Source organism: Budorcas taxicolor, chromosome 7 (assembly GCF_023091745.1).
Source record: "Budorcas taxicolor isolate Tak-1 chromosome 7, Takin1.1, whole genome shotgun sequence".
Lineage (NCBI taxonomy): Eukaryota > Metazoa > Chordata > Mammalia > Artiodactyla > Bovidae > Budorcas > Budorcas taxicolor.
Genome location: NC_068916.1, coordinates 62044529 through 62116047, shown reverse-complemented (window position 1 = coordinate 62116047; position 71519 = coordinate 62044529). Strand labels below are relative to the sequence as shown.

General features: G+C 46.1%; 2 protein-coding genes across 2 annotated transcripts in view; one reads left to right on the top strand and one right to left on the bottom strand.

The window, feature by feature from the left end:
* GM2A (ganglioside GM2 activator) overlaps positions 1-7334 on the bottom strand; it is a 17058-nt gene extending 9724 nt beyond the window's left edge. Inside the window, exons 1-2 of the mRNA XM_052643923.1 lie at positions 7152-7334; positions 1640-1792 (exon numbers count right to left, since the gene is read on the bottom strand). Of these exons, the coding sequence (XP_052499883.1) occupies positions 1640-1792; positions 7152-7241 (243 nt within the window). The 5' untranslated portion in view covers positions 7242-7334. The remainder of the gene's footprint in view (positions 1-1639; positions 1793-7151) is intronic.
* A 25409-nt stretch (positions 7335-32743) lies between these two features.
* On the top strand, positions 32744-69093 carry CCDC69 (coiled-coil domain containing 69). The gene is made up of 9 exons (XM_052642926.1): positions 32744-32903; positions 48798-48867; positions 54257-54363; positions 54881-54968; positions 63522-63595; positions 64477-64578; positions 65068-65187; positions 66108-66205; positions 66839-69093. The coding sequence occupies exons 1-9, from the start codon at positions 32856-32858 to the stop codon at positions 67014-67016; spliced, it is 885 nt and encodes a 294-aa protein (XP_052498886.1). The 5' UTR covers positions 32744-32855; the 3' UTR covers positions 67017-69093.
* Positions 69094-71519: the final 2426 nt, after the last annotated feature.

Here is a 71519-nt window from a genome sequence, read left to right as displayed (position 1 = left end):
ATCATGAGAAACACTGGGCTGGAAGAAGCACAAGCTGGAATCAAGATTGCTGGGAGAAATATCAATAACCTCAGATATGCAGATGACACCACACTTATGGCAGAAAGTGAAGAAGAACTCAAGAGCCTCTTGATGAAAGTGAAAGAGGAGAGTGAAAAAGTTGGCTTAAATTTAGCTCACCATTCAGAAAACGAAGATCATTGCATCCGGTCCCATCGATTCATGGCAAATAGATGGGGAAGCAATGGAAACAGTGACAGACTTTATTTTCTTGGGCTCAAAAATCACTGCAGATGGTGACTGCAGCCATGAAATTAAAAGACGCTTACTCCTTGGAAGTAAGGAGCCACCGGGACATCCCTGGTGGCTCAGACATTAAGGAGTCTACCTATAACGCAGGAGACCCCAGTTCAATCCCTGGGTCAGGAAGATCCTGTGCAGAAGGAAATGGCAACCCACTCCAGTATTCTTGACTGGAAAATCCAATGGATGGAGGAGCCTGGCAGGCTACCGTCCATGGGGGTCGCAAAGAGTCGGACATGACAGTGACTTCACTTCACTTCACTCCTTGGAAGAAAAGTTATGACCAACCTAGACAGCATATTAAAAAGCAGAGACATTATTTTGCCAACAAAGGTCTGTCTAGTCAAGGCTATGGTTTTTCCAGTAATCATGTATGGATGTGAGAGTTGGACTATAAAGAAAGCTAAAAGGTGAAGAATTGATGCTTTTGAACAGTGGTGTTGGAGAAGATTCTTGAGAGACCCTTAGACTGCAGAGAGATCCAACCAGTCCATCCTAAAGGAAATCAGTCCTGAATATTCATTGGAAGGACTGATGTTGAAGTTGAAACTCCAATACTTTGATCACCTGATGCAAAGTACTGACTCACTAGAAAAGACCCTGATGCTGGGAAAGATTGAAGACAGGAGGAGAAGGGGACAACAGAGGGTGAGATGGTTGGATGGCATCACTGACTCAATGAACATGAGTTTGGGTAAACTCCAGGAGTTGGTGATGGACAGGGAGGCCTGGCCTGCTGCAGTCCATGCAGTTGCAAAGAGTCAGACTCGACTGAATGACTAAACTGAACTGACTGAATGTGTACTGAGCTGGTCATGTGTGCCAAGCCCTGTGCAAAGCACTCTCCATGTTACTAATTCAATAATAGCTCAGAAACATATGAGGTAGGGGCTGTGATTAACCAAGTCAAACGGCAGTTTCATGGACACAGATTCCAAATCAGACAACTTTTTAAAGAGTCCAGTGGAAACTGGTGCCAGAATAGATCTGCACCAGGACAGGCTGAAGGCATATAAGCATATGGTATAAAGGTAGCAATGAGGAAAGGACTATGACATATATAATTGCCATGGATACACAGAAAGCCTCTGTTGTTTTGTATGAAAACAAATATCCACCCCCAAAACAGACAGCAGGCATGAATGAACTAGTTACTCTGAAACAAAAATACAAAAGGCAAACTTATGAAAGGACATTTAAACAAATCTATGTTGTTTTTGCTGCTCTGGGCTTCCAGGATTCCAAAAGTATTAAGTTCCCTGAGTGTACATGCCTCAGGGCTCTGCCCTTGGCCCACAGCACCTTCCTTCCAGTGCCTCCCTGACCCTGGGCTCACCTTCAGAGGATCGCTGAGGACAGCACTGGTCTTGGCCTCAGCAGTGATGGTCAAGTTCCCCGGAATGGCAATGGGGTCAGGTTCCAGAGTCAGGCTGTTGATCACTGCAGGGTCCTTCCCTGCATCGCAGTTATCCCAGGAAAAGCTACCCAGCTGGGAGAGCCAAGGACATATAGCAGCAAGGAAAGAAAAGAGTTGACCAAAGGTTAGAAGAATTAACAGAGCGGTTACTGACGATGTGCCCATGGATGAGGTACCCGCTGGCTCTGAGCTTCGTCTGCAACTCCACATCTGTAAACCTAGGATAACTCTGGTCCTACCCATTTTGTAGGCAGGACTCTACTAAAAGACTTAAAAGACAATCTCCCAAATGTGTGCCATGAACTATAGAGGACAATATCACAGACCCTGAACTTCAGAATAGGTGACTAGCCATATCCAGCTTCTCTGATCCCTCACCTCCCTGCTCCACCCACCTCTCCTGCTAGTCTTCGCATCTTCTCAGAGGGAAGTTTTTGGAGGATTCACCTTTACAGCCCATGCCCAGAACCTGATTCACGTCACACCTCCGGCCCAGTCCAGGACCAGGAACAATAAGGAATACAAATCAATGGGGAACATAACAGCATGGAACACCGCACCTTCAAGGAGGGACAGTTAAGTCAGGGAGGGACTAGGACACACATGAAAAGATCCCCTGGGGGCCACTTGATGAACAATCCCCAGTGAACAAACTTCCCAATCCTAACCAGTGCATTTTCACTCCCATCTCACTGCTCATGCCCTGCCTGGTCCCACACCCCAAGTCATCCCCCTCCCGTCTGCTGAGCCATATCCTCCTCCTCCTCCTCCACATCCCCCAAGAGGTCTCCTGATTCCTGACTCCACCATCATGTCTAACTACAAATGACCACTGACTCCCCACTCCCACAGAACTTTGTCTATGACCATACTCCCCACATCCTACAGGCTCTGCCTGCCCACTCGCACTTTTCCCAGCCCCCTGAAGGCCATCTACGAGAGACTCTCAGTATTTCCCCCATGCACATCCTATCTGAAGGCCATCTACGAGAGACTTTCAGTAGTTCCCCCAGGCACATCCCATCTTAGAAGGAAAACTTGCCAATCCCCACATCCCCAAGTCAACCTCCATCATCAACACAGCCACAGGTAGGTGGACCAGAAGACAATACCTAACATAGACTAGGCTGACAGATTCTCTCTGCCTCCAATTTGGGAAGTGAGACAGAGGCAAAATCACTCAGAGGATTTTGGGCTTTGAGTGGTCATGGGGTCAAAAACTTTAAGATGTAGCCAGCACACAGACTCGTGACCAAGTCAAAGGGTCAAGAACTAAGGGCTCTGCTGGTCTGTGGAAAAGAGAGCAGATAGTGTCACCCCTTCCCCTGCCTCCTATCTAAATAGGAAGTGCAGGAGAATAGCCAAGAACATGTTTCTAGAGTGAGACATGTGGTACATCCAGGCTTTAGTCAGTAGACATGGCTTGAAACCCTAGCTTGACCACCATATCATGTGATTCTGTAGGCCAGTTTCCCCTTTGGAGCCGCAGTTTCCTCATCTTTTAAGTGGAGTCATTTCTGCTTTCCTCTCAGACCTGTGAGAGTGCTGCGAGGGTGACAGCATGTAATACATAAAGCTCATAACCCAGTGCCAGACACAAAGCATGAGCTGGCCCCCTAAATGATAGCCATTAGACATCCCAGCCCCTGCTTCCTGCCATTAGTTCCATGAGATTCCTTGTATACCTGAAATAAACTTCCCTTTACCTGAGCTTCTTGGAATGGGCTTCAGTTCCTTGGAATGAAGCATCAGACCATGACTAAGAAAGGCCTGATTTATCCCTGTGTTCCCCACAGCCCCTTAGGGTAGGTACTAACAAATGTTTCCTTCAGTGTTCATTCCACAGATATTTATGGAGCAATGATCACAGACCCAGGGCCAAGTGCTATTCATACAGGTAAACAATTAGAGATGTGCCTGCCTGCAGTGAGGAGCTTATAGTCTAATGTAAATAAATATTACCCACTGTGATCTCTGGGTGCCATAAATGAAACAAACAGAGGGCCATGTTAAAAGTAACAAAGGACTCACTTAAATAGGGTGCTGAGAAGGGATAATCCTGCAAGATGAGGAGCCAGCCATGCATGTACTGAAAGAAGATTCAGGCAGAGGGAACATGAGCAAAGGAACACGCGCCCTGCGTTGGGAAGACACTCAACTGCTCTGGGCCCTACAAGGCCAGTGGGCTAGATATAATGGACAAGGCACCTAGATAAGGGTAGAGTGGTGGCAGGGTTGTTTAATAAACACAAGACCTCATAGGTCATCATCAGGAGGCTGGATTTCCTATAAATGCAATGGAATGCCATTGCAGGAGAGTGCCCTGCTCTGGTTTATGGTTGAGAATGGATTGCAGAGGGTCTTGTTCGGTAAGGGGAGACCAGTTAGGAGGCCAATATCAAATGAAAGAGTGCCTGGGACTAAGAGTTGGCCTGAAGGGTGGGTAGGCGGACTGGCCATTTTCTGGAGCCACTTTCACAGATGCCAAGGCAGCCTGATTCACCGTGAGGATTGATTCCAGGTTGAAGTGTCCAAAGTGTCCTGCTTCTCCTTACCCCAGTCCCTGGGGAGACTTAACAAAGTGATTTCTCAATGACTGACTAGAGGCTTCTGTCATAATGAATTCTGCAGTCAAGTCCAGGCTCATCAGGAAAAGGAGGTATGATGCCTTAGCAGTGCCCACTAAGGGCAGACCTGGCACCAGATATCTGTCATCCCAGCCCAGCTAACATAAGGGAAGAAGCAGCGTAGGAAGAGGGCAAAGGTACAGCTGTGGATGCAGATATATGGATGCAAGTCACAGACCTGGATTAAAACCACACTGTAGCCACTCTTACTAGCTGAGAACAGGGCTCAGGTGACCCTTCTTGAGGCTCTATTTTTTCATCTAATAAGTGGGCATAATTACATCTTCTCACAGGGTTACTACGGTAAGACATTTGTAAACAGAAAGAATACAAATTCTCAAGGTCCCAACTCCTCAACACTGTCACAGCCGTGAAAACACACAACTGAGAAACTGTCACAGACCAGAGGAGGCTGGAGCAACAGGACAACACATGCAATATGGTGCCCCAGACTAGATCCTAGAACCGAAAGAGGACATCAGTGGGAAAACTGGTAAAATCCAAATGTAAGTCTAAGAGTTGAGCTAGTGGTAACATACCTCTGTTGGCTTCTCAGTCTTGACAAACGTACCATGGTAATGCTTGTGTGAAAGTGAAGCTGCTCAGTCGTGTCTGGCTCTTTTCGACCCCATAGACTATAGCCCGCCAGGCTTCTCCATCCATGGGATTTTCCAGGCAATGGTACTGGAGTGGGTTGCCATTTCCTTCTCCAGGGATCTTCCCAACCCAGGGATTGAACCCAGATCTCCCGCATTGTAGGCAGACGCTTTACCGTCTGAGCCATCAGAGAAGTCCAATGCATGTGTACGTGTGTGCTAAATTGCTTCAGTTGTGTCCGACTCTGCGACCCCATGGACTGTAGCCTGCTGGGCTCCTCTGTCCATGGGATTCTCCAGGCAAGAATACTGGAATGGGTTGCCATGCCCTCCTCCAGGGGACCTTCCTGACCCAGGGATCAAACCTGTGTCTCCTGCATTGACAGGTGGTTTCTTTACCACTGAGCCACTGCAGAAGCCCCACCGTGGTAAAAAGATGTTAGCAGGGGAAACCAAGTGAGGGGTATGTGGGAATTCTAACTTTCTTTGCAACTTTTCTCCAAGTCTATAATTATTCCCCTAAAATAAGCTTATTAGGGGAAAAAAAGCACATGGTTCAACACACAGCACATAGTATGTGCATAGTAAATGATATCAGACAGTATCAGAGAGTCTATTAAGCACCTATTGTATGCCCAATCTGGCTCAAGACATTCTCCCCTATTATCTAAGGCTCACCACAGCCTAGGGCCATGAGACCCACTTAATGCTAGAAGAGGAACTGGAACTCAGTCTGGTTTCCTGATACTCACTGCTCACTGTCACCCCAAGACTTCCTGTGGCCCAGGGTCTCAGGGTCAGGGTTCCAAATCACATGAGCCCGGAGAAAACCCAGATGATAGAAGATAAGCATGGAAAGAAGTACCCATTACTGTGGAATCTCAGATAAGCACCATCCTCCCTGGGGCTGGGTAAGATGGGTTAACTCCCTGAGGTCTCATGGCCTTTCCAAGACTGCCAACCTAAGACACTCTGGTCTGGGATGGCATCCACAGCCAAGATATGCAGGAGAGCGGGGACACAGGGAAAGTTTCCAACCTTAGCTAGATTCCACCCCATAGTGGTCAGATCTGGAGCCCAGAGAAACATTCGCAACCTACACTCAGGGACTGACTAACTGTGAATTCTCTGGGACAATAAAGACAGAGCTCTTTGCTCCTCCATTCAATTGGCAAAATAGACTCTTTGCCCTTAGGGAGAGTGAGACTGAGCACACTGGCTTCTATCACTTTCTGAGTTTAAGATTTAAGAGCTTTTCCATCCAGGGAAGCATTTCCCTTCATCCACAACCACTGAGAAAGGCAGGCTGGTGTTATCAAGCCCATTTTACAGAAGAGGAGACCAAGGCTTAAGGAGCCCAAATGCCACGCCCATGGATTAGAGACAGAGGAGGGATCAGAAGCCAAGTCTCCTAGTCCTATTCCTCTTTCCCCTATACCGCCCTATTCCTGGCTCTGACAAACATTTCCAAGCTGGTTGGAGGGAGGGTACCTAGGCTGGGCCTCTCTCTTTGCTGCCAAAGATATCAAGTGTCTGACCCCTAGCTGTGCAGCAAAAGCCGTGGAGTTAGGCTTCTCTACTTCTCAGAATGACAGAACTTCCCTTTCCCAAGGATCTCGGGCACAGTGACAGAGACGACAAGGGGGAAATTTGTAGGTTGGACCCTCTCCATGACTCACGCCCAGGAGCAGGGCTGCAGCTTTGTTGCCAGAGGAGCAAGTCTGGACCTTCTGGCCTGAAGAGCCTCTCAGAACCACCCACCCACCAGAACAGTCAGCGCCTCAGAGAAGTACAGAGGGGAGCAGTTGGGTGCCAGGCCTTCTCATGGGGTAAAAGAGGGGACATGTAAATGGGACTAAGTCTCTGGGCCTGGGAGTAGAGAATTGGTCTTGCAATTCTACAAAACTTTACTCAGACATTTGGAAAGAAGACAGGAGAGTACAGGAGAGAGTGAGATAAATCCTTCCAAAACAGTCTGGAGCAGAGCAACAGTCCACCCTCTGTCCAGACAGGGAAACCGAAACCCAACTGAAACGCGGAGAGAGAAAATGACCCACTCAGAGTCCCACGATTAGTGACTTTGGGAAGTTCTACTGCAAAAAAGTAATTCTTGAGACCGAAAGGCCACCTCCTTATCCCACCCTAAGCCGCACAGCCCGAGCTCGGCAGGGATGCTGGCAGCAGCCTCCTAAAGGAGAGAGCACTCACCCGGTTCTGGAGAATGCGTGCAGGAAGCGCTGGGCCGGCAAGAAGCAAGCCCAGGGAGATCAGGAAGGGAGCCTGCAACAGGGTGCTCATCGTAAAGGGTGGGTCCTCGCCTGGTTAACTGCAGGTTCGTGGAGGCGACGACTCTGTTAAATACCTGCCCGTATTGGTTATGCAAAGCTGTGCATTGCTATGCAAAGCTGAATGAGGCCACTTCCCAATGTGCCCCGCCCCCTCCGGATCTGAGATTTCGGGGCCGGGGATTGGACAGAGCTCTCCCGGCCCCGCCCCCTAGAGGTTCCTCGTTTAGACCCTCGCTTCACGCGTGGGCGTCAGGCCTCGCCTTCAGAGGATGAAGGCGGTGCCTAAGAAGATGAAGGCGGTGCCTGAAGAGGAAAGGAAAGGAAAGGGGCGGGGCGGGGCGGGGGCGGGAATGAGTGCGCGATCGCGGGGGGGAACTCGAGGGAGGGGCGAAACTTGACTGGGATGGGCCAGAGTGCGAGGGAGGGGCGGGGTTGTTGCTTCTGAACTCACCGCGGTTACCTTCACTGCTGGAAGCACCGTCATATTTTCACATCCAAGTGTTTCTTGACAAAAATGTCTTGCTCCCTATCTATACTACGCTTCCCCATAGCCGCGTTACAAATCACTGTCTTTTTAATAATTATTATAATGATAACTAACAATTAAGTGGTTTAATGCATACCAAGCATTGTAAAATAGGGACTCTATTTTTTTGCTCCATTTTACCACTGAAGAAACATACACGATAAGGTGAGCTTTGCCAAGGTCACATGACTAAGAACTGATAGAGCAAAGATTCTACTTATATATATCTCATCAGCCAAGATTTCCTTAATCTATTACACTTTGTAGTTCAGGTTAGATTTTTTTAAAAAGCAGTAGATATACTATTCCTGCCAAATTACTACTAGATTGTAAACCCCACAAGGGGTAAAACCGTGGCTTATGGTCATTAGTAATGTGTACCCGGTGCCTGACACATAATAGGCAATCAGTCTTTATTGAATAAATGAACGCATGAATAGAATTTAAAACAACCTAATCATCTTTTAAAAGAAATATTTTATTTTGGAATTAATTTTACGTTACAGAAAATTTGCCAAAATAGCACAAAACTCTCTCCTAGTTTTCCACATTGTTAACGCTAAGATATAAGGGTATTTTTTATAAAAACTAAGAACTCGCATTGATGTATTAACTAAGCTCCAGATTTCACCTAATCTTTTAATACGTTTTTGTGATTGCACACTTTCCTCCCATTCTGATAACCCCTTCCCTCTCTCATCTAGCACAACCTCTTCATTATACACAAGTGCAATTTCAGGCCCCCTGAGTGAGAGGCCTTGTCTAATGTCACATGCATGCATTCTAAGTCACTTCAGTTGCATCCGACTTTTTGCGACACTGTGGACTGTATGTAGCCCACCAGGCGCCTCTGTCCCTGGGATTTTCCAGGTAAGAATACTGGAGTGCGTTGCCATGCCAAGGTATGCTATGTCATGCCATGCCTCCTCCAGGGGATATTCCCAACCTAAGGATCAAACCTGAGTCTCCTGCAACTCCTGCATCGCAGGCAGATTCCTAACCACTGAACCACTGGGGAAGTTCCCAATGTCAAACAAAACTAGAACACACTTCTCCTGAAGCTGTTCTCAAAGAGGTCTAAGAGGTGTCCTTGGGACTGTGCTCCTTGGTGGACGTGTAGGTGGTGGATGACCTGGAGCCTCACTGGGAAGCCAGAAGGGGGCTGTACAACTCTCTTCCAGCAGTGTTCCTGCTTCCTCTTTGCACCTGTCAAGGCCCCACTACTCTATTATCCACTTGTATGGTCAGGCCCCATACGATGGCTCCTCTCTTGCTTCTGTATATCCCCTGCCCAATCTGGCCCTGCCTTACCCTTATATTATCTGCATGATTATCTCCCCTTCTTAAAGTGAAGGTTATTTTATTTTAAGAGTTTTTAATTTTATTTTGGAGTAAAGTTGATTAACAATATTATGATAGCTTCAGGAGTAAAGCAGAGTGATTCAGTTATACATATATTGTATCCACTCCTTTTCAAATTTTTTCCCATTTAGATTATAACAGAGTATTAAGCAGAGTTCCCCTGTACTGTACAGTAGGTCCTTGTTGATTATCCATTTTAAATATAGCAATGTGTACATGTAAGTTCCAAGCTATCCACCCCAGTCCCTGTAACAATAAATTCTTTCTCTAAGTCTATGGGTCTGTTTCTGTTTGGTAATTAAGTTCATTTGTATCATTTTTTTTTTTTAGATTTTGCATATAATGGATATCATGAGATTTTTTCTCTTTTTCTGTCTGAGTTACTTCACTCAGTATTGCTGCAAATGGTTGTTTTTAATAGCTAAGTAATATTCCCTTATATGTATGTATAAGGTGATTAATCAACAGTTACCTGCATGATCAGCTGCATGTTCGTGCTCAGTTGTGTCCGACTCTTTGCAGCCCCATGGACTGTAGCCCACCAGGCTTCTCTGTCCATGGGATTTTCCAGGCAGGAATACTGGAGTGGGTTCAAACCCATATCTCCTTCCTCTCCTGCATTGGCAGTCAGATTCCTTACCAATGAGCCACCTAGGAAGCCTGTGTGATCAAGCTAATAATGTTTTTAGTCCTTTAACCAAAACAGCTCCAGCATGTTCAATAATTCACAGGAAACAGTAACTGCCTGCAAGGATTGTGTACCGAAAGAGCTGTGGGAGAGGTGAGTTACAAGTCCCCCTGGCATCCAAGGAGCCCTTTTGATGTCATGTCCACTGCAACTAGTAGCCTCCTCCTCCCCTGTGTAGTGGAGATTGCAGCTGTGTCATGCCTTCTGCCACTGGTACTCGGTGGGGGATCGTTCCAGGTCCTTTGCCTCTGATTTATAAGATTCCCTGTCCAATAATTGATGTCTGTGTCTCTGAGTCCTTCAGGGTTCCTTCTTCAGTCTCAAAGCTAGGCGATGGCAAAGAATGCAGGACTGTAGAGGGCAGCCCTACACCATTTCCTTCCAGCTCCTAAAGACTCCATTCCCTCAGCCTCAGGCACACTCCATCACACAAGGTATCAATCAGTTCTGTTCGGTCAATCAGTCATGTCTGACTCTTTGCTACCCCATGGACTGCAGCGCGCCAAGCCTCCCTATCCATCACCAACTCCTGGAGATGGCTCAAACTCATGTCCATCGAGTCCATCCAACTATCTCATCCTCTGTCGTCCCCTTCTCCTCCCATCTTCAATCTTTCCCAGCATCAGGGTCTTTTCCAGTGAGTCAGTTCTTCACATCAGGAGGCCAAAAGTACTGGAGTTTCAGCTTCAGCATCAGTCCTTCCAATGAATATTCAGGACTGATTTCCTTTAGGATTAATTGGTTTGATCTCCTTGCAGTCCAAGGGAGTCTCAAGAGTCTTCTCCAACACCACAGTTCAAAAGCATCAAATCTTTGGCGCTCAGCTTTCTTTATAGTCCAACTCTCACATCCATACATGACTACTGGAAAAATCATAGCTTTGACTAGACAGACCTCTTTTGGCAAAGTAATGTCTCTGCTTTTTAATATGCTGTCTAGTTTGGTCATAGCTTTTCTTCCAAGGAGCAAGTGTCTTTTAATTTCATGGCTGCAGTCACCATCTGCAGTGATTTTGAAGCCCAAGAAAATAAAGTCTGTCACTGTTTCCATTGCTTCCCCATCTATTCGCCATGAAGTGATGAGGCCAGATGCCATGATCTTAACTTTTTGAATGTTGAGTTTTAAACCAGGTTTTTCACTCTTCTTTCAGTTTGTTCAAGAGACTCTTTAGTTCCTCTTCAATTTCTGCCATAATGGTTGTGTCATCTGCAATATCTGAAGTTATTGATATTTCTCCCGGCAGTGTTGATTCCAGCTTGTGTTTCATCCAGCCCAGCATTTCACATGATGTACTCCACATATAAGTTAAATAAGCTGGGTGATGATATACAGCTTTGACTTACTCCTTTCCCAATTTGGAACAAGTCTGTTATTCCGTGTCTGGTTCTAACTGTTGCTTCTTGACCTGCATACAGATTTCTCAGGAGGCAGGTAAGGTGGTCTGGTATTTCCATCTCTTTAAGAATTTTCCAGTTTGTTAGATGTCAGTGGGGTCTTGGGCAATTAAAGGCCAAATCTCCTGGCCACCTAGGAGAACCTCTCAATGAACAAACAGGCACTATCCTTGGGGATTAGAGTGACTGACATCTCCACCTGAAGGGCTTTGGATGCAATTGTGGAAGGCTAGAGACACAGCGCATTGGAGAGCAAATGGCAACCCACTCCAGTATTCTTGCCTGGAGAATCCCAGGGATGGGGTAGCCTGGTGGGCTGCCATCTATGGGGTTGCACAGAGTTGGACACGACTGAAGTGACTTAGCAGCAGCAGAGACACAGTGAGTGGAAACAAAGCAAACCTTGCTTCCTGAAGAGCAACTCAAAGGTGTCTATGTAAAAGAAAAAGTGCACAATGTGAGAGTTTCAAGTGAAGCTTTACTGGGGGCAAAATGAGGACTGCAGCCCATGGTACAGCACCTCAGATAGCCCTGAGAAACTGCTCCGAAGAAGCAGCAGGGAAGGTCAGTATATGTGAGATTTTGGTGAAGGGGGAATACATGCAGTCATGCACATATCTTTCCAGAAGATTTCTGCTAGTCTCTTGAAGCTTTTGCTAGTCTAAGGAACAGTCATTGCCGTGAAGGATTTTAGTGCTTTTCTAGATGTGAGAAGATACAAGAAGAGGAGTGTGAAAAAGCTGGCTTAAAACTCAGTGTTGAAAAAAACAAAGATTGTGGCATTTGGTCCCATTATGTCATGGCTAATAGAAGGGGGAAAAGTGGAAGCAGTAACAGATTTTCTCCTCTTGGGCTCTAAAATCATGGCAGATGGTGACTGCAGCCATGGAATTAGAAGACATTTGCTTCTTGGAAAGAAAGCTGTGACAAACCTAGACAGTGTATTAAAAAGCAAAGGTCTGTCTAGTCAAAGCTATTATTGTCTTTCCAGCAGTCAAGTATGGATATGAGAGTTGGACTATAAAGAAAGCAGAGAGCCGAAGAATTGATGCTTTGTAACTGTGCTGCTGTAGAAGACTCCTGAGAGTTCCTTGGATAGCAAGGAGATCAAACCAGTCAAACTAAAGGAAATCAACCCTCAATATTCACTGGAAGGACTGATGTTGAAGCTGAAGCTCCAGTACTTTGACTACCTGATTCAAAGAGCCCACTCATTAGAAAAGACTCTGATGCTGGGAAAGATTGAAGGCAGAAGAAGAGGGCAACTGAGGATGAGATGGTTGGATGGCATCATCAATTCAATGGACTTGAATTTGGGCAAACTCCAGGAGACAGAGAGGGCAGAGAGGCCTAGCATACTGCAGTCCATTGGGGTCACAAAGAGTCTGACACAACTTAGTGACTGAACAACAACATCAACAAAGCTCATAAAATCAGCTTCTGAAAATATCTAACTCTCTGACGACCTGTCCTGCCAGTCTCCCCCTCCCCTCAGCACCTCACCTCAGTCCTGATCTCCATTCTAAACTTTCAGAGCGTGTTGAAGGTCAGAGGCACATGATTTAATTCTTGTTGCGGTAGATGGCCAGTGGCAATTTATAGTCAATAAAGGTGTGGATGACCTTGTTGTGCACATACCCTGCGGAGCTAGGACTCTGTTTCCGCACTGAACTGTTGTTTTTCTTTGTTTTTCCTTTGTTGTTGCATTTCCTCTCTTTACTGATTAGTAACTGATTAAATCTGCCCTTAGGAACTCAGGGAAGGTCTAGTACACTAATGACGTTTCTCTATAGACAAGCAATGGTAAACATGGAAAGGTTTTTATACCTAGGAATGTCCTGGAGGGTCCTGCTCATTTTCAGATTTAGTGAGGAATGCTGCTGCTGCTGCTGCTGCTAAGTCGCTTCAGTCGTGTCTGACTCTGTGCAACCCCATAGACGGCAGCCCACCAGGCTCCCCTGTCCCTGGGAGTCTCCAGGCAAGAACACTGAAGTGGGTTGCCATTTCCTTCTCCAATTCGTGAAAGTGAAAAGTCACAGTGAAGTTGCTCAGCCGTGTCCGACTCTTCGAGACCCCATGGACTGCAGCCCACCAGGCTCCTCCACCCATGGGATTCTCCAGGCAAAAGTACTGGAGTGGGTTGCCATTGCCTTCTCCGAGTGAGGAATGCTTACCTCCTCAAATTCATAGTAGTGTGAAGAGGTCACAGACAGCAACACAAGCCTCAAGCATCATTTGTCTATGTGGTGTTTCTCAGAATTTTTGCTTTTTTTTAAATTGAACTATAGTTGGTTTACAATGTTGTGAAGGAGGAAACAGAGCTGGACTCCGTCTTAGGCCAGGCTGCGAACATTAGGCTACATGCATGGTCACCTTCCCAATGGACTCTGAACTTTGTGCTCAGTGTCTATAGAAGTGGCATACCAATGGAAAACCAGACCCCCCGGATAAAAGAGCCTCAGGACTTGGACTTGGACTCTCCGTTGCCTAAAAGAATATGCTAATTATCTCTGTAACAGAACAAAGTGGTAAATTCCATTATGTTTATCAGGATATGACCACAGGCCTATTGATAAATATCCACTGTTTATCTAGTCTTGTGACACATGAATCATGGGTTAACTTTGATCATTGTCTCTCTTTTACCTTGTCCAGACTAGTTTCAAGGAATTTGGGGAGGTGGGTTTGAGCAAGTACGCTTAGGGTATATAAAGTTTTCACGAAAACTGGTCGGGGAACTTGACTAAGAGGAGACTCTGCTTTGGGCCCGCCAGTGTAATAAACTGCACTCCACTGTCTGCATTGTCCTGAGTGAGTTTGTTTCCCAGAATGCATGGCTACAACCGTTGTATTAGTTTCCGGTGTGTAGCAAAGTGATTCAGATGCACACCCACACATATGTGTGTATACATATACATGTTTGTATTCTTTTTCATTCTTTTCTTTTATCATTTATTACAAGATACTGAATAGAGTTTCCTGTGCTACACATACAGTAAGACCTTGTTATTTACCTATTTTAGATATAGTAACGTGTATACTTGGTTGCCAGTGTATAATAAAAGCAAGTGGTTTTTCATTAAATTATGTATTTCCAGCTTTCCTGAAAGACTCAGAGAATTTGAAAACACTTCTGTGCATTCCCACAGGGCAATAGTCCATTGAAACTGAGTTGTGTTTGATGGGGTTCTGCAGTCTCCACAGCCCCTACAGGCCATGTGACTCTCACTTTTGTTACCACCTGGTTATGATAGGGACAGAGTGAAGGGACAAAGTAGGTGATTTAATAATTATTTGCACTAGGGGATTTTAAGTAGAAAAAATATGGGAGACCCCTGGAAGTTATTGATTACTCAAGAAAGCAGATTTTCTTAACCATAAAACCAAGCAGGCTTGCTTAGCAACAAAGCCTTACAGTAGATGCATGATACACGCCCCCAAACAACACAACACTGGTGACATGAGACCCATATGTCTCCCAGCGAGCGCAGTAAGTCAATGATCCCCAGGACATGCTCTCTGCACACATAAAAAAACAATTATTTGTGGACCTAGCTTGACCATGTAGGGACAAAAAACTCTCCCGCCCAATCTGGAGGAGGATCTGATGATGGAAACGCGACATCTACTCAAGAAAAACAAAGTTCTTCCCCCCTCCCCACTTTTCCTTTGATTATAAAACTGTAGCCCAATAAGCTCTTGGGGCATGGCACCCCCACAACCACACACTTGAAAGCCTCACAGCGGTCCTGTTCTAATGAGTCACTTCTTATTTATCATTGCACCTCTCGATGAATTCCTTTCTGCTCTAGGACATAAAGGACTGTGGGACTGGAGCTCTTTGGAGCCCCTGAAATGACACCCCAATGGTTTCAGTCTCTGTGAGTTTCAGCCCCAAATTTAGCCTGGACCTCTGGTTTTAAACAAGTTAGAACTGGACATGGAACAACTGACTGGTTCCAAATCAGGAAAGGAGTATGTCAGGCTGTATATTGTCATCCTGCTTATTTAACTTATATGCACAGTACATCATGAGAAATGCTGGACTGGATGAAGCACAAGCTGGAATCAAGATTGCAGGGAGAAATATCAATAACCTCAGATACGCAGATGACACCACCCTTATGGCAGAAAGTGAAGAACAACTAAAGAGCTTCTTGGTGAAAGTGAAAGAGAAGAGTGAAAAAGTTGGCTTAAAACTCAACATTCAGAAAATTAAGATCATGATATCTGGTCCCATCACTTCATGGCAAATAGATGAGGAAACAGTAGCTGACTTTATTTTCTTGGGCTCCAAAATTACTGCAGATGGTTGATTGCAGCCATGAAATTAAAAGATGCTTGCTCCTTGGAAGAAAAGTTATGACCAACCTAGAAAGCTTATTAAAAAGAAGAGACATTACTTGGCCAACAAATGTCCATCTAGTCAAAGCTGTGGTTTTTCCAGGAATCATGTATGGATGTGAGAGTCAGACTATAAAGAAAGCTGAGTGCTGAAGAATTTATGCTTTTGAAACTGTGGTGTTGGAGAAGACTCTTGAGAGTCCCTTCAACTGTAAGAAGATCCAACCAGTCTATCCTAAAGGAAATCAGTCCTGAATATTCATTGGAAGGACTGATGCTGAAGCTGAAACTGAATACTTTGGCCACCTGATGCAAAGAGGTGACTCATTGGAAAAGACCCTAATGCTGGGAAAAACTGAAAGCGGGAGAAGGGGACAATAGAAGATGAGACGGTTGGATGGCATCACTGACTCAATAGACATGAGTTTGAGTAAACTCCGGGAGTTGGTGATGGACAGGGAGGCCTGGCGTGGGGCAGTCCACGGGGTCTCAAAGGGTCAGAGATGACTGAGCGACTGAACTGAGCTGAACTGGTTTTAAATATTGGCTATTCTTCTTATTAAATTCTTTTCAAACTTTTAAAAAGGTAAAATCATAACTCTCATACTGATGTGAAATGAGCTTGCTGTAGTGATTTATTTTAACTCCTTTAATGCACGAACCTGTGAGATGTTACAGCCAGTGTAAAGGAGAGTCCAAAGAACAAACACAAGTATGGACCACAAATTGAGATAAAAGTACATATGGAGGCAAAATTCGCCTCTTCCATAGTGGGGGAGAGAAGTCAGTTTAACAAGTCACAGGACAAAAATGACTGTCTATAGGCAAAGATTATTTTCCATTGCTCTGGGTTATCTACATCTTCAGTCAGCTCTTCGCATCAGGTGGCCAAAGTATTGGAGCTTCAGCTTCAGCATCATTCCTTCCAATGAATACTCAGGGTTGATTTTCTTTAAGATTAACTGTTTTGATCTCCTTGCTGTCCAAGGGACTCTCAAGAGTCTTCTTCAGCACCACCATTTGAAAGCATCAGTTCTTCAGAGCTCAGCCTTCCTTATGGTCCAACTCTCACATCCATACATGACTACTGGAAAAACCACAGATTTGACTATATGGACCTTTGTCAGCAAAGTGATGCTTCTGCTTTTTAATACTCTGTCCAAGTTTGTCATAGTTTTTCTTCCAAGGAGCAAACATCTTTTAATTTCAGGGTTGCCATCACCAACCACAGTGATTTTGGAGCCCCCCCAAAAAATAGTCTGCCACCGTTTCCATTGTTTCCCCATCTATTTCCCATGAAGTGATGGGACCGGATGCCATGATCTTAATTTTTCGAATGTTGAGTTTTCAGCCAGCTTTTTCACTCTCCTCTTTCACTTTCATCAAGAGGCTCTTTTAATTCTTCTTTGCTTTTTTCCATAAAGGTGGTGTCATCTGCACATCTGAGGTTATTGATATTTCTCCCGGCAATCTTGATTCCAGATTGTGTTTACCTACCCTGGCTTTTCTCATGATGTACTCCGCATATAAGTTAAATAAGCGGGGTGACAATATACAGCCTTGACATACTCCTTTCCTGATTTGGAACCAGTCTGTTGTTCCATGTCCAGTTCTAACTGTTGCTTCTTGACCTGAATATAGGTTTCTCAGAAGGGAGATAAGGTGGTCTGGTATTCCCATCTCTTTAAGAATTTTCCACAGCTTGTTGTGATCCACAGTGTCAAAGGCTTTAGCATAAATGAAGAAGAAGTAGATGTTTTTTTGGAATTCTCTTGCTTTTTTCTATGATCCAGCAGATGTTGGCAATTTGACCTCTGGTTCCTCTGCCTTTCATAAATCCAGCTTGTACATCTGAAAGTTCTCAGTTGGTGTACTGTTGAAGCCTAGCTAGGAGAATTTTGAGTGTTACTTTGCTAGCATGTGAAATGAGTGCACTTGTGTGGTACTTTGAACTTTCTTTGGCATTGCCCTTTTTGGGGATTGGAACGAAAACTGACCTTTTCCAGTCCTGTGGCCACTGCTGAGTTTTCCAAATTTGCTGGCATAATGAATGCAGCACTTTAACAGCATCATCCTTTAGGATTTGAAATAACACAGCTGGAATTCCATCACCTCCACTAGCTTTGTTCATAGTGATGCTTCCTAAGGACCACTTGACTTCACACTCCAGGATGTTTGGCTCTAGGTGAGTGATCACACCATCGTGGTTATCTGCGTCATTAAGACCTTTTTTGTACAGTTTTTCTGTGTATTCTTGCCACCTGTTCTTAATATGTTCTGCTTCTGTTAGATTCATACCATTTCTGTCCTTTATTGAGCCCATCTTTGTATGAAATGTTCCCTTCATATCTCTAATTTTCTTGAAGAGATCTCTAGTCTTTCCCATTCTATTGCTTTCCTCTATTTCTTTGCATTATTCACTTAGGAAGACTTTATTCTCTCTCCTTGCTATTCTTTGGAACGCTGTATTCAGATGGGGATATCTTTCCTTTTCTCCTTTGCCTTTCATTTCTCTTCTTTTCTCAGCTATTGTAAGGCTTCCTCAGACAACCACTTTGCCTTTTTGCATTTCTTTTTCTTGGGGATGGTTTTGATCACTGCCTCCTATAAAATGTTACAAACTTCCATCTGTAGTTCCTCGGGCATTCTATCAAATCTAATCCCTTGAATCTATTTGTCGCTTCCACTGTATCATCATAAGGGATTTGATTTAGGTCGCACGTGAATGGCCTAGCAGTTTTCTCTACGTTCTTCAATTTAAGTCTGAATTTTACATTAAGGAGTTCATGATCTGAGCCACAGTCACCTCCCAGTTTTGTTTTGCTGACTGTATAGAGCTTCTCCATCTTTGGCTGCAAAGGATATAATCAGTCTGATTTCGGTGTTGACCATCTGGTGATGTCTGTGTGTAGAGTCTTCTCTTGTGTTGTTGGAAGAGGATGTTTGCTATGACCAGTGCGTTCTCTTGGCAAAACTCTGTTAGCCTTTGCCCTGCCTCATTTTGTACTCCAAGGCCAAACTTGCCTATTACTCCACATATCTCTTGACTTCCTATTTTTGCATTCCGGTTCCCAGTGATGAAAAGGACATCTTTTTGGTGTTAGTTCTAGAAGATCTTATGGGTGTTCATAGAACTGTTCAACTTCTTCCTCTTTGGCATTAGTGGCTGGTGCATAGCCTTGGATTACTGTGATGTTGAATGGTTTGCCTTGGAAACGAACAGAGATCATTCTGTTGTTTTTGAGACTGCACCAAAGAACTGCATTGCGGACTCTTTTGTTGACCATGATGGCTACTCCATTTCTTCTAAGGGATTTTTGCCCACATGGTCATCTGAATTAAATCTGCCCATTCCCATCCATTTTAGTTCACTGGTTCCTAAAATGTCGATGTTCACTCTTGTCATCTCCTGTTTGACCACTTCCAATTTACTTTGATCATGGACCTAACATTCCAGGTTCCTATGCAGTATTGTTCTTTACAGCATCAGACTTGACTTTTGCCACTAGACATACCCATATCTGGGCATTGTTTCTGTTTTGGCTCAGCCTCTTCATTCCATCTGGAGCTATTTCTCCACTCTTCTCCAGTAGATATTGGACACCTACTGACCTGGGGGATTAATCATTCAGTGTCATATCTATTTGCATTTTCATATTGTTCATGTGTTCTCAAGGCAAGAATGCTGAAGTGGTTTGCCATTCCCTTTTCCAGTGGACCACGTTTTGTCAGAAATCTTCACCATGACCTGTCCATCTTGGGTGGTCCTACACGGCATGGCTCATAGTTTTGTTAAGTTACACAAAGCTGTGATCCATGTAATCATTTTGATTAGTTTTCTGTGATTATGGTCTTCATTCTGTCTGCCCTCTGATGGATGAGGATGAGAGGCTTATGCAAGCTTCCTGATGCCCTTTACTGGGCCTCAGTTTCCCCATTTGTTAGAAAGTAAGATCAAACTAGATGATCCCCAAGGTCCCTTTCAACTTTGAGAATCTGTCTATACATGTAGATTAAGCTTCCCTGATGGCTCAGCTGGTAAAGAATCTGCCTGCAATACAGGAGACACAGGGTTTGATCCCTGGGTCGGGAAGATCCTCTGGAAGAGGAAACGGTGGCCCACTCCAGCGTTCTTGCCTGAAAAATCTAATGGACAGAGAAGCCTGCTGGGCCACAGTCCAGTCCAAAGGGTCACAATGAGTCGGACTTGATTGAGCAACTAAACACACATACACGTAGGTGGACCTATGGCTGATTCATGTTAATGGTTGGTAGATGCCAACACAATACTGTCAACCCATTATCCTTCAATCAAAAATAAATAAATTTTTAAAAACACATACATACATACATACCTGTATAAAACTAGTAGGAATGCTCTGGAAGTCATTTCAATCCCCTTTGGCTAGCCCATTTTAGAGATCAAGAAATTGAAGCCCAGAGAGGGACAGACCTTGCCCAAGGCTACCCAGCAGAAATGGGATGATAATCCAGGTTTCTGGCCTCTCGCTCAGGCTCGCACCTCTGGGTGGCATTGCAAAAGCACAGCCCCTTTCTCACTTCACTCTTTTGAACCATGAAAGCAGCTGGAGGCCTGACAGGGCCTAGGGGAACAGAGATTGGACTACTTGGGCAGGCCCAGCAGGGCTGGAGAAGGTGCCACAGGAGTACCCAGGGTGGGACGCCCCATTCAAATTTGCATTGCTTTCATTCCCCCAAATTTTCATCTGATTAGAGCCTTTGCCTAGAGCTGTGATTCTCAATGCTGGCTATACACTGGAATCACCAGGAGAGCCTTAAGCAAACGACCTAGGATTCCAGGCCCAGGCTGCACCGAAGAATGGGACCCAGGCAGCAACATTTTTTTAAAGTAACGCCCAGATGATTCCTAGGTGCAGCCAACTTGGAGAATTACTGGACAAAAGCAGCTTTTCTCTAACGGTAATAAACATGCACAATACCTGGGATCTCATTAAAATGCAGATTATGCTTCAGCAGGTCTGGGTAGAGCCCAAGAATCTGTGTTTCTAAGAAGCTGCTGATGAGGCCAGGGTTATCCAGGAGCCCACAGGGTAGCAATGGTCAGGACCAGACACTCTCTCCACCCCTGAGCTGTAGGGGTGGGATACAGATGGAATCTCTATTTCCTCCCAAGAAAGGCGTCTGGTGAACTTATTTCCTCCTCCTCTGTTTACTGAAACAGAGCAGAAAGGACAAAGCCTCAGCTGTTGCCAGATTCTCACTCTACACCTCATTGCCCTGCTACATGTCGAGGCAGGATGGATTCCGTGATGTCTGAAGGTCAGTGCAGATGCAGCACCCTGAGACATGTCTCGCTCCAGTGAGCTGCCCAAGGGAAGCTGGGTGGATCCAGGCAGTCTGGCCTAAAGCCTGTTCTTTGAACAGCTCTCCTCAACTTTTCCTACCCTTCCTCCTGACTCCTTCCCTGCCCCTTCACTAGCCTCCAAAGTGGCTCTCAAGATAGTTTGAATTAAACAGACCTTGGCTGTTGTGCCAGTAACCTTCCAACCAAAGACAACCCCACTGACTTATGAGGAAAGAGGGCAACGCCTAACTGAGGGGGAGAGTATTAGGAAATTTGTCCCTTCTAAGGGCTTGGGACATGGACTCAGGGACAGGGTCACAATGCAACAGATTTCAGTTGGGCAGAATCTTGCTCAAAACTCCTGCATGTGTGCCTTTACAATTGAAACTGAGTCCCCCTAAAACTGAGCTCCCTCTCTATCCAAACTTTATTCTCTTTCTTGTCCTCTCTGATCTCAAGCCTGTACTAACTGAAAACTAATCAACTAGAGTCAGATAACTAAAATTGCTGTTGTCAATAACATGTTAATGTACCAAAATTACTATTGTAGGTATCATTATTAATGTACAAACTCAGGTAGTTTTTCGAGGGGCAAGATGAGCTAATAGACCCCTGAGCCATGGATCACCTGGCTCGAGAATCATAAACCAGAGATATCCTGACCTCCTGAAATTACGATTAAGAAATGTCACAAGGATAATTAATTCCAACCTCTATGTTCCTCCCCTTGCAGAAATGCCTAATCAGCGACTGCACTGGAGTGGACCTCTGAGGCCTGTCTTCCAGTTCCCTACTGTGGCACCCGGCAGTGAGTGAGTGCTGTTCTTTTCTTCACTACCACTCCGCCGTGTCAGTACACTGGCTTTCCCGGGCATTGGAGCCGCAGATCCAAGTTGGTTTGGTAATATTCATAACAGTTCCCAAAGATTTCTATCAGCTATCTAATTCATTCATTCATTCAGCAAGCATTTGCTGGGCAGAGCAATGCCAGTGTCACAACCCTGGGATGCAATCCGCCAGCACTCACTTCTATTGCTTCAGGCACCTCACACCGTGCAGGGTTGGTCGGAAATGAGCAGCGGTCAGCAACCACCTGTAGTACATTCATGCCGCCAGCAGGGGGAGACCGCTACCCAATTTGGGCTCCTTACCTGACACACTGGCCCAGTGTGGACAGACCTGGTTTTTCAAGAGAAGCTGGGAATCCAGATTTTTATGTGAATGTTTCAAATCGTTAAGTATGGGGAGAGAATTCAGATAGTAATAAAAACTGTGTAAGTTAAAAATAAGTCTGTAAGACAGATATCCCTAAAAACCCAAGTGAGCACATTCTGAAGTTGACCCCAAAGAATGGGATCCTGAAATTCATTCAAAAATGCCAGGGCTTCACATCATTCATTTAATGCTCGCTTTTGACATGTGGGGAGACTGAGGACCAGAGAGAAGGGAGACTTGCCCAGGTTTGTTAGGGCAGAGCCAAGAGTTGGTGCCTGGGGTCCTACTTCTGGTCCAGGTTATCTAGCCGTGGGAAGCATTCCCACCAAAACCCTGGGGTCCTCAGGGGGACGAGACTGGCATGCTCCGAGAGCTGGTCCTGACTAGGGGAGCCCTGACGGGACCGGGGAGGTCGCCAGAGCCCAAGGGCAGGAGGGGGAGCCGGAGTTTATTTTTAGCTGCCTAGAATGTGCCTCTAAGCCTTATTTAGACATCAGGCGACAGAGTGAGCTGGAGGCAGCAGGGACGGGGGAGGAGAGAGCCCCCCCTCCCTGCGCTCCTCTTACAACTGCTCTTCCCAGCCCTGCCCCTTATCATCCTTTCTGGGGGCTCTGGGGCTGCTCTAAATAGCAGCCCTTGCTCGCGTGGGTGCTGTCCTGCTCTGGCTGGCTGGCTGGCTTCCTCCTCCACCTCCACCCTTTTTCCCATCCCCACAGTCCCACAGAGAAATAGAACTCCAGGATCCTGGAATGTTTTTTCTTCATCTTCTGGGCTCACAGATCCCTTTGAGGAGCTGTAGTAATTTACTACGGTGGTTTAGAGCTTACGTTGTGGAGTGTGATGGACCTGAGTTCAACTCCAGCACACGACCCTAAGCAAGACCTTACACTCCCCAAACCCAAGTTTCCACTTCAGTAAAGTGGAAATAGTAACCCCCTCCCACCCCTGCCCACAACCTCCATCACGGTTCCTGAAGATTAAATGTGATAAAATATGTACAGACCTTAGCCTGTCATAACAAATCCTCAGTAAATTATGGCAAGAGTGATTAAAGCTACAGACCTACCCAGAAAAAACAGAATTGCTCATACATGTACAGTTGTGAATGTAATTTCAAGATGTTCAGGTAGCCCCTGAAGCCTGCTGATCCCAGTCCAACTTTGGACCCAATTCAGCTAATTCAACCATTCATTCATTTGTTCAACAGATTTTGCTAGAATTTACTCCGTGCCTGGCACTGGGTAAAGTGTGGGGTGGGGGGATGCGAGGCCTGAGAAGGGAATGTATGTGAATTATCCAGGGTTAAAAATGGAAACCAATAGCAAGTTAAAGATTAGAATGAAAGTCTCTCTCTTTTTTGAAGGAACTTTCTTAAGGTATAATGTATACACACACACACACAAATTGTACATATGTAACCTATATGACTGAATGAGTCTGGTCATAAGCATGCACCCCTGAAACCATCGCCACAATCGAGGTAATAGACATTTCCATCACTTCCAAAATTTTCCTTGCTCCCCTTTGTTTTTTGGTTTTGTTTGTTTTGTTTTTGTGGAAAGAACCCTTACCATGAGATCCACCTTCTTAACACTGTCCAAGTGCACAATATTACTGTTAACTCCAGACACTGTGTTGTTCCACAGAATCTCTGGAACCACCGAACTCCTCTCTGCTTCCAAGACATTCTTTGAGATACCTCATATGAGTGGATTCATGCAGTATTTGTCCTTCCGTAACTGGTTCTTTTTGCTTAGCACAATATTTTCCAGGTTCAGCCATGTTGTCCCAAGTGGCAGAATTTCTTTTTAAAGGCTAACTAAACTTTGATTGTATGCATACAATCATTTATCTGTCATTGGACCTTTGGCTGATTCCAGATCTTGGCTTTTGTTAACGTTACAGTGGACATTAGGAGTACAAATAACTCTTCACCATCCTGATTTCAATTCTTTTGAAAATATACCCAGAAGTGAGATTGCTGGATTATAGTACTGTACTTTTTAATTTTTTGAGAACCCTCCATACTGCTTTTCATAGCAACTATATCATTTTATATTCCCACCAACATGTACCAGAATGCAAGTGTCTTGGGTGCCAATCTTGATTTCTTTGAGGAAGAAATTCTGTGTCTGGAAAAAAAAAAAAATTAGTCACTCAGTCTTGTCTGACTTTTTGCAATCCCATGGACTTGTAGCCCATCAGGCTCCTCTGTCCATGGAATTCTTCAGGCAAGAATACTGGAGTAGGTAAGCCATTCCCTTCTCCAGGGAATCTTCCCAACCCAGGGATCAAACGTAGGTCTCCTGCATTGCAGGCTGATAGATTCTTAACCCTCTGAGCCATCAGATGGTGTCCCCATGTCTGAAAGGGGACCACAATGAAGACTTCTTCAAGTCACAATCACAATGGATCTGGACATCCATTCCCTCCGGACCCCTACCCCAGCAGGCCCTTGCGTGCTTTTTCCAACATGCTTTACCTCCCAGTGTTAGCCTTCCTCAATGGGGACCTCATTGCCAAGCTGGACCCCTGAATCTTGGACCAGCTGAAAGGTCTTTCTTCCCAAGGAGGTGGAGCCCCAACAACCCCTGATTGCTCTACCCACTGCATCTAGTTTTCCAGGAACACTGATTATCTTCAAGTGCTTGAGATGCAAAAGTGCCTTGAAAAAGCACAGTGGCAGTGGGGTGACCTGAAGATCTGATCTCCTTCCCTGCTTGCCCAACTTCCAAGGCCTTCCTGACCTCGGGCTCCCCCAGCCATCCAGGTTCCAGATCCCTCCCTCTGCAGCTGCTTCTTTAAGAAGCATCATAGGAACTGGTCCTGCTACTGTCCTTGGATCCTGTCCAGGGCCCTGATTTAAAAGGTATTGCAAACGGTTTAAAAAAAAAAAAAAGTGCTGTAACCCAAGGCCCTGGTAACCACAACACTGCCGGCTGCTACAGCCCTCCTAGGCGAGAGAGAGGAAACTGCTCCCCGCCTACCCGCCTACTCCGGGACAGACACTCATGCTCAGCCTCCGTGCAGCTCCCGCCTCCCTACCACATTATCTCTGGCTACAAGCTCAGCGGGGTCGGGGCCTGAGCCGAACCGGGGGCTGCAGGCCTCCTGGACCCCAGTGCCTTTGGGAAGCGTCCCCGTTCCCTCCTGAACAGTTTCGGGAGATGTTTGAGAGCTTCGGAAGAGCACTTTCTGTCCGCTCTCCACCTGAGCCCCGAGAGGGACCCTGAATAATAACCCCAATCCGATTGCGCCACTCCCACTGTCCACATGATTAAGTAAGAACGTCTTGGCCAAGATTTCAATGTCCTCTGGTCTCTTTCCGTCCCCCACACTCCTTGCTCTCGCCGAACACACGCAAAGCAGCTGGGCCCCTCTGAAAACCCACCCAGCACTGTGCACTGGGCACGCGTGTTCTTCCCACTTTCTTTTCATTTTATACATGTATAGATTGCAGAATAATCAGCACAAGAAGGTCAGTTAACGCAGCCACCTTCTCACAGAGCTATACTTCCCCACTTTCTTGGTAAGAAGAATCCCTGCTTAGTCTACGTAGCTCAGGTCAAATGTGACATCCCTGGGGAAGCCTGCCCTTCCTTTTCCTCCCAGATAGTGTTGGTTACTCCTTTTGCTTCCCTGGTATTTTTCCATACCCCTTGTTACGTTATCTGCCTACCCAGACTAGAAGAGATGTAACTGCCTGAAAATATTTTCTTTAGTTTGCATGATGGTGTGTGTGTGAGAGAGAGGAAAGAAAAACCAGATTTTAAAAATCCCCCAAGATTTCTAGTTTCTCTTGAAAAGTTGGAAGGTCAGGCCAGCTTGGGGTTTCATTTCCTTCTAACACCATCCACCCTAACATATCCACTCGTGCTTCTTTTAGAGGGGTATGTGGTCCCTGGTTTATACCCCATCCCTGTCTTATGCCTCTCCTCATTTATGTACCTTCCCAGTCTCATAGACAGGTTTTAAGCCTTAGAGCTGGATCATATCTCTCATATGTTCTGGGTTACTCCTGTTTACAAAATATTCTGCCTCCTTGTCCCCATAAACCATTTGGATGCCCTAGAAATTCCAGTATGTTGGCAAAGAGTAAGGGAATAGAATCAGGTAAATAAAAAATGTACATGTCACAAATTCCTTTGCTAAATCATGTGTTCCAATTTTTTACTTAGAAAACAGTCCCTGCTTCACCATCTTCTAAATCTCGCTCCTGTTAGTTCCCTGTGGGGAAGATGCTCCCATTGGAGTTGAGCAAGGAAGGAGGCATCAGGGCAGGAAACACCAGATTTTCCAGGAAGGAGGGATTTAGGGCAAGTTATCTGTTAGAAAAGGGTTGCTTAAATCTTGATTGCATAGCAGGTGACATAGATGAGAAACTATGGAAAACGGGGCACTACTCATGGACTCAGCCCTGGACCCCACTCAATCTCTCATCTCTGTGCCCATTAAAAAATGGATGTCAGGAAGACGAGGTTGAAAGCAGTTCAAATCTAAGCACACATCAGAGTTATCTGGAGGATTCGTAAAACACAGATTCCTGGGTCCCCTACCCAGAATTTCTGAGGCAGCTGGTCTGGGTCAGAGCTCCAAAATTTGCATTTCTAACCATTTCCCAAGAAAGGCTGATGCTTCTGATCCCCAGACCACATTCGAGAACCACTGATGTTAAAAAAAGAGAGAAGGGTTTGCTACTGTTCATTACTAGCAGCCTGCAGACCCTAGAAAGCACTTAAAGAGGTGATGCAGATTAGCAATTTTCCCTGGACTCCCTTGGCACCGCTCTGTTCCCTCCTACTCTGCGTCACCAAAGAAGCCCCTTGAGGTCCCTTGCGGAAGTCCATCCAAACTTCATTACACAGAGAAGGCAGTAAGCAATGATGATTGCTGTTGTTTAGTTACAAAGTCATGTCCAATCATTTGCAACCCCGTGGCCTGTAGCCCTTCAGGCTCCTTTGCCCATAGGATTTCCCAGGCAAGAATACTGGAATGGGTTGCCATTTCCTTCTCCAAGGTATCTTCCCACCCCAGGGGTCGAACTTGCTTCTCTTGCATTGGCAGGCAGATTCTTTACCACTGAACCACCAAGGAAGCCCCTGAACAATGACTGTGGTGTGAAATCATTCTTGGTTTAAAGGAAGTGGTAAAGTGAATCTTGTTGCCTCTCCCAAGGCAGCCCCAAGTCCCAAACCACTGGTCTTCTGGGAAAATAGGCAGGGATGGCTTCTTGCTAATTATCATTACTCAGGCTCACTTCTCCTTTCCAAGGACCTCCCCATTAATTCAGTTCAACCCAACTCAATATGATTAATGTAGCAATTTGATTCCCCGGAGAGATGACCCACCACAACCACTGGAGCAATCAGGTTCAAATTTTAGTGTGAAAATTCCTCAGACTCAGCCCTGCAGGGCCTGACTGAATAGATGACAAAAGGATCCAGATGATTCCGTAGCACACGAATCTGCCCACGCCTTGAGAAACACTCCAATGGAAGCCTAAGAATTCAACAACTTTAGGACCCCTCTCATTTATTTCTCTTACATATATTTCCAAGAGGAAGCTGTCAAAACTAACATTTCTGTCAAGAGTCTGGCAAATCCAGGATACCTTTTCAGCAGGTCCTCCTGTTCTGCCCCTCAAACTGAAGCTGGGGTACATGCAGTATCTCCAAGAGTAAATTATCCTAATTAAATTAAATATAACAAACTTTAATTAGTGATTTATGAACTGATTAGAAATGGCATTCTACTGCAGAATCTCAGTGCCAGTAGCTTAAACAAATATTCTATTTATTCTATTATGTGATAATATTAGGAAGGGGCTGATCAAAGCTGGTCTTGAGGCTGCATCAATTCAGAGATCAAGACTCCTTCCACCTTTTTGCTCAGGGTTATAAAATGGCTTCTGTAATTCAGCCATCATGTCTGTATTCCAAGCAGGAAAAGCAGGGGCAAGGAAAGGGGAGTCCTGCTCCCAGCTGAGTCATTCTTCTATTACACGTTTTCCTGGAAGCTCCAACCAGTAGTGTCCTCTTACGTATCACTGACTAGCTGAGTAAGTAGCGTGTTTTGCCAGCATACCGCTGACCCAGAGAATATCAGGATTCCGTCACTAAGGAAGGAGGAAGAATGGAAGTTGAGTAAGGTGACTAGAAGTCTCTGCCACGACCTACTAAGGACCAGGGAGTGTGAGGAGGGAGGAGGCAGAGCTGTGTAACCTGTAGTCCATTAGGGAGGACTCACAAAGCACACAAACAGGAGAGTTGAAGGACAGGAGCTGTAGGGCTTTGGGAAGAAGAGGGGATTTGAGCTGCTTCCTGATGTGCAGGTAGAATGATAACCACACAGACAGATGGTGAAGAAAGTCACTCCCAGCAGACAACATGTTTGGGAAACTACCGGGCCCAGTCAGAACCCACACAGAGAAAACTTTCAGGGCTAGAATGTGGCTAGCGATCACTGCATTGAGAGATACTTAACCCAGTATCCACACACAGCCGCACTGTGTGTGGGCTGCAGGGAGCCCCGAGCTTCCTGAAATTCTAGGCAAAACTTTTTATGTGTGAGTATATTGTAATTTTCATATGAAAAATGTTCAAGATAATTCCCATATCGGTCTTTCCAGTCTTTCCCCAAAATTGTTCACCCCATTCTCAGCTTTTGTTCCTTTATACCGACTAGGTCACCAACACATTCTGCCTTCCCCAGCTCCCCAGCCTCCACATTTATCCTGACTTGACCCATGCTCTTCATCCTCCCCCTTTTTTCCTCTCTCTTTTTTATTTTTTAAATTATGGAAGTATGACAACACATTTACAGGAGATATGGAAAATACAGAACAGAGTTATTTATAGTTCCACTGTATATTACAGTTATTTTTAAGCAGATAAATTAAGATTTTTAGTTAGAGTTTCGATACCAAACTCCCAAAAATTAATAGAATGAATATACAGAAAAGTAGAAGGGTATAGTAGACCTGAAAAGCACTATGAACCAATTCATCATAATTAAGAATTATACACTTTTCACACAATGGTAGGATACAAATTCTATTCATGTTCCCAAAGACTATAAGCTGATCCTCCCTCTTGTAATTACTCCTTCTTGCTTCTCCTCTTCCCCCTAGATAAGGAAAATAGGTAATCACTGGAAGTATTTTAACATAGACTTCACAGACACAGTCAGAAGGGTAATTATAGAAGAGAAATTATTTAAAAAGATTTATCTGAGTTGCAAACAATGAAAGCAAAGCATCAAATTCCATCTCAACCTGAGACTCTAGGATTCCTTTTGCCATGAATGCCCTTTGGCTTTTGTGTTTCTCCAGGAAATCCTCCTTCCCCATCCCCATCCACCACGGTCTCTTATCTCCTTTTAATTCTAACTCTGCCCACGTGGATTATGCAACTTTACTTTTGCTTTATGACCTGTTTTTATATTTTCCATCTTTTACTATGTATAGGTCTAATATCAAGAAAATAGGTTATAACTAATTCAAGACAAAACCTGAGTCTTCTCTATGCCTTGCCATGGGGTGACCAACCATTCCCGGGTACCTAGTAGTGAGGAGTCTCCTGGGTAGCGGGACTTGGAGTGCTACAAGTGGGAAATCCTGAGCAGACCAAGATGAGTTAGTCACCCTACTTGCCCAAGAAATGGGCACATCATAGTATTTGCTTGTTGATTGCTGTCTATGACAGACATCTCTGCTGTTCACCAGTATTTCTGGTTCTCCTCTCCCTCGGGGCACACATTACACGTTTCCATCCCCCTGAAGTTACCCATGGCCGTGTGACTTGCTTTAGCCAATAAAATGTGAGTGGACTTTATGTGTGTCGCTCCTGACTGGAAAGATTTCAGACCCCAGGCACCGCTCTCCATATACTGCCTTCTGGAAAACCATGCAGCCATGGTATTGGAATGGCTGCATCTTGGGATGCTGTCGAATGTCTCTGTGAAGCAGAGCCCTCAGCCTCCGCATACCGGCTTCACATGGTATGAGCAAAACTTCACTTCACGCATGATAAGTTGCTGAAACTTGTATGTTTTTCATCATGGCAGCAAAACCTAAACCTAACCTGACTGGCTCAACAACTTCTAAAAATCTCAGTAGCAGCTTGTTCAAACTCAAATTCCTAAAGGAAAAAAAAAAAAAACTTAGGGCTTCTTTCTCAAGCGGAAACTTCAAAGCATGTAGCCAAAAAGCTGGTTGTGTGAAAGTGGGAAATCTGAACCTGGTCTCCCAAGCAGTTTAAAGAAGCTGGAGGCAAGAGCTCCTGAGAACAGAGGCTTCAGAAGCAGAATTTGCCTTCTGGTTCCTAAGCCCCTCCCACCCCAGCCCAAGTTATTGATTTCAACTCCTGATATTAAAATTGGAGATCCATTTTAGAAAGCTCAATTGTTTGATGTTCAGATGGGAAACTCTCCCAAAGGAGAAGCAAGAGGCTCAGGACCACACAGGGCATTGCTAGTTATGATGTCCCTACACATTTTTGGCCCTGTTGGCCCTTTACATGGTTTTTCTACCTAATTCATTCACAATCATTGTCTATTTCTTTGGGATTTCACATATTTATACTTACCACTTGTTGGTGGAAAACTAGTCTCAATCTCATGCCTGGGTTCAAAAACATAGTTTTTAGAAAACTTTTGCTTATCACAATAAACGTTTTCATTATAGTAAGTGCGTACTCATTTTTTTAAATGTAAGAAAATGAGTAATCAGAATCTCACCCTCATCTAGAGGTAACCACTATTAACACTTTTTAATATATATATATATGTATTTATTTGTTTTTGGCTGCGCTGGGTCTTAGTTGCTGCCCACGGGCTTTCTCTAGTTGCGGTGCGCAGGCTTCTCTTTGCAGTGGATTCTCTTGTTGCAGAGTGGGGCTTTAGAGCCTGCAGTGTTCAGTGGTTGCTGTGTGTGGGCTCAATAGTCCCGACTCGCCAGCTTAGTTGCCTCTGACATGTGGAATCTTCAACAAGGAATCGAAGCGTGTCCCCTGCACTGGCAATAGACCACCACAGAAGTCCAACTTTTTTTTTTAATAAGAATGAATTTTTTACATTGTATGACATTTTAAAACTTTATCCTTATCAGAATGCTAGCAGGTTACATGATATTCTATCTTCATGGATATATCATAATTTATTAACCAAGCTCCTTTTCTTGGATATTTAGATTGTTCTAGTCTTTTGCTTGTTTGTTGGTTTGGATTTTTAGTAAATCTGAGCATTGTTTCACAGTCACTGATAATTTAAGTAGACACTCTTTCCTCATTACTTGTTCAGCATGTTGTGCAGCAGTGGTTCTCACACGAGCATGGCTCAGAATCACCGGGAGGGCCTGGGAACCTAGAGGTTGCTGAGCCCCATCTCAAGTTCAGGATATGTAGGTCTGGGTGGGGTCTGAGCTTTTGTGTTTCTTTTTGTAAATATTTATTTCTATTTATTTATTTAGCTGCAGTCAGCTGCAGCACACAAGATCTTTAGTCGCAGCATGCAAACTCTTAGTTTTGGCATTGTAGGATCTAGTTCCCTTAACAGGGATCAAACCAGAGCCCCCTGCACTGGGAGCGTGGAGTCTTAGCCACTGGACCCCTGGGAAGTCCCGAGCACTTGTGTTTCTCACCAGATCTCTGGTAGTGCTGATGCTGTCGACTTGGGGGCCACACTTTGTGAATCACCATCTTCCATTATTCTTCTTTCCAAGGACCTAATATAACCTGTGTCCTCAGTTTCCTTTCTTGGAACCTACTGTGATTGGTCTACTCTGGAGGGGAAGTTCTTTTGGGGTCTCACGTTCTTTTTCCATTCCTGACCATAAGTCCCTTTCATCAATACATCTTTCCAAGTGTCTCTGGGCTATGTATCATTTTCTAACATACACACTCACACTGACTTTCAAAGTTACCCTGCATTGCCACTCCCAGAAACCTCAGCTAATAACAAAGCAAAGGTAAACAAAAGTTCTTTTTCCTAGTTTCTGACATTGTATGTCCCTTATTCTCCCTGCATCTGCCTACCTACCTTACAGAGTTGTTGTGATTGGTAACCTCTATTCAAAATGGATACAGTAGAATATTACAGATGAGTGTGAGCTGGAAAGAGTTATGGACCCAGAGTGAAAGATCATTACAATTAATTTTCACATTATTATATATTTGTAGGGAAATGGCTGAAAGCTTAGGTTCTGGAGTTAGAACTGGTTTTTATCTGGGCTTTGGTTCTGACTAGCTAGGTGAGTGTAAGCAGATCACATAGCTGAGCCTCGTTTTCCTCACGTGTAAAGTGGAGGAACTAATAATACCTCTGTGGCAAGGAGATGGCAAGAAATAGAAATAATATGTGCAAGGAAGCCAGGACAGAAACAACTTTTGATAAACGATAGCTGTTGTGTTTACTAAATAGTTGCTTTAATTTTTTTCCTAGCCTTTTCTCTGCTGCGAGTCTGGAAAGAAATCCATTGTTCATTGGGACCTTTTCGGCCCTGACCCGAGTTTTCTGTCATTTATAAGCTTCTGATCACCTGTCTCAGGCCGCAGCGCAGCGAGCCCCACGGGCTTCCCTGAGGCCCTGCTTTTCGGGTATTTACGGCACACGGCCGCCCCAGCTCCGGCTCAAGTCTGCGCTTCCAGGTTCAGTTTCAGGGTCTCGCCGGCTGCCCCGGCCGGCGGGCGCCAAGCGGGCAGCAGGGCTTGGACGGCAGGGTTCTCTGGGGGCCCCAGAGTTGGGAGGCGGAGTCCGGGAGCCCCCGGCGGAGGATGGGCTGCGGACACAGCAGACTGAGCTGCTGCAAACCCCCCAAAAAGGTAAAGGGCGCCGGCGGAGAAGTTTGCCTTCGGAAAGGAAGGCGGGTGCGGAGCCGCTCCGCCCCTGGGGACCCAGGGCGCCCCAGGGGTACTGGGGATGCCGGGCGGTGAACACTTAGAGGCCGGCAGGCAGGGAGGCGAGTAAGGCTCGGCTGGGCGGCTCTCTCTCCCTGACCCAGGGCTGAGCCACGCGGGGCAGCCGAGTTTACAAACACAGCCCCAGGGCCGGGACAGGCACCTGATCCCAGCTGGCGGAGGTGGGACTGTCTAGCAGCGGCTGCAGCGGGTGCCCTTTTCCGCTGGTCAGGCGCTGCTCGCTGTGTGGCCATGGACGAGTGACTTGACCTCTCTGGGCCTTTGGCATTCCTACCCTTAAGAGGCAGATTCTCTCTAGGGCCGCTACTTGCGCGGCAGAATGGCCCACAGATTTACATCATCGGCATCACCTAGGACTTGCAGAATCTCGGGCTGTGTTCCCGACGTGCTAAAATAGAACTTGTCTTTTAATAAGATGCCTACAATATGCTTTAAAGTTTGAGAAGCGCTGGCCTAGAGCCTCTTCAGGCCCTAGAGCCGGTGCATGTGGGCTGTCCTCAGGGGAGCTGGGAGGGGCCAACCAGGGAGATTTGCGGCCTTCTGCTGCCCTTCCCTCCCTGCCTGTCGCTCCCCCAAGGGGCCTCCGAGCTGGGTTAGGGCCCAGGAGACACTACTCGGGTTTCTGGCTGTGGGACCAGCTGCCCTTTGGGTTCTGACAAGCCCGGAAGGTCAGAGCCTGGAGCCAGAGGACAACCTGAGGCAGAGAGAGGGAAGGGCAGACCCTCAAGTAGAGTCCTGAGGTAGAGTCCTCAAGTAGAGTAGAGTTCTTCCTACTATTGCCTACCCTCCAGTCAGGTAGGAAGAGGTGGTCCTAGGAACTTGATGATCAGTCCCCCGAGGCCCCGAGAGGCCCCACATTGTGATACTATTCAGTAATTTTTCACTGAACTTGAGCCTCTGCTGCTTTGCTTGCGCCTGAACCCAAGCTTTTCTGCCTGTTGAGCATGCAGTACTGTCCCGAACCTGAATGAGTCTATTTCTGCTCTGTGCCTAGTCCAGGGAAAAGGACTTTTGTCCCAAGTACAGCGCCTTCCCCCTTATCCTTGCTCCTCCTTAATTCCCAGTTCAAAATACCTCATGGAGCTCTGACCCAGAAGCCCTCCTGTCTTCCTGGCTCCAAGAGGGAAACTGAGGCTTGCCTCCATCCATGGAAGCAGAAGTCTGGCTGATGGGATGATGAACAGATAAACCTGAGACCTGCCTGAGACTTATAACAAAGCTGGTGATCGATTCTCAGTGTTAATCCTGGCTCTGCCACAAACATGCCCATAGTGCTCTCTGTGCCTCAGTTTCTCCCTCTATATGGACAGGGAGGGCTTTGAGCAGGATGATTTCTAGGAGTCAGAGAGCCTGTGTTCTCTGCACCTGTGTTAACCACTCAGCTTGCAAAGTCCACCAAGGGTGAATTCCATCTACTTGGTGGCGGGAAGAGACTGGAGTAGCCCTGTTCCAGGCCTTGACTCTTCCGTAGTCTGGGAAGGGAGCCCACAGTGAGCAAGGATTCCCTTGCCTGTCTGAGAGCCTTGCCAGCTGTCCTTGTCCATCCCTGGCACAGCCTGAACTGGACCTCCTGTCCCAAACTGTGAAGGAAGGGCAAGTACAGTCAGCAGAGACTAGCCCAGTGGGAAAGGACCTTGGGTACCACCTGTGCTGATGCACGCAACATGCAGCTGGGAGGTTAAAGCCTGGAGAGTGAAGGGTCTTGACTGAGGTCAGAGAACAGCTTAGAGCAGAACCCAAATTCCCAGTCCCCAAGCCCAGTGTCCTTTGTCTCTGCCTCTACTCAGTGCTTCCAGTGGCTTCTTATTGATTCCAAAGCCCTTTGGCATTAAAGCCTTTGCCCTGTTGCCTCAGAGCTGCCTGGGTTGCCTTTCTGCCCCGGCAGTGCCAGGCTCATGCCCCTGAGTGGCAGGATTTATAAGCTGATTTTGTTTAAAGTTCATGCTAGTTTCCATCCCTCTGTGCTCTGCTCCTGCCTGTTTTCTTATCCAGGTGCCAACCCCTAAAAGGCCTGAACGTCCAAGCTCACCCCCAGCAGGTTGTCAGCCCCCTAGGAGAGAGGGAACCTCTGAGGATGGGATGTACAAAACTGAGCTCAGACCCCAGGAGGCTCAGGTCACGATAACAATGACTCACTCTGAGTGGCAGTTTACAGAGTACTTTCACATCCTGCAGACCTCACTAAAGCCCAGGCTGAGCTGTGGGGTCTTCTCCACTTTATAAATGAGGAGACTGAGGGTCAGGGAGGAGTGATGTCATTCAGCAGGTTGGTGGCCAAACCATGCAGTGGAGCCTGGTTTTTCTGCCTGCCCCCCACCCCCTCACCCCGTTGGTACTTACTGCCTTTCACAGAGCCCAGAGCTGGTGCCTCCTAAATATTTGAGTGTGAATGAGGGCCACATCAGAGCTGGACTAGAAGCTAACCCAGAGTGCAGCAGTAGTATCTCATCTAGCCTTGAGAGACACAGGACGGCTTCTTGGGTGAGGGCTGGGCATGCCTTGGCTGGGTGATGAAGGTTTGGTAGGAATGACCCAGTTGAGGCAGAGAGGACAGCCTGAGTGGAGGCTGAGCCAAAGAAGCAGAGTGATGGTGCTGGTTGCAGAGAGTGGGAATGGCCAGCCGTGAGGAATGAGGCCAGGGCTTTCAGGGGGGACTTCCCCTGGCTAGGGATAGGGGCTTGACCACTAGGACTTTTTAAGGTCCCTCCCAGGGGCCAGGCCCTAAGGGTTTGCTGAGTTGTGTGGCTGGCAGTGCCAGTAGCCTTAGCTGACCAGCTGTCCTAGACCCCACTGAGAGGCCTGACCTGAGGGCAAGTGTTACTGGGACTTTCGGTGACAAGTTGAAATCCTGGTGAAAAAATGAGTGGAGATCCCTAGCAGGCTGGGTGTAGATACTGAAGAATCATCTGCATAATGTGGTCCTTCCTAAACCCTTTTGACAAAGACTATGGCTGTTGCGGCCACATCAGGGGGATGTGGGACAAGGCCAGACAGAGGGGGCGGGGCCAAGGAAACAAGCCCTCCGTGGACTTGTCTATAGGATGACATGGGGGTTTTTAGGGCCCTTACATCCCCAAAAAATTACCAGCCCTATCTGGGCCCAGGTGGGGAGGGAACTCTAGTGCCTCATGGTCAACCCTCTGAGTGTGCCCTCGTGTGACCCAGGGTTCAGAGCTTTGACTCTGGCCCCCATGCCACAGCCCTGAGCACCACACCTAAGACCTGGGCTCAGTACTGCTCCAGAGTGGGGCCTCGGGCAACAGGTTCTCTGGGGTCAGTATCTCTTCATGAGTGCTTCCAGGTAGCAGGCCAGGTGAAAGAGGCAGAGATACAAAGCGAAAGACATGGAAGTTTGGCATGGGCACAACTAATTCTAAACCAAAACCATAGACACTAAGGGCTGGGGCTTTAGAACTGAGTCCACATATTCATTTATTGGACATCCCTGATGGCTCAGTGGTAAAGAATGCCTGCCAGTGCAAGAGAAGCAGGTGCAATCCCTGGGTCAGGAAGATCCCCTGGAGGAGGAAATGGCAACCCGCTCCAGTATTCTTGCCTGAAAAATCCCTTGGACAGAGGAGCCTGGGGGGCTACGGTCCATAGGATTGCCAAGAGTTGGACACAACTGAGCGACTGAGCACATTCATTTATTAACTCTGCTCTCCAGACTCTGGGCCAGGTGCCGCTTCAGTTCTGGCGCCATCGTGGACCATTAAGTGACCCTGGAAGGAATTTGGGTTTTCCATGCCTCAATTTCCTCATCTGTAAAATAGACGTGATGTAGCTCCTGAGTCATAGGGTTCTGAGATTAGGTGAAGGAATGCGTGTGATACAGTCCCTGATACACTGACTGGTTAGCAGGGATGTAGGTGAGGGACATCACCACCTGGACTGCACCCAAGGAAAGCAAACAGGGATGCGGGAGAAGGGGGCCATGAATGTACTTGGAAGGCTGTTTGGGGTTGCGAAGATAAAGTTTGGAGCCTGGCCACTGCCTTCCAGCCTCTGAAGTGTTGTCAAGCGGCATGGAGTGCAACCTGGTTCTCTGTTGGCCCCAGAATGCAGATTGTGGCCAGTGAGGGGAAGCTAAGGGGAGCCAGAATCTACTTCTCACCAGGAAGAAGGGTAGTGAGTTCCCCATACTGGAGGAGTTCAAGCAGAGGTCAGATGTGATTGTGACAGAAATAGAAGGGGGGAGGAATAGAAGAGGTGTTGCAAACCTCAGACTAGGAAATACTAAGATTCCACTCGACACCTAATTACTGTGATTATTCATAATGTTTGAGGCAAAATTTAAAATTTGGTAAAATATAAAGAAATTTTAAAATAGATTTTAATCCCACCATGAAGAGATCACCTCTGTGTACACTTCAGTGTCATTTTTCTTCTGTTTTCCTCACTAGTATGCTATATGTGACTGTGACTATTTTTGCAGAATTAAGGATATATTTTAAATGATTATATTCTATTAACAGTTATTGGGGTGACTAAAAAGTTTGTAACATCTTACAGAGAAACCTGAACAAACTTTTTGACCAACCCTATACTTAATATTTTGCTGAGGGCAGTCTCGCATGTTAAAAGTCTGTGGAAATGTGATTTTTAATGGCCATCTAAGGTTCTGTGGATGTTCTGTGGCTTTTTTAACCAGTTTGGACACTTGGTTATTTACACTCTCCACTCCTACCCTTGTTATTCATGAGCATCCTTGTGTTTTCATCCTAATCCTGGGAGAGTGTGCCTTTTTGTTGGAGGGAAGAGGTGAGGGGAGGGAAGGCCTCCAGAGAAGAGATGGCATCTTGGCTGGGTTCTGAAGGTGGGTGGGGGCCAAACACTTGTGTCAGGGTCACTGGGGTACATAAGATGCAGGGTCCCTGACACCTGATCCATAGGAGTAGGGCAAACTGGACTTTTTAACTCATTTTGGACAGAGGGTCTGTGAAAGGAAATGGCCTTTGCCAGGCACTGAGCCCCCTGTCCCAAACACTGTGGGGACACTGGTGTGTATGTGGCTTCTGAGCTAATGGGTTTTGCCCAGCTCAGTTCAGTTGCTCAGTCATGTCCGACTCTTTGCGACCCCATGGACTGCAGCATGCCAGGCCTCCCTGTCCATCACCAACTCCTGGAGCTTACTCAAACTCACATCCATTGAGTTGGTGATGCCATCCAACCATCTCATCCTCTGTCGCCCCCTTCTTCTCTCACCTTCAATCTTTCCCAGCATCAGGGTATTTTCCAGTGAGTCAGCTCTTTGCATCAGGTGGCCAAAGTATTGCAGTTTCAGCTTCAGCATCAGTCCTTCCAATGAATATTCAGGACTGATCTCCCTTAGGATGGACTGGTTGGATCTCCTTGCAGTCCAAGGGACTCTCAAGAGTCTTCTCCAACACCACAGTTCAGAAGCATCGACTCTTCGGTGCTCAGCTTTCTTTATAGTCCAACTCTCACATCCATACATGACTACTGGAAAAATCATAGCTTTGACTAGATGGACCTTTGTTGGCAAAGTAATGTCTCCACTTTGTAATATGCTGTCTAGGTTGGTTATAGCTTTTCTTCCAAGGAGCAAGCGTCTTTCAATTTCATGGTTGCAGTCACCATCTGCGGTGACTTTGGAGCCCTCAAAAATAGAGTCTGTCACTGTTTCCACTGTTTCCCTATCTATTTGCTTAGAAGTGATGGGACCAGATGCCGTGATCTTTTATGTAGCTTCAGTAATTTAGACCTTTATGTAGGTATGAAGTGAAGTGAAAGTCACTCAGTCGTGTCCAGCTCTTTGCTACCCTGTGGGCTATACAGTCCATGGAATTCTCCAGGCTAGAATACTGGAGTGGGTAGACTTTCCCTTCTGCAGCGGATCTTCCCAGCCCAGGAATTGAACCCAGGTCTCCCTCATTGTAGGCAGATTCTTTACCAGCTGAGCCACCAGGGAAGCCCTGGTTTTTGTCCAACCCACAATATAATGTCCTCTCATCCCGGTTAAAGCCAATACAAGCTTCCATACATATGTACTGTGACACATTTAGGCCTGACAGAAGGACCAACCAGGACTCCACTGAGGGCAGAGAGAAAGAGCAAGAGAAAATGAGAAAATCCATCCATCTTTAGCGTAGATAGATATAAATCTATCCATCACCTGCAGACAAGCCATCCGACTTCTCTCACCAGGTAAATGTGGATCCCTAAAAATCATTTATCTTGTGTCACTTTATTTTCAAGACTGAATCTTCCAGAACATCTAGGCCAAACGCCTCATAATACATCCATCCCACATATCCCACGTCCCATGCTTTCTCCCCAGATAAGCAATGTACAGACTGACCTACTTCCAATTCTCCTTCCTCCCCAGGAGTGAAGTTCTTTTTCAGAGTTCTATTTCAGAGGAACGAACTTTGTCATTCCTCCTCCATCCTGTGCAACTCTACCCCCTGCCCCCTCCTTGAGGAAACAGCTGTGACATCAGAAAAGTTACCTGTAATGGGCTAAATAGTGTCCCCCCCAAACTCATGTACACCCAGGACCTGTGAGTATGACCTTATTAGAAACAGGGCTTTTGCAGATGTAATCCGTCAAGATTACATCTGGGGGATGGTGGGCTTCAGTCCAAGGGCTGATGTCCTTGTGAGAGGAAGGGAATGTGGTCAGAGAAGCACGGGGAGAAGGCCACGTGCTGACAGAAGCAGAGATGGCAGTGATACGTCTGCAAGCCAGGGAACGCCAAGGGTTGCTGCGACCACCAGAAGCTAGGAAGGACGGATGGAGCAGAAATTCCCTCAGAGCCTCCAGACTGACCCAATCCACCTGACACCTTGACTCTGGACGTCTCGCCTCCAGAACTGGAAGGGAAGAAATTTCTGTTGTTTCAAGTCACCAGCTGCATGGTAATACGTTACAGCAGCCCTAGATGTATACGTTTTATTGATTACCCACCCTCTCTCACCCCTCCCTGACCTGGCCGCCAGTTGAAATGGGCAGGGGGGACCCAGCGCCTCTTCTTTGGCAGCAAAGTAGGGAGCACGGCACACAAGGAGGTGCTTGGGCACAGCCCCAGTGCTTTCGGACCAGCTGCAGCATCTGCAGAGGAAAGAACACTGGGCCGGGGGTCAAGAGTGGGTCCTGGCCCTTCCTGGTTCGCTAACTTGCCGTGTGATCGCTACCCAGGCCTTGACCTCTCCACCTGTAAAATGACCCCCTTGGCTGCTTTTAGGTTCCAGGAGAGGTATTGATTCTGTCTGCTGTTCATTTCTTTGTACACGAGTCAAACTTGAATACACCGTTGTTTTAAAAATTCGAAGAACTCAGGCAAAACTGCAGCTTCCCCTCCTTGAGCACAATAATTCTAGTCTTTTCTCCAGAGATGATGACTGACTGCCCCTGGTGTGTGCTTTTCTAGGTAGTTTTTCCTGTGCATGTTTGTACAGTAGAAATCGTTTATTTTGCTATTGATATTCTACCAAATGACTTTCCACCTTTGTTGGTAAATACCTACTTTGCTTTTTTAAACAGATGAGTGGCCTTGCATAGTGTCATGTATTGATACGTTAGTATGTGGAGCCAATGCCCCGTTGTAGATGCGAGGCTGGTTTCCAGTGTTTCCCTGTTCTAAGTGGCCCTGCCCCAAGCACCCTTGCAGGGGCCATCGTCCTCACTAATGGGTGCCTCTCTCTCTGCTGGCAGTTCTGAGGCAGGGCGCTTGCTGCCAGTACTCTGCATGGTGGCTGCTGGGCTATGTCCTCCTCTTCTCTAGGCACTCCAGTCCCCCCTTTTACAGCTTCCCCACAGGGGCTGCTCAAGAACAGAGGGTGGTCTGAAGGGTTCAGGGCACTCCCCCTGCAGGCCCTCCTGAGCAAGTACCCCTCCTGCCTTGTCCTGCAGAGAAGCCCTCTGCATGAGGGGGCCGGCTGCTGAGTGTGTGCAGCCACCAGCCCTGCTGTGCTGGGAACCAGCAAGCGTGACAGGACTGATAGAGGGTGAGGTGTCAGAATGACCTCACTCTGCCGCTTCTCTTGCATCCATAGCATATCAAGGCCAGAAGGGCCACAATGTATCCCATTGCCCAACTCCATGCCCGAGAGAGGAGGACACAGAAGCCCAGAGAGGGGCGAGTGCTCCCCCAAGGTCACACAGCAAGCAAGTAGCAAGTCAGGGCCCTGACTCTGGACTCGCACTGCGGGGTTTGCCACTGGGTTGGCGAGACAGGTGGATATCCGGCCATGTGTCTGCATCCTCAGCCTGTCTCTTCTCCCGTGGTGGCTACTAACACCACTTTCTGTCCTGCTCCTTCAGGGTCCTTCTCCCTCATCGGCTGACCCAAATGCCAGAAATGCTGCTAAGTGCTTCTGCCAGCTCTGGCCCCTCTCAGGAGATCAGAGCAGGCAGACCCAAGCGAGGCTGATACAGGACAGGAGAAGGTGGGCTGTAGGGAGGAAGGAAGGGCTATGGTCTCAGCCTAGGCCTCAGCCTCTCATCCGTGCAGGAGGGGCTGGGCTCTGCGCTCACTTTCTGGCGTGGGCGGTCTCAGCAGGTGCTTGGGGGGAAGCGGTTCCGTCCTCCCCTGAGACCTTTCATCACCTGGTCAGATAGGAGGGATAGAGACCACATCCGCCCCTGACTCGGGGCATTCTGGAGGCATTGCAGGTGTTCAGAGAATAAGCAGGGCCTCCTGACACAGCCGGGAAGAACCTGCGGTTGCTCCTGCCTTTCATTGGGCTGTGTGGTCACGTTGGTGTGTCCCCAGGCAGGTACTGGGTAATGCTTGACACTGTAATGTGTAAAATGAACAAGTCAAAGTCAATCTTTAGTTGTCCTGGCTGCGTGAAAATGAAATCACGTTCAGGCATTGCTTGATGAAATACTTCTGCCCATCTTAGAGATGCGGAAGCTGAGGCCAGTGATTGTGGTATTCTTACCTCTGAGCCTCTGTAGTCTGGGTGTGAAGGCTAACATTTCTCAACAGCTCTGAACATTTAGGCCCCGCCTTTCCTCCCCCCCAGGCCCTGGAGGGAGCCCCTTGGGTCTCCGCCCCACCTCCTTCCTGCCTCTACCCTCAGCCAATGGGCTCTGCCTGTGGTTGTTCAGCTCCGAAACCAGTAGTGCCAGGGCCCCACCCATGCCTGAGTCCTGACACCGGAAAGGCAGCTCTGATGTTGCAAAGGAGTGTGATCTGAGTCCTTGAGGCTCAGAATTCCCTAAATGTTGGACTGCTTGGATCAATCTGGTGTATGCACGAAGGAAGGGGAAGGGCTCTGCCTTGAGTCTGGACTCCCAGGAGGCTCTGATCCTGCTTTGTGGCCCCTCTGACAGGCCCTGCCCACTCCACCTCTGGGCCTCAGTTTTTCCATCTGGAAATAGAAGGTGGGGATTGGATAAGCTGTTTCCAGGGTCCCTTCCAACCCTATCTTCTGGGTCCCAGTAAGCCTTCCACAGCCAAGGAGGGTGTGACAGAACTACACGGCCAAGGGAATCCAGGTCTGCAGTTTATGGGGACAGTGGAGGAGCTTGGTGAACTCTCAAGGGTCCTTTGATTACGAAATTCTCTAAGCTAGTCAGGGATAATGAGGCCATAAATCACACCACTCAATCAGAAACACACAATGCCTGAAGGGCCATGAAAAGGATGGCATGATGGCCCCTAAAGCAAGGTGAGACCCGGTGTCTTCAGGAAAGGCTGTGCCATCCTCAGGGTTTGATTTCCATCCTGGTAGAATCCCAGAGGTAGAGAATAGCTGGGCAGCTTCTATCCAAGTTGCTTCTGCCTTCCTCAGTCTTTCATGGTGAAAGAAATTCCCAGCTCAAGTTTGAGGGAAGTTGAGGAGTCTATCCCTGATGCTTTAGTATAAGACTATGAAAATTCACCCTGAATTCAACTTGAATAATACTCAACAGAGCCCACTGAGACGCTGTTACTATTGGTGGGTTTTTCATACCACCTGCACTAGCTAAACACTTTGTTTAACAGAGATATTTACTTCTTAAATGTCAAGGATATCTTACAGAATTGGATTGTTGGAGTTGATTGTTGGAGTTTAGGGGCCTCTGAGATCAGTCAGTCCAACCTGCAAAATGAAGTTTGCTTCTTGCATGCTACCAGTGATGGAGAGCTCACTACCGCCAGCCCACTCCATCCTCCAAGACAGCAGCCTATCTCTGGGACCATTCTGAGATCCTTCAAGTTGCACTAAAACGTTTTGAAACTTCTAGTCCTTGGTCACCATCCTGTCCTCTGAGGTTGTAGACCACACACTAGCAGCCTTCACATCATGGTGGTTCTGCAGAGATTTGAAGCCAGAGTCCAGAGTCTTTGTTTTTCACATTTTTTACTTTTCAAGGCTGATCAACCGTTACTAGTCCCTCCTGTTAATTTACCCTCCAAAATGCAAGCAAATTTGAGGGGGTCTTGCCAGGACCAGTCCAAGCTTGCTGCTCTCCCTGCCACTCTGCTGTCCTTTTGCTCTGCCTGGACTCTGTGTTTGAAACCATGTTCTGCCACAGACCAGAATTACCTCCGGTTGACCCCAGAGCAGGGCTGTGGTCTGCTTGAGAGCAAGGAGCTGGGCCCCAGAACTGTGCATGGTCCCAAGATGGAGAGGCCCTGTTTCCAGCCCTCCTGGTCAAAGGGCTGCCCTGGAGCCCATAAGGAGTGAGGAGAACCTCTGTTCCAACCCTGACCCACCAAAGAGGGTCCAGAGAGGGGACAGCACTTCCCTAAAGTCACACAGTGAAGCTGAGACTTGGGTGTGCTGGCCTTCCCCCTCCTCCCAGGTCTATTCTGTGCTGCAGGCAACCACCTCATACTGTTCTTCTCCCAAGTTTCCATTGACACAGGAAGCCTCCAGCCCTCTTCCAGAGCTCAGCCGGATGACCCTCCCAGCCTGAGGCCTGCCCCACTCGGCTTTTGGACGGGGAAATTCTTGTGGCCCCCTCCCAGCTGCCGTCCTCGCCCACTGTAGAGTGAACTCTGCTCCTGACCTCTGAGGAGAAAGCAGCCCAGGCCCCGCCATGGGAATTTCCCAGGCAGTAGTTGCTTATTGATTCCTGCTCAGTTCTGGGCTATGTGCCTTCAGGAGCCTCAGGATCACCTGGATGCAGTGGTAGATCGGAGCTTCCCAGACCGCACATACACCCTCAGATTCTGTAGGTCCAGAACTGGGCCTGGGAGCTATGTTAAGCAAGTGCTTCAGGTGGTCCTGAAACAGGAGACCTTCTATTAGGCCTCAAAATCCCTAGAAATACTGTTTGGGCATCACAACAGGCATCAAATCCAAAGTCAATTTCAAAATTGGTCCCTGTCCTCAAGGAGCCCCCTTGGATTAACAGGAGAAGCACGGGTAACTGGGCGTTTGAATAGACTGCTGATAGGAACTAACTCAGCCCTGGGAGAGACCAAGTAGAAATTATATATGAGCTGGGCCTGGAAGCCTGAGAAATTATCGATCATATGTCATGCTGGGATGGTCTTGAGCAACTTGGGATGGTGTTGAACTCATGGTGTGCGTGTTGGGGCCAGGATTACAGTAGGTTGTTTTTGGTTTGGTTTTGGCCTAGCAAATTGATCAACATTAAAAAAAAAAAAAAAGACACTAGTCCATGTTGGCAGAGGTGCAGTAAAACTGGCCTTCTGTATGCTACTAGTGGGCTAGTTAATCAGTAGAGCCTTTCTGAAGTGTAGAGACAATAACTTTAGATGTGTAAAAGTCTTACAATCATTATGTTCCCTAAGGCATGATTTGAAAATTTAAAAATGAAAATAATGTAAATATTCAACAGTGGAAAGTGAAAGTATAAGTCACTCAGTCGTGTCCAACTCTTGGCAACCCCACAGACTCCACAGGCTCCTCTGTCCATGGGATTCTCCAGGCAAGAATACTGGATTGGGTTGCCATGCCCTTCTCCAGGGGATCTTCCCTACTCAGGGATCAAACCCAGGTCTCCTACATTGCAGACAGATTCTTTATCGTCTGAGCCACCAGGGAAGTCCATTCAACAGTGGATTATTGATTAAATGATTAAGTTCATCTATAAGATATCATACTGAAGTCATTAAAATTAATTACAAAATATTTAATGCCATGTAGTAAATGCTTCTATTTGAAAAAATGAGATGTAAGGGAATATATATAAATTCCAAAAGTGAATAAATGTGTATTCTTTATTACCACTATATTTGGGAAAAGATGTTTACCAATATTTAAATGTTAATAGAACAGTAGCATGAGGACTATTATAATGAGTCTTTTTTTTAAAAATTATTTAAAAAATGCTTATTTTATTTTTCACATAGTTATTTATTCAGTGGAGTTTGGCCCTAGGTGTGGCCTGTGGAATCATTGTGGGGCTTGAGCTCTCCAGCTGGGGTGTCCCACATCCCTCACATTGCAGGGACCTGGACCCCCAGGGATGTCCTAAGATGAGTCTTGAATGCCTTGATTCTGGGTGGTTATCCTGGGGGCAGAGGTGCTGTCAGGATCTGGAGACTCAAGCACAAGGTTATGTCTTGCCTAAGGTCTGGAAGCTGTTAGTGGAGAAGAGTTTTTCACCTTCCATGGTGGTTGTTTGGGAGAAGTTTCTCATGAGCTTTATGATCTTATTTCAGGCAACCTGAGGCCAATGACAGCCTAAGCGGCCTAACACAGCACTGTGGTCTTAGATCCTGCCATGCTTTTTCAGATATTAAGTGGTAAAAATTATTATGCCGTGTTTGAGCTGTTAGAATTATGGAGTTATAGGTGCTTTATCTCAGCTAATCCTTAAAATAACCTTGTGAGGAAATCAAGGCTTGGAGAGGCAATGTGGTCACACAGTGTTAAATTTAGGGTTTGAATCCAGATCTGGGTGATTTTAGAATCCAAGAGTTGTTTCTTTTTCTTTTCCTTTACTGTGTTGTGTGGCATGTGGGATCTTAGTTCTCCAACAAGGGATGAAACCCATGCCCCCTGCATTGGAAGCATGGAGTCTTAACCACTGGGCCGCCAGGGAAGTCCCTAGAATCCCTGAGTTCTTAACAATACTGTTCTGGTCTCTACTCTTCTGAGACCTGGTTCTCATGTTGATTTTGACATCCAGGCCGCATAGGACTGTGTCTTACCTCCCTGAGCTCCAGTGTCCTCCTTCGTAATAACCCTTATCTCTCAGTGCAATTGAAAAGAGCTAAGATCAGACACTCAGAGTATGAACACCGTTGGCATTGTTGAGTGAAAGTAAGAACGCCTCACACCTCCACTTCCTCCACAAAGGAGAAAGCGGGAGCCCAGAGGAGGGTAGAGATTTGTCCAAGTTTGTAGAAGAGCTAGAACTGGAATTCTGGAAATCTCACTCCCATTAAAACATTGACCAGATTAAGTGTAACCAGGAGTGGCAACAGGGACAAGACAATCCACCGTTGGTGTTTGTCTGCCTCCTTCCTCCAGCCCAGGGGGAGAGGCTGGCTCCTGTCATTACCCCAGAGTCCTGTGTTGACAGCTTGTTCCTGGGCCAAGCGCCCCCTCTCCCCTGCGTGGGAAGGGACGAGACTTCACAGGGTGGGTGGAGGAGGGTGGCTGGATTGCCAGCCACTGAGCAGATCCTGGGGACCAGGACCTGGGGGAGACACTGTTTCTTGCTCAGTGTGCCAGGCTCAGTTTGCACCAGGCTCTGTGGTGGGCACTGTGGGGCAGGAGCAGAAGGTTCTAGAAGCCTTCCCCTCTCATCCATCCCTAACCAGAACTATGCTTTCCAGCAGCATTTCATTCATTCTCGACTTCAGGAAATTGTTAATTATTTTTATTCTATTAATCACTTAATCTATTATCACAGTAAAAAGTAAAGGTTTTCTTTTATAGTGGTAATTCACAATTGAACACTTTCATGGGTTTTTCATGAGCTGACTTATTTAAGTGTTTTCTAAAATGAGGCTTGGGTGGTGTTGGAGAAGACTCTTGAGAGTCCCTTGGACTGCAAAGAGATCCAACCAGTCCATTCTGAAGGAGATCAGCCCTGGGATTTCTTTGGAAGGAATGATGCTAAAGCTGAAACTCCAGTACTTTGGCCACCTCATGTGAAGAGTTAACTCACTGGAAAAGAGTCTGATGCTTGGAGGGATTGAGGGCAGGAGGAGAAGGGGACAACAGAGGATGAGATGGCTGGATGGCATCACTCACTCGATGGACGTGAGTCTGAGTGAACTCTGGGAGTTGGTGATGGACAGGGAGGCCTGGTGTGCTGTAATTCATGGGGTCGCAAAGAGTCGGACACGACTGAGCGACTGAACTGAACTGAACTGAAAATGAGGCTTAGACTATCTTTTTTTAAAATAAGAAAACTTTTTTGAGGTACAATTGAAAAATAACATACTATTTCAGATGTACAACCGAATGATTCAACATTTGTACACATTGTGAAATGATCACAGTAAGTCTAGCTAACATTTTAGAACATTTTGAAAAGTATACAAAACGGCTTAAATTTTTTCCTACCCCACATCTTGGTCCAGTGACCAGTGCTAGACTTTGACCAACTTTTCACCTCTCTAGGGTGAAACGAGAAAATTAAAGATATTCATTGTGTGTAACTTTGAGTAAGATGTTATTTCTCCTTTCCTGAAAGAACTATCTCGAGCTTTCCTTAGTATATTTTGCAAGGTTAAAATTTCTTCTGTTTTATGAAATGATAGTGGTAGTCTGCAAATTATTTTTTTTCAGCATTCTTGCTTGTCAACCCATACCAAATCTCCTATTTGAAAATATTATTTATGAAAACCGAAATCTTAGAGCCATTGACACTGTTTCGTGGTATAGAAAACCCTTCTGGGACTTCCCGGGTGGCCAGTGGCCAAGACTCTGCATTCCCAGTGCAGGGGGCCCAGTTTGATCGCTGGTCAGAGAGCTAGATCCCACATGCCACAGCTAGGAGTTCACATGCCACAATTAAAGATCCTGTGTGCTGTAACTAAGACCCAGCACAGTCAAGTAAATAAATATTAAATAAACAAATATTTCTACAAGTTATTGTAGAAAGCCCTTTTGCATCAGTTCTCTCCTCTGATTCAACCTCCACTGACCAAGGTTAGTTAAAGTGCTTACTAGGTATGGGTCAAATACTTGACTCTGCCAGATGTCCCCTGATCTGCCTTGATGGAATCCTCTTTTTGCCTCAGCCTTCTCATTTTTAAGTTGGGGGATATACATATTTCCCGGGCTCTTCTGAAGATTAGCTGAGATAGTGCCTGGTATGACCTGGCTGCAGTATTTCACCTCCAACTGTCACGTTATATACTGCCACCTCCATATAGTTGGAGAAACAGCCCTTCTAGCAGAGAAGAAACAGAAAAACCATGGCTTGAAGTTTGATGCTCTGCCTTCAATACAGGGAACTTGCTGAAAGTTGTGGTAGCCAAGGGCCCTGAGGAGGAAGGGGAATTGTCTCTAAACTGGGGGTTGGGAAGTTTTAAGACACTTAAAGGCCATAACTGGGATGAGGGGAATAGAATAAGGTCTGGCCAAGTCCATGGAGAAGGAAGATAAGGGCAGGGGGGGGCCCATGGTTGGTAGCCGAGCCAAAGTACAAGAATCTAAGGAGACGTCAACCAGCATCAAGCTCCCCGCTGAGGGTTTCCCTGGCCAAGATGAAATCCTATCTGAGAACCCCTTCCCCACAGAGCGGATGCTGCCTTGGGACTGTGAGGAAGAATACCTAAGGGAACTGGGCATAGTGCCGGGGTTGGCACAACTGGAATTCCTATCTTGCCTTTGGAAGAATTAGCATAGCATCTATCCTCACATTAACCTCCTACCTTCATCCTCACTGTTATCTCATTTCTTCCAGAGGCGCCAAAGACCAGATCAGCCTCCCAAACCAGAGCCTCAGGAACTGGGTCCCCTCAATGCTGACACAGGTGAGTAGTCTGCCCTATAAATGCCCTCTCTGACATCTGTGAGGCTTCCTATTTTATAATCAACAAACATGATATGGCTATTTAATTATCTCCTGAGATTTTAGTTAGGTTACTTTAACAGGAGTATCATTTCTAAAATCAGGGAGGTGATAGTTCTTCCCTGATCCTGGCTATTGCTACCACATCTGGAGTGCTGAGTTTATTTCTGAAAAGCACATTTTCAGAGAAATCTGGAAAAAAATGGAGAGAGTACAGTGGAGAAGAATCAGGCTGATGAGGAATCTGGAAGTCATGTCCTTTACAGAACAGGTAAAGAAACAGAAGATGTTGTGATAAAATACAACAGTTCTTTCCAAGTGACTGAAGTGCCCTCACAGAGAAGAAAGATGAGCCTTGTTCAGTGTGACCCAGAGATCAGTACCAGGGCCTGAACGTAGCCAAAACACACTGGCAGAATTCAGTTCACTCTCAAAGGAGTTTTCTTTGTCTGGTTGATGGTTTAAAATCATCAGAGCTACTGATAGAATGAGCTCTCCATCTCTGAAAGTGTTTAATTACCACCTGGAGACTATCAGGATATTGTAGACGAAGTTAAAGTACCAGATAAGCAACTGGGTCAGAATTTAGATGTTCTCCAATCTGACTATACATAAGAATTACCTGGGGTGGATTTTCAAAAATACCAATTCTGAGGCCCCACCACAGACCAACTAAATTAGGATCTCTAGGAGTGGGGCTGAAGACTACACATTGTTATTTAGATAGCTAGTTCAGTCACTCAGTCATGTCCAGTTCTTTGTGAGCCCATGGACTGCAGCATGCCAGACTTCCCTGCCCATCACAAAGTCCTGGAGCTTACTTAAACTCATGTCCATCACGTCGGTAATGCCATCCAACCATCTCATCCTCTGTCATCCCCTTCTCCTCCTGCCTTCAATCTTTCCCAACATCAGAGTCTTTTCCAATAAGTCAATTCTTTCATCAGATTGCTGAAGTATTGTGGTTTCAGCCTCAACATCAGTCCTTCCAATGAATATTTAGGACTGATTTCCCTTAGGATGGACTGGTTGGATCTCCTTGCTGTCCAAGGGACTCTCAAGAGTCTTCTCCAACACCACAGTTCAAAAGCATCAGTTCTTCAGCGCTCAGCTCTTTATAGTCCAACTCTCACATCCATACATGACTACTGGGAAAACAATAGCCTTGACTAGATGGACCTTTGTTGGCAAAGTAATGTCTCTTCTTTTTAATATGCTGTCTAGGCTGGTCATAACTTTCCTTCCAAGGAGTAAACATCTTTTAATTTCATGGCTGAAATCACCATCTGCGATGATTTTGAAGTTCCCCAAAGTAAAGTCTGCCACTGTTTCCCCATCTATTTGCCATGAAGCAATGGGACCAGATGCCATGATCTTACTTTTCTGAATGGTGAGCTTTAAGCTAACTTTTTCACTCTCCTCTTTCACTTTCATCAAGAGGCTCTTGAGTTCTTCACTTTCTGCCATAAGGGTGGTGTCATCTGCATATCTGAGGTTATTGATATTTCTCCCAGCAATCTTGATTCCAGCTTGTGCTTCTTCCAGCCCAGTGTTTCTCATGATGTACTCTGCATATAAGTTAAATAAGCAGGGTGACAATATACAGCCTTGATGTACTCCTTTTCCTATTTGGAACCAGTCTATTGTTCCATGTCCAGTTATAATTGTTGCTTCCTGACCTGCATACAGATTGCTCAAGAGGCAGGTCAGGTGGTCTCGTATTCCCATCTCTTTCTGAATTTTCCACAGTTTATTGTGATCTACACAGTCAAAGGCTTTGGCATAGTCAATAAAGCAGAAATAGATGTTTCTCTGGAACTCTCTTGCTTTTTCCATGATCCAACAGACATTGGTGATTTGATCTCTGGTTGCTCTGCCTTTTCTAAATCCAGCTTCAACATCTGGAAATTCACGGTTTACGTATTGTTGAAGCCTGGCTTGGATAATTTTGAGCATTACTTTACTAGCATGTGAGATGAGTGCAATCGTGCGGTAGTTTGAGCATTCTTTGCCATTGCGTTCCTTTGGGATTGGAATGAAAACTGACCTTTTCCAGTTCTGTGGCCACTGCTGAGTTTTCCAAATTTGCTGGCATATTGAGTGCAGCACTTTCACAGCATCATCTTTTAGGATTTGAAATAGCTCAACTCAAATTCCATCCACTCCCCTAGCGTTGTTCGTAGTGATGCTTCCTAAGGCCCACTTGACTTCACATTCCAGGATGTCTGGCTCTAGGTAAGTGATCACACTATGGTGATTATCTGGTTCGTGAAGATCTTTTTTGTATAGTTCTTCTGTGTATTTTTGCCACTTCTTTTTAATATCTTCTGCTTCAGTTAGGTCCATACCATTTCTGTCCTTTATCGAGCCCATCTTTGCGTGAAATGTTCCCTTGATATCTCTAATTTTCTTGAAGAGATCTCTAGTCTTTCCCATTCTATTGTTTTCTTCTATTTCTTTGCACTAATCACTGAGGAAGGCTTTCCTCTCTCCTTGCTATTCTTTGGAACCCTGCATTCAAATGGGTATATCTTTCCATTTCTCCTTTGCTTTTCACTTCTCTTCTTTTCACAGCTATTTTATTTGTAAAGCCTCCTCAGACAGCCATTTTGCTTTTTGTATTTCTTTTTCTTGGGGATGGTCTTGATCCCTGTCTCCTGTACAATGTCACAAACCTCCGTCCATAGTTCATCAGGCACTCTGTCTATCAGATCTAGTCCCTTAAATCTATTTCTCATTTCCACTGTATAATCATAAGGGATTTGATATGGGTCATACCTGAATGGTCTACTGGTTTTCCTTACTTTCTTCAATTTCTGTCTGAATTTGGCAATAAGGAGTCCATGATCTGAGCCACAGTCTGCATTGTTAGTGATGGTAAGTCCCTGTAATAAATAGCACCCCCACACATAAATTGGGACCAGTTTGGTACTGCTGACCAACATTTGAGATCTTGAGCGAAATGGTTTATGAGAGCCTGGAACTACAAGATCACGACCTCTGCCTCCTCTCACCCCCCCTCCCCCAGACCCAGGGCTCCTATCTGATGGACTGACCACAGCCTCTTTCTTCACACTTCTCATTATACCTTGTAACCAACCTGGCCTATGAAATTCTGTAATAATATTATTACTAGCAGTAATATATAATATTATATATATACTTAATATTATATTATATTACATGTTGTATTTAACATTATATATTATATATCATAATATATAATATTAATGTATATTAATATATTATACATATATTATATTAATATAATACATATATTATATGTGTTATATATCATATATAATATAAATGTTATATATAATATTATATATTAATATTATATATTAATATTATATATAATATACTATAATTAATATAACATTAATATTAATGATTATATAATATTATTAATATAATTATAATTATTATTATTATTAGCATTTATAACAATGCTAATATAAGCCTCCAATGCTGTCATGAGCCCTGAGAAACATTTAGTGAACAATGAAGAGCATTTTTTTGCCACATCACATAATATGCAGGGTCTTAGTTCCCCTACTAGGGATCAAACCTGTGCCCCCTGCAGTAGAAGTATGAAAGCTTAACCACTGGACCGCCAGGGAAGTCCTAAAGAGCACTTACTGAGCACCTCCAAATGCCTGGCGCTACACCTACTGCTTTTGTTTTTTCCTCATTTGTTTGTTGTAGTTTTTAGATTCCACAAATAGGTGATTACCCACCGTATTAGTCTTTCTCTGACTTAGGGTGCTAAGCATAATACCCTCTAGGTCCCTCCATGTTGTTGCAAACAGCAGAGTCTAATACTTTTCTGTGGCTGAGTAATGCTCCTTTGTATGTGTAGACTTTTGTTGTTGTGCATCCTATTTATTCATTCATATGTTAAAAGACACTTAGGCTGCTTCCCTGTGTTGGTACACTCACTGCTTTGATGCGTGAGCAGACAGAAAGAACAACATGGTAGTTCAGAGTGTTTGCTGTGGAATCAACTTGTGTAGGTTCACAGCCACTTACCCAAGTTGGGAACTGGGTGATCTTGGACAGGTTGCATAATTTCTCTGCCCTCCGCTTCCTCAACTGTGAAATGGGAATAATTGTGGTACCCACCACTCTGGGTAGCTCTGAGGATTCAGTGAGTAACGCCTGTGAGACACTTGGGGCAGAGCCGGGCATGTTTCTGAGCATAGTAAACTCTTGGTATCCTTTGTTGTTGTTTAGTCTCCATATTCTTTACATGCTGTTGTTATTTTCATTGCCGTTGTTTCCTGACTTAATCATCTCAATAGCCCTATGAGGCAGGTATTATTATTATCCTGATTTAACGTATTAGGTAACAGAGGCCCAGAGAGGGTGGATCCCCGCCTTAGGTGAGACCCAGAGCCTGTTGGACTCACCAGAGTGACATCACCAGGCCTGTTTTGCAGTTTCCCTCATCAATGGCTAGATTTCCTGTTTTCAAGGTCTCCTTCCTGCTCACAGCAGCCTTTCTGCACTGTGAGGTGTCACACTCAGACACAGAGCCCAGCAGATAAAGCGTGTGACCAACTAGCCCCTTAGTGAGGAGAGGCGAGGTGAGGACGGTGGTGAATGGCAGAACCACATCCTGGATGGAGGGGGAGGCCGCTGTTCCTCAGGCCAGCTCCTGCTGGACACTGAATCACACACTGCTACTTCTTCGGCTTCTTCAAGAAGAGTTGGAGGACTTCCCTGTTGGTCCAGGGGTTAATAATCAAGCTGCCAATACAAGGGACATGGGTTTGAGCCCTGGTCTGGGAACTAAGATCCCTCTTGCCACGACTGCTGAAAGCCGTGTGCCCTAGAGCCCCGGCTCCACAACAAGAGGAGCCACCACAATGAGGGGCCCATGCACCGCAACTAGGCATCAGCCCCCACGCGCCGTAACTAGAGGAAGCCCACACCGCAACAGAGACAACAAACAAATAAATAAAAGCTTAAATCAGGACTTTTCAAAAGAGTCGGAAATCTGTAGGATTAAGTAAAAGCTGCCCAGTTATGAAGTCAGCCACTGTTTTTTTAATTTGGATACTGGATGGAGCAAACAGCACCTTTATAGGCTGACTGTGTTCTGTGAGTCACTTGCTCTCCTGTAGATCTTAGGGGCAAGATGAGGCCTCTGGCTCCTCCGCTTCATGAAGGAAGGTCTCCAAAGACAGGGGGATTTAAGGAGCTGCCTCTGGAAGTTGATCCCCTAACTGAAACCATTTTTGAGGGGGAGACCGGGCTCCCCACACCGTAGCTCCTGCCTCCCACACCCTCTCCAATGGGCCTGGACCCAGCCTCCACTCTGTGATTTTTTCCTCCCTCACCTATAGCCACAACCGACCATGTATGTGCACCTGAGGAGGCTGAGCAGCACCAGAAGGCTATCACCAGAATCCTCCAGCAACATGAAGAGGACAAGAAGAAATGGGCGCAGCAGGTGAGTCCCAACCCCTTTCTTTTCCTCCTGCTCCACTAACCTCATAAAATTCCAGAGCAAGGCCAACTTTTGCTTTTATCATTGTTGCAAGTATCTCTTACTCCTTTTGCCCAGAAAAGAATCCTGTATCTGTTGAACAAATATTTGTAACTGTGGGCATATAATTTGTTTTATTTATTCTATTCAATAAAAGTGGGGAACCACCAACATAGCAAAGGGCTTTCTGCCTTCAATGGCATCAGGATTAGAAGGCTCCAAAATCTCTGTCCACGAGGCACATCTCTGGAAGCCCGCTCTTAAGCCCTAAAAAGGGTGAAGTCAGTCACATCAGCTATGTCTTGGAGGCTTTGCACCCTCTCTGCACCCTCATGGGAATGTACGCGTCATTTCCGTCACTCAGATCAGCGGGGGGGACTCTGATCACCAGCATCCAAAAGGCTCCAGGGTTGGTGAGTGGATAAGTGAGGCTGCCCTGAACCTACTGAATCTCATTCTGCTCGGGACCCTCTGCCCCCAGGTGGAGAAGGAGAAGGAGCTAGAACTTGGAGAGAAACTGAATGAACAGCGAAAAATCCTAGAGGGAGAACACGCGGAGGCCCTGCAAGGTAAGGAAAAGATGCATTTGGAAGGCTGTGGACCAGACTCCTCAGTTCCACCTGCCGGGCTCACATAGGACTCCCATTTTCCCCTCCGACCCACTCTGGTCCCTAAGCAATTGTCACTTCAGGACTGGAGTCTGCAGGGTCCTAAGACTTGTCCTTTTGGGCTTATAATATTTGACCCCATGCTTTGTTTTTCCTTAGTTGAGAGATGTTTTTCCTTTCCATTTTAAAAAACAATCTGTATTCATTATAGGAAATTTGGAAAACCTAGACATATAGGAGAATATTTAAATACCCATGTTTCCTTCCCACAATGACGACAGTTCTATGCTTCAGTTCAGTTCAGTTCATTTCAGTCGCTCAGTCATGTCCAACTCTTTGCGACCCCATGAATCGCAGCACGCCAGGCCTCCCTGTCCATCCCCAACTCCCAGAGCTCACCCAAACTCGTGTGCATCGAGTCAGTGATGCCATCCAGCTATCTCATCCTCTGTCGTCCCCTTCTCCTGCCCCCAATCCCTCCCAGCATCAGAGTCTTTTCCAATGAGTCAACTCTTCGCATGAGGTGGCCAAAGTACTGGAGTTTCAGCTTCAGCATCAGTCTTTCCAATGAACACCCAGGACTGGTCTCCTTTAGGATGGACTGGTTGGATCTCCTTGCAGTCCAAGGAACTCTCAAGAGTCTTCTCCAGCACCGCAGTTCAAAAGCATCAATTCTTTGGCACTCAGCTTTCTTCACAGTCCAACTCTCACATCCATACATGACTATGGAAAAAACCATGGCCTTGACTAGATGGACCTTTTTTGGCAAAGTAATATCTCTGCTTTTGAATATACTATCTAGGTTGGTCACATCCTTCCTTCCAAGGAGTAAGTGTCATTTAATTTCATGGCTGCAGTCACCATCTGCAGTGATTTTGGAGCCCGAAAAAATAGTCTGACACTGTTTCTACTGTTTCCACTGTTTCCCCATCTATTTCCCATGAAGTGATGGGACCAGATGCCATGATCTTCGTTTTCTGATTGTTGAGCTTTAAGCCAACTTTTTCACTCTCGTCTTTCACTTTCAAGAGGCTTTTTAGTCCCTCTTCACTTTCTGCCATAAGGGTGGTGTCATCTGCATATCTGAGGTTATTGATGTTTCTCCCGGCAATCTTGATTCCAGCCTGTGCTTCCTCCAGCCCAGCGTTTCTCATGATGTATTCTGCATATAAGTTAAATAAGCAGGGTGACAATATACAGCCTTGACGTACTGCTTTTCCTATTTGGAACCAGTCTGTTGTTCCATGTCCAGTTCTAACTGTTGCTTCCTGACCTGCATATAGGTTTCTCAAGAGGCAGGTCAGGTGGTCTGGTATTCCCATCTCTTTCAGAATTTTCCACAGTTTATTGTGATCCACACAGTCAAAGGCTTTGGCATATGCTTAGGTTGATTATTTTTTTCAAATACCTTTCTTTCTTTTATATGTGATAATGCTTATCATAGAAAATTTAGAATGTATGGATTAAAAAAATGATCTTGTAATGGCTGGAGCTCAGGCTCTGCAGCCATGGTCTCAGGGTTTGAATCCCAGCTTCACCACTTATCACCTGTGTAACCTTGAAGAAGTCAGTTAACTCTTATTCACAGGGTCTTTTAGAGAGTCAAACAATTTAATTTACAGATGGATAGATAGATAGACAGAAAGACAAGCAGACAGATGAAAGAATCTAGAACAGTCCCTGATATTTTGCAAGATACTTAGCAAGTATTTATTAGCATTTATTATTTTATTACTGAGAAAATTAAAATTGTGTATAGTTCCACCCAGAACTAGTCACTGTTACCCCTTTGATATAGATCCCTTGTACTTCTTTAGTGTGTATTTACCTAGAATATACATCTATACACACATCTACTTTGGGGGGAGGAGATAAATTGATTTTTCCCTGTGCACTGTATTAACATCTTGTCCTTAAACTCCTGTAGCACAACTTTTAGTAACTACATAGCATTCCAGTGTGTTCCCTTGTTCTTTTAACTAGCTCCTTGGGTTAGGCATTTCAGCAAGTTCAAACTTTTACCATTGTTTATAACATCAATGATACACAGTGAACCCCATTTTGTAAAATCCTTGCCACATTCATGATTTTATCATTAGAAAAACATTCTAGTAGGGTTGGTATGACAAAGTTTATGTACATATATCTTTTATTTTGGTAAAATAGACATAAAATTTACCATTAGTGACATTTTGTCTAGTCACAGTCCCCTGAAACCATCACCACTGTACCCTTCCAGAACTCTCTCACCCTAAAAGCAAACTCCATACCCACTAAGCAGTCACGCCCCAACCCCACACTCACCCTTCCAGCCCCCCAGCAACTACCAATCTGCTCTGAGTCTCATGACTTTGCCCACTCCAGACACTCATGTGAATGGAATCCCACAACCCCCGCAGCTGGCTTCCTTCACCCAGAATAAAGCTCATCCACGCTGCAGTGTGTGTGGGCACTCCATTCCTTTCCCCAACACCATTTAAAAAAGTATTCCCTTCCTTTCTGTGGCATATAATATCCCATTGCCTAGGCACCCCACACTCTCTTTTATCCATTCATCTGCTCATGGATGGGCTGTGAACAAGTGCCTTCAGTACAAGCCCCTGGTTGATCACCTGCTTTCAGTTTCCCTGGCTGCACCCCCAGGAGCAGAACTGCTGGGTCACTTGGTAATTCTGTGCTTAACTTTTTGAGAATCCACCAAACTGTTTTCCATAGTAGCGGTACCGCTTTTCAGCTCCAACAGGAGTGCACGAGAGTCCCAGTTGCACCACATCCTTGCCGATACTTGTCAGTTTCTGTCACTGTTGTTCTTACTATCGCCATCCCAGTGAGTGCGAAGTGGTATCTCCCTGTGGTTTTAACTTGTATTTCCCTAATGACTGATTTTGCTGAGCATCTTTTCATGTGCATGTTGATTATTTGTATAGCTTCTTTGGGGAAGATTATCTAGATTTTTGATGCTGTTGAAATTGACCTCAAAAAAGTGATACCAGTTTTTTTTCATGATCAGTATTTTTATGACTTTCCCCCAGAATTTATCTTTTAAAAACACAGTTAAGATTATTTTATATGTAAAATTTTATACACAGTTATTTTTATTTAACATTGTGTCAAACATATTTGCAAGTAATTCATCTGCTGCTAAAATGTTTGTAAAGTCTAGACCACTGCACACATGGTTTTCCTTATTTCCTGTGAGTCTAGACATAAAGATTTTAACTACTGTTTAAGTAATACTGCACTAAATGTGTTTTGCCTAAAGATGTGCCCATATTTTACATTATATCCTTAGATTTCCAGAAATGGAATAACTAGAACAGAGGTCTGAACAATTTTAAGAATCTTGAAACATATTGCAACATTAGCATAAAATGTTTTGAAATAGAATTGAAGCCTTTGCCCTGGGAATTTGAAGGGTACTAATGTACCCTGTGAAACTGGGCCTGCCAGTTGACCTCAGTTCACTTTCTACAGTATCTCTGAAACTTACCTTGAATATCACTTCAGTATCTATATCTCTAAAGTCCTTCCCTCCTTCTCAAAGCTGTTATGGGAAAACAGCTTTCTTCTCCAAGCAGAACATTGATTTGATACTGGTTTTAGTGTTATAAAGATATTAATAAGACAGTTTTCCTATTGTGAAAACCCAGAGGGGAAGGGACTGCCTGTCTTGAGTTCTTCCCAACAGTCAGAATTCTTTCATAGTTATTTTTTGGTTGCTTGGCACCTGTTAAGGTGCTGCTTAAGGCTTGCCTGTTGGCTCAGTGGTAGAGAATTCACCTGCCAATGCAGGAGACGCGGTTCAATCCCTGGGCTAGGAGGATTCCCCTGGAGAAAGAGATGGCAGCCCACTCTAATCTTCTTGCCTGGGAAATCCCACAGACACAGGAGCCTGGTGGGCTATAGTCCATGGGGTTGCAAAAGAGTCAGACACAACTTAGTGACTAAATGACAAAAACTAAGTGAACATTAAATAAATGATGAGAAATATACCATGGGGGAAGTGTAACTGGGAAAGACTAGTGGTGGTTTATTTTTACACTTGTAGACACTTTATTGTCTTTTATTTTCTATTTTTGTTTTTAATTATTATACATTAAAATGGACTTTCTGATGTAGTTTCATAAACTTTAACACATGTATAGATTCATGCAGCCACCACCATAATCCAATATAAAACAGTCCCATCACCCCCAAAACACTCTCTCAGGCTGCCCATTTGTATTCACATCCTCTCCCACCCTAACCCCTGGGAAACACTGATCTGTTCTCCACACATGGTTTTGTCTTTTTAAGATTATTACAGAAACAAAACAATACAATATAATATTTAACACTGGCTTCTTTCCCTCATCGTGGTACATTTGAGAGTCTTCTAAGTGACTGGGTATATCAGGAGTGCCTCCTATTTCAACGCTGAATTGTGATCCATTGTTCACTCATCCCCTTGTCCAAGCGGGGACAGGTCATTTCCAACTGGAGGTAATTATGAATAGTGCTCTCCTCAACACTTGTGTAAGGTTTCTGTGTGTTCTTAAGTTTCTTGGGTAAATATCTAGGAGTGGGATGGATAGGTCACGTGGTACATGTATATTCAGCTTTGTGAGAATTGACTAAACTGCTTTCCTGAGGGACCATCATTTTACATTCCCATCAGTGATGGGTGAGTTCCACTGTTCCTTTTCACTAACACTTCTCAAGACTTTATTTTTTTGCTGCTTTAATAAATAGGTAGTGATATCTCATGGTGGGTATAATTTGTATCTCAATAATGATTAATCATGTTGAACATCTTTTCTTGGGTTTATTTGCTGTCTGTATAACCTCTTTGGCAGAATGTCGGTTCAAGTCCTATGTATCTAATTAGCTTGTTTTGTTCTTACTGTTGAGTTTTGAGAGATCTTTATGTATTTTGGATACAGGTCCTTTGTATTTACAAATATTTTCTCCTAGTCCATGTGTGTGTGTTTAAGATTTATTTGTTTGTTTTCTCATTTTCTCATTAATGGTTTTCACAAAGCAAAGCTTTTAATTTTAATAAATTCTAGGCCATTTTTTCTTTTATCAATTATGCTGTTGGTGTCATGTCTAAGAACTCATTGCTGAACTCTAGGTAACAAAGATATTCTCTCTTTTCTTCCAAAAATTATATGGCTTTAAGTTTTACATTTAGATCCATGATCCATATAATCATGTGATTTTTCTTTTTTATACTGTTAACATGGTAGATTATATTAATTTGAGCTTTCAATTTTTCAACTTGCATTAATAAAACCTCTCTTGGTCTTTTTACATGTTGCTGGACTTGATTTGCTAATATTTTATTGAAGATTGTTATCTGCGTTTATGGCGATGGCACCCCACTCCAGTATTCTTGCCTGGAAAATCCCATGGATGGAGGAGCCTGGTGGGCTGCAGTCCATGGGGTTGCGAAGACACAACTGAGCGACTTCACTTTGACTTTTCACTTTCATGCATTGGAGAAGGAAATGGCTACCCACTCCGGTGTTCTTGCCTGGAGAATCCCAGGGACGGGGGAGCCTGGTGGGCTGCCGTCTATGGGGTCGCACAGAGTCGGACACGACTGAAGCGACTTAGCAGCAGCAGCAGGTCTATAGTTTTCTTGTACCATCTGTCTGGTTGTAGTATCAGGGCAAAGCTTGCCTAATGGAATGAGCTGGGAAATGTCCCTTCCTCTTCTGTCTCTGAAAGAGATTGTAGAGAGTTGCGCTATATCATTTTAAAATATTCAGTGGAATTTTTCAGAGAAACCTAAAGATCTAAACAGATATTTGACCATGGAGGATACACAGACACCAGATAAACACAAAAAAAGACATGCTTGGCCATTTCTTTTCTAGGCAGTATTTAAGTACAAATTTAACTTCAATGGGCTTCCCTGGTGGGTCAGCTGGTAAAGAATCTGCCTGCAATCCGGGAGACCTGTGTTCTATCCTTGCGTTGATCCCCTGGAGGATGGAAAGGCTATCCACTCCAGTATTCTGGCCTGGAGAATTCCATGGGTTGTATAGTCCATGGAATCACATAGAGTTGGACATGACTGAGCGACTTTCACTTTTCTAACATAAGCCCTTAACGCTAAAAATTCCCCCCTAAGCACTGCATTATCTGCATCCTAGAAACTGATGTTTTATATTTTTTGTTCAGTTCAAAATTTCTTCTAATCTCTCTCAAGACTTCCTCTTTAGCTCACTGACAATTTAGAAGGGTATTTCCTTCTAAGTGTTTGGATATTTTCCAGTTCTCTTTTTGTTACCAGTATCCAGTTTGATTCCTTTGCAGTCAGAGAACATAGTTTATAGTTCATTCCTTTCTTAACTTGTTACAGCTTTTTTATGATTCAAGATGTGGTCTATCTTGTGAATGCTTCATGTGCACTCAGAAAGAATGTGTATTCTGCTGTTGAGTGCTTTATAAATTAACCAGTTAAAACAAGTTGGCAGTATAGTTCAGGTCTATATTCTTACTGATTGTCTGCCTATGTTTTCTATCGAGTATTGAGGAATGTTTAAGTCTTCAACTGTAATTGTGTATTTGTCTGTTTCTCCTTTCAGTTCTGTCGGTTTTTGCTTCATGTAATTTGAAGAATGACTATACTTGTATAGATATTGAAGGTTGTTATGTCTTCCTGGAGAACAGACCCCTTTATCATGATGTAATATACTTCTTCATCCCTGAGAATCTTCCTTATTCTTAAATGTAGCTTTTTCATTCTTTTACTTTTAACCTACCTGTGACATATTTAATGTAGGTATCTTCTATCCATAGAAATTACCATAAATCTGAACAAAAGCCAAAAAAATATTGGAAAAAAATGAACAGAGCCTCAGGTATCCATAAGATAATCCTAAGATGTCTGACATTTGTGTCAAAGACTCAGAAAGGATACAGTACAGAAAAACTATTTGAAGAAGGAATGGTTGGATGCTTCCCAAATTTGGCAAAAAAATAATCCTACAGGTGAAAGATGTGTATTAAACCCCAAAGTAAGCCCAACAAAATCCACACTCAAACATATCTCTTTTTTTTAAAACTAATGACAAAAAAATCTGGGACAGAATGAAAGAAAAATGGTGCATTACATAGAGGAAATATGTTTGAATGAATTGTGGATTTCTCTTTAGAAAGCTTGGAGGCTACAAGGAATAAGAACATTTTAAAACTGCTAAAATAAAAGAACTGTAAATCAAGAATCCTATCTTCAGAAAAAAATGTTCTTCAGGAAAGAAGGTGAAATAGAGACATTCTAGATGAGGAAACACTAAAAGAATTCATCACCAACAGACTCTTTTTTATGTCATCTCTGTTCCTCTGTTGAGCCCACCAAGTGAGTTTTCACTTCATTTTTTGTTGCTGTTGTTCTAAAATTCCCTCCTGGTTTTAATGTTTGGTTACACTTTCTGATTTTTCATTCTTTGGAAGAGTATTAACCTTTATTTCAGAGCTTTCTTATATATACAGTGGCTTCCTTAAGGTCCCTTCATAATTCCAACAGGCTTCCCTTGTAGCTCAGTCAGTAAAGAATCTGCCTGCAATGCAGAAGACCTGGGTTTGGTTCCTGGGTCAGGGAGATCCCCGGGAGAATGAAATCTGTGGCACCTCAGTGTTGGCATCTGCTCAATGTCTTTTCTCAGGAGAGATGAGATTTTCCCACTTTGTATGCTGAATATTTAGACTTGTCACCTGAGGAATTTTGGATCTGTATGCTGAGCAATTTTGTATTGCATTCTGAACATTCTGATTATTTGAATACATCAGATTCTGGGTCTTGTTTAAATTAAATAAATACATTGGTTGAGCAGTGCTTTGAATTCTGATCTTCTTGCCCAGTCTGCCTGCCACCATTTACTGCTCAGAGTCTGAAAATAGTTGTGCCATTCATTCTGTCCTGGTTTTATAGCTAAATTCAGGAGACTGGATCGCATGTGCTTCCTTCATCTTACTTGGAACCAAACCTGTCTTGGTAAATTACCTGTCCCATAATTTATCAAAAAGTTTAAAATTAGTTTTTATAACAATTTATATAGTTTTTATAGAGCTGACCTTATCAGTTTTGATAGCTCTATCACCTTTATGTGACTGAACATTCTTTTTCTTGTGTCACCGCCCCTGCGACACAGGCCCCTTGCATCCCTGGGCTTTCGGCTATATTACACTTTCCTGTCCTCTGTCCTGTTTCCCATCCCACCCAGTGACTGGTCATTTCCCTCTTGTCTTCTTTCAATTGAGACAAGGTTGGAATTTTCCGAAAGGAACTTTGTAGAGGAGGCAGGATGCAAGATCTTCCCAGGATCTCATTTGTTTCCCTTTCCACGAGCTTCTATTAAATATCTATTATAATTCTAGTTCAGCCCCAAGCCCATGAGATAGAAAGATGAATAAAAGCATTCTCAGACTCCTGACCCCTATGGTCCCAAGCGGTCACCTGGGCTCTCTGGCCCTGTGGGGTGAAGTGTGAGGGGTCTGAGCTTACTGCGCCTCCTTTCCCTCCAGTCCTCCAGGCCTCCTATGAGCAGGACAAAGAAGCCCTTACCCACTCCTTCCAGGAGGCCAAGGCGGCCCTGCAGGTGAGAAGGGTTGGGCCGTGTGAGTCTCTGTGATGTGGTGACCCTGCTGTCAGCTCAGGAGATCTTGGTCTAAGATGAGGGTTGGAGTCTTTTTCAGGGATGGTTGGGAGCATCTTGGAGACATCGTGGGCCTGGGGCAATGGTGTGATTAGAGCCGTGGGTGGCTGCGCAGTGAGCCGTGGAAGCATGAAGGAAGGCCTCTGACCCAGATTGACTGGTCAGGGAGGTCACTTTCTAGAGAGGGTGAGGTCTAAGCTGGAATCTGAGGGTGAGTTGGAATTTTTCAGATGAAGAAGGGTAGGGAGAGTGCCTTAGCAGAAAACAAACAAACAAAAAACACGTGTTTAAATGCATGGAGGAAAGGGAAAAAAATACAGAGTACCTGTGGAACTGAAACAAGTCCAGGAGGCCTGGGTATAGAGCATGAGGGGGAAAACAGTGGAGGCCAGAGAGGCAGGGACCAAACGATGGGAGTCTGTGAGCCCTAGTAAGGGGGTACCATATCCTAGAGGCGATGGACAAAGTTTAGGTGGAGGAAAATCCTTGACAGGGGAGCAGTATGGAGGCAGGCATGTACCTGGCAGCTGCAAGAGTGATGTGATGTTGGCTGCAGGAGAAGGCATGTAGAGGGAGCAGTGAGAGAAGAGACAGAGCAAGGACGCTGAGCCCGGCTTGCATGCACTTTGAATGCCAGTCTGCCTTGAATACCCTGACATCGTCCCCAAGGGTATGGAGAGCTGGGGCTGTGCTTAGCCTGCAGTGCTGGTAGAGCAAAGACAGACTGAAGAAGCCAACACTGACCCCTCCCCAAGGGGTGGAGAAGTCCACCTCCAGCCTTGTGAGCCGGGCTTACATCATCTCCTGCCTGCTCCCCCCTCCAGGAGACCATTGACAGACTGACTGCACAGCTGGAGGCCTTCCAGGCCAAGATGAAGAGAGCAGAGGAGTCCATCCTGAGCCGAGACTACAAGAAGCACATCCAGGTAGGTGGCGGTCCCCACAGCCTGTCCTCCTTCAGTCTCCAGAGAGGTCCAGGTCTGGGCAACAGGAAAAGCCAGTCCCTCTTCAAGGTTGGGGCTAGAACGGATGCTCTTACCTTAATGAGGGTCTGGAAGAAACAGTGTCCCCGTGTCCCTGAGGGGGAACGTAAAGATCAGAGAGAGGCATGTGGGTGGTCAAGTGCTCACGCTCTGGACTCAGAGTGAAGTGCCAAGAGCAGACCTACCACTTAGCAGAAGCAGCTTAACCTCGTGAACCACGGTTTCCTTGTCTGTGATGGTGCGAGCGCAGCAGGCACTGTTGGAATAGAGTAAGATACAGCACGTTAAGCACTTGCCACAGGCCAAGATGGGGAGGGGACTTGTCAACCACAGTTGGGGGCAGAAGGGGGAGGAGGGAGGTAGCCCACTCTCCCCACTCCCCTGGCCCTCCCCATGCGGGCTGGTCTAAGGTCACCCTGTGTTCCTGTCTAGGAGCATGGGAGCCTCAGCCAGTTCTGGGAGCAGGAGCTGGAGAGCTTACACTTTGTCATCGAGATGAAGAATGAGCGAATCCATGAGCTGGACAAGCAGCTGATCCTCATGGAGACAGTGGTCCGTGGCTGGCAGTGGCTGGAATGGAGGAATGGGGAAGGGGGCTGGGGGAGGCAGCCTTGTGCTTCCACTTTCTGGGCGTTTCCTCAGTCATGTGTGCAGGGGGTAGGTACTGATTATACTCTGAGGAAGGCCTAGCCTAGTCCACACCAGCTTTGACCTCCTGCCCATGCTGGCCCTTGAGTCACTGGGGCTGGTCTGGGCCCAGCAGTGGCTCCTTCTCATCCTGGTCTTGTACTTTTTGACCATTAGTGTTGCTATCACTTGGGTGACACCAGGGCAAGTAGCCTGGCTAACCAGGAGGGGCTGGCAGATGTCACAGGTCTGGCAAGGGTTGAGGAAGGAGTCAACACTGGGAAAAAAAAATCAGACAGATACGGGAAATCAGAGTCAGCAAGGACGGGCCTGGGCAGTGGTGGGCATTAGGGACACCATGACTTTGTCTCCAGAAGGAAGGCCTTGGGGGACTTAGGATTGAATCCAAATAGATTATGTTACATTGTCCTGGAAGAAGTTCCCTGGCCTCTTGTGTGCCACACAACCTAAAGTTAGACCATTTCAGTGGACCCTTATCCACTTTGTTCAACCATTTTTTGTGGAATAGCATAACAGATACACTTACATTTATATACATTATTTAATTATGTCTTTTGGAGAACCAAACTATTTTTTTTCTCTTGGGAACTGATGGAGATTTTAGATGGTAGTGGCTGTCTTCTTTTTTTAATACTCATCTGACGAAGTGAAAAGTTGGCAGTCCTGTGTTCATGCCTTAGTTGCATTGTTCCAAGTAATCTTAGTGCCTCATGAAATGTAACATTTGGTCTAAAGTGAATCAGTGTTTTTGGTGGCCACGGATAAGAGGGAGGTGATGGCACACGTTGTGCCGGAGGCTTTCTGAGCTCACTGATTTGTTACAGAAAGAAAAAAATCTGCTGTTGGAGGAGAAGATCACCACCCTGCAGCAGGAGAACGAGGACCTCCACGCCAGAGGCCGCAACCAGATGGTTGTGTCAAGGTAGTTGCTCCCACACCCTGCTCCTCCCATCCCCACCGCTTATTTTTTGTGAATCTCCAGTTGGGAGAGTCTCCAGGAGGCCCAAGCCTGTCTGGGGGAGGATCCTGGTTCCTCTTTGCTTGGGGGTCAGGAATCCCAAGGGACCAGCTCTGCCCGGAAACAGAAGTAGCAGGACTGATTAATATCTGTTTGTCCCCATCCCAGCTGAGTGGGCTCCATGGGAAAGCCCAGTTCAGGAAGAAGGAACAGGAAGCTTAGGGTTCAAGAGGCCAAAAGAATGACTGCATCAGTGGTAAGGGGTCAGTCAGTCACAGCTGAGATCATGTGTCAGATGTAATTTGTTGATAACATATTATCTCATCTAATCCTAATCATTATAATGACTCTAAGAGCCGGTCCTGTTAGCATTCCCATTTTGCAGATTTTCCCAGAGTGAATACCTGGGAAGAATTATGCTTCTTAGTAGTGGAGCAGATCTGAACCCAAAGCTGAGGGCCACCTTGGTCAGCAGCTGGAGTTGCCTTTTCAAGTGGGGCCACTGGGCAGGCTTCCTGGAGGAATAGGCTGGTCTTCGCAGTTGCTGGAGGCCCCAAGAGGTGGTCCCCTCAGGCAGTGCTGGCTCTGTGTCCACAGGCAGCTCTCGGAGGACCTGCTTCTTGCCCGTGAGGCCCTGGAGAAGGAGTCACAATCACGGCGGCAGCTCCAGCAGGAGAAGGAGGAGCTGCTGTACCGGGTCCTCGGGGCTGACGCCGCCCCTGCCTTCCCGCTGGCCTCTGTCACCCCCACTGAGGTCTCCTTCCTGGCCACATAGGGCCTGCGCCTCCAGGACGCCTGCGGTCACAGCTTCCTCTCCAGGACCTGGTAGAGAAGGCAGCAGGGGCCTCTTGTCCTTTTCCCAGGAGGGGATCAGGACGGGAGTGAGACTGGGAGCCAGGGTGTGTGCCCAGCAGGCCCTGGGGGCTTGGGCCACACAGAATCACCTGGGCCCCGAGCAGCGCGCTCCCTCGAGCAGGTGCAGGGGACAAGCGACAGGAACCCTTTTGTTCTCCGCTCCCCCGACCCTTCTCTCTGTTCAGGTCAGGGAGCACTGAGGCTTTCCCCAGGGGCAACCATGCCACACTGGGCATCCAACCAAGAGGGAACACGCCCCTGGTCCTAACTGGTCAGCTTTGCTGCCGGGTCCTCAGTGACCTAACTTGCCCCAGCCACCTCACCCCGCCTGACCTTTCCTCAGCCTCTAAACCAGTTAGGAAAATTGAACAGACCACCCTTGAGTCACTCACTGTTCCATTCTAGACTTGTCTGAAGGTCAGAATAGGGGCTGGAGGTCAGCAAGGGAGGAAGGGGACTGCACGCTGTGAATTAAAGTGGGGAGGCACTGGAGTCCCTTGCCCACTGGGCACACCATCGGCCCCAGGCCCAGAGTCTGGTCCATCCAAGGGCTAAGGCCAGAGCTACTCCTCCTGGACCAGGCAGGGCTCACTTGCCACCCTCCTGCTCCCGCAGCCTCAGCACCGTCAGGACTCGGGTGCCCTCTAGTGGATCTACGTACCCTCAACAGCCAGAGCTGGAACCTCATCCCCGTGCAGATGAGGAAACCGAGGCGGGGAGAGGGACCCAGAGCCAGGACTGGGGCTCATCTGTCATCTGAGCGTACCTCGTCTTCCTCCCTGAAGTCTAGGAGGCCGTGTATGAGACGTGGTCTTTCTCCCTGCTCTGTTTGCCCCACCCTGTCCAGTCTCTCAGTCCTGCTCTCTACTCAGTCCTTTCTAGCACCCCGACCCCAGGCCTGTAGATCCTGGCCCTCAGCCTCCCCATCAGTGCAGAGGGGTGGCTGCAGTAACTAACCTCGGCAGGCCTGTCCAGGCCTGACCATCTGTGGATTCAAGATTCTTCTCAGGAAGCACTGGGTCATCTGGAGACAGTAACAATCCCGTCTCTGTATGAGCATTTTGATTAAATGCCTGCACATGCACCTCACTCCCCATCTGTGAAAGATCCTCAAAGCAGCTTCTGTCCAAGCTTTAGCAGAGAGCACACTGAGATCACAGGATCCAGTGGGCCTTGCCTGAGGTCCCCCAGCTCCCGGGGGCTAGCATGTAGGAAAGGTCAAGTCATGGGAACAGAGGTTTCCTCCATCAACCCAGACCGCTTTCTTCATTCCCCTCGATCTGGGCTTCATGCTTTTCTCCTTCTAGGTATTCAGATGTGACTCTGCTTCTCCAAACCTGTGCAAACACATTATCCAGGGGCCTTGGGGGCAGCTCTGGATGTGAATGGTCACAACCAAGAAAAGAAGGGGTGGCCAAGTAATTTGGGAAACTCTAAGTTCACTCAAGTTACACAGCTCTGCTATTGGCTCAGACGGCAAAGAATCGACCCACAATGCAGGAGACCTGGGTTCAGTCCTTGGGCTGGGAAGATCCCCTGGAGGAGGGCATGGCAACCCACCCCAGTATTCTTGCCTGGAGAATCCCATAGAGAGGAGCCTGGCAGGCTAGAGTCCATGGGGTCGCAAAGAGTCAGACGTGACTGAGCAACTAACCACATAGGTTCACTCAAGTTACACAGCTCAGCAAACTGCAGGACTTTTCAGAGCCTTTAATATGCTAACGTGCATTGCAAACTCACAAAGAAGGAGCCAAGAATCCAGCGTCTCTTAAACATCTTTAACCAAGTTTCTACCCCAACCTGAGCACTTCAGGCTGCAGAATGCAAATTAGAAAACATTGTTCTAATTGAAAAGTACCGGGCAGGGCTGGAGAAGGGGCAGGTTGAGGGAGGTGGGGTTTCCCTCGTGTAGCCCGTGGTGGCTGTGAAGAGGTGAACTGTGGTCATACTTTCACCCTGGGGCAGGCAAGCTATGGAAAATAAAAAGAACACATGATACTGCATTCATCTGGCCTCGCTTTCCTGGGAGAGAAAGGAAGTGGGTCTTTACACAAGGCCTCTGCTGGGGGCAGGGTTCCTTGCGGAGTAAGTCCTGGGAGCTGAGGGACTCACCAGCAGTTCTGGACTTCTCAGGAACTGGCATGGGCCCTGGCCTTACCCAGGGTTGGTGTGGCGGCTGAGGCTGGAGTAAAGGCTGGCTCAAATGCTGCCTGTCAGAATAGGCGAAGGCTTGGAGTGAGGTCCTGAGGCTGAAACAAGACGTGAAAGCACTGATGGGCTGGCAGAGTGTACGGGTGACGGTGAAGGTTCTTTCTGCTTTTTAGGGGGCACCTCCTTGGCATCAAAACCACCAAGGTTCGCTGCTCTACACCTGGATGCCAGGGGTCAGGGTGCAGGGGGACACAAGGACATGGGTGGTAGCTATCCCCATACCCTGAAGGTTCCTGGCCTGGCAGGTATCAATGGCAGCATCCCTGGACTAGGTCTTTTCCACACAGAGGGTGTTCCCTGCATCCCACCTGGCTTTCCTAGCACATCGTGTGTCGCCGTGGGCCTGGCGCTGACATCAGGGGGTGGGCCCAGCTGCAGGGACAAAATTTTACTGTCTATCAGCTGCCCCAGGTGCTATCTGTGAATGGGGCATGGTGGGCAGGTAAGAGGCGCAGTGAACAAAGAGTGACTTGGCCACGGTCACGCGTCAGTATCAGAGCACCTGAAAGGCCAGGTATTTGTGGACAAAGATAAGCTGTTCAGGTCCCTGGAGAGAAGCTGAGGGCTCCTCCCCACTGGAGGAGAGGCATAAGGTATCTCTGTGCTTCCTGGAATGGGTTTTGTCGCATTCTTCTGTACCAAGGTCGCTGAAGCTTGGATGGCGGGTTTAGGGGAGAAAGAAGGGTCTGCCATGGAGAGAAGGGGAGAGATATGGGTACACACATGTTGAGCTGATTGTTAGAATGGTTGGAACAAAGATCTGAGTTGAAGCCTGAAGAAAATGGCTGAGTATGAGGACGTAGAGCTCACCTCCCCCTACAAACACACCAAAAACACATCTACGTGTGCAATAAGCCTCTCAGAATACTATCTGGAAAATGGAAGAGTTCCTGTGTAACCAAGGCTACGAAAAGATTCCCACAGAATCAGGTAGGGTGAGAAGGAAAGCACTGGGTGAGCACCTGCGACTTTGGGAGGGGGCTGAGAAGGAAATCTGAACACATGAGTGGACGCTCATCCCAGGGAGTGAGTGGGTGGAGCCACAGACTGGACGCCCCAGTCCCGGGGTCCCACACAGAAGGGACAAGCCCTTGTGGCTGCCTGGAGAACCAGTGGGACCTACAGAAATGCTGGCAGAGCCTAGACTCCACTCATGAGGAGTACACAGTGCTGGCCTGTCAACAGACAGGGCAGAGAGGTCTGCCCTGGCAACAACCACCTCGCCACAATGCCCGATCTGAGCGAATGCCCAGCCCCGCTCAATCCACACCACTGCCTGGCACTGGGTCTAGGACAGCAGGACCTGAGAACAGAGCGTCTAAGAATGCAGAGGTGACCCAGGGCCTGCAGTGTGTGTGTCCAGGTGGGGCAGCAGTGGCCTTTGGTGACACCTGCTGTAACAGCACCACATGGTATTTTATAATGGCTGTAAATGAAGTATAATACGGAAAAGTTTTGATTCACTATGTTGTACACTTTTAACATATCGTATACTAACTATACTTCAATTAAAAATAATTATGAAAATGAAACTTTAAAAGAGGGAGAGGTTGGTCCCATCCACTGGAACCTCTTCAGTGGGGAGCTCCCAATGCAGTATCCCCTAGGCCAGGGGGTTGGTCACCTGACAGGGAAGCAGAACTGGCCGATAGCTGCACAGCTGTACCATCTCATATAATCCTCCCTGAGGACAAAGAAGAGCTCCTCTGGGTCTGGAAGGAGAGAATGAGATTGCCTGACTTCTAGCTTCCTGATGTTCTACCACTACCTACAAGCAGGAGGTCCCTGGTGGGGACTTCAAATCCCACATTTTCTCCCCACCCCCATTCTCCTTGCTCCTTGCTCGCTTATAAGGGGTCCTGCACGGAAGACTAAAAACCAGTTTACTTGTTTCAGTTTGTCATCAGTTTGCTGTGCACCTGCAGTCTCCCTCCCTTTCTGATCTTGGTGTCTTCATTTGTACAATGAGGGTGTTCACACCAGTTGGTCTCTAAAGGGCCCTTGTGAAAAACATTACTGGAAGTACTGAACTAGAAGTCCAGGTTTCTGATTTGATTCCTAACCTTGCCACCCGCTAGCTGTGGGACCTTAAATCCCTTTCTTCCTGTGAGCCTTGGTTGTTTATCAAGTGGAAGCAATAATCCTACTCTGGCCTATTTTGCAGAGCTGATAAGAAGCAAATGAGATACTGGATATGAGATGCCAGGCCTGT

What these genes read in the sequence shown, in the direction of transcription:
- CCDC69 (XM_052642926.1), top strand. Translation starts at nt 32,856, where the DNA reads ATGGGCTGCGGACACAGCAGACTGAGCTGCTGCAAACCCCCCAAAAAG. An exon ending in ACACGCGGAGGCCCTGCAAG is followed by an intron (nt 54,969 to 63,521) that starts GTAAGGAAAAGA and finishes CTTTCCCTCCAG; the next exon opens with TCCTCCAGGCCTCCTATGAG. An exon ending in AACCAGATGGTTGTGTCAAG is followed by an intron (nt 66,206 to 66,838) that starts GTAGTTGCTCCC and finishes CTGTGTCCACAG; the next exon opens with GCAGCTCTCGGAGGACCTGC.